The 72,089-nt window shown below is 35.3% G+C and overlaps 6 protein-coding genes across 11 annotated transcripts in view; 3 read left to right on the top strand and 3 right to left on the bottom strand.

Annotated features, from left to right (window-relative positions):
* The first annotated feature begins 8,013 nt into the window (after nt 1-8,013).
* On the top strand, nt 8,014-8,518 carry LOC132638123 (uncharacterized). The gene is made up of 2 exons (XM_060355101.1): nt 8,014-8,119; nt 8,193-8,518. The coding sequence occupies exons 1-2, from the start codon at nt 8,045-8,047 to the stop codon at nt 8,442-8,444; spliced, it is 327 nt and encodes a 108-aa protein (XP_060211084.1). The 5' UTR covers nt 8,014-8,044; the 3' UTR covers nt 8,445-8,518.
* Nucleotides 8,519-21,188: 12,670 nt separating this feature from the next.
* On the top strand, nt 21,189-24,096 carry LOC132635018 (guard cell S-type anion channel SLAC1). The gene is made up of 3 exons (XM_060351220.1): nt 21,189-22,072; nt 22,502-23,307; nt 23,438-24,096. Exons 1-3 carry the CDS (start codon nt 21,491-21,493, stop codon nt 23,790-23,792), a joined length of 1,743 nt encoding a protein of 580 aa, XP_060207203.1. The 5' UTR covers nt 21,189-21,490; the 3' UTR covers nt 23,793-24,096.
* A 232-nt stretch (nt 24,097-24,328) lies between these two features.
* On the bottom strand, nt 24,329-32,114 carry LOC132635019 (protein TPX2). 5 transcript variants are annotated; one of them, XR_009580410.1, is made up of 18 exons: nt 31,693-32,114; nt 29,918-30,061; nt 28,927-29,007; nt 28,536-28,689; nt 28,077-28,185; nt 27,524-27,574; nt 26,908-27,005; nt 26,746-26,824; nt 26,617-26,676; nt 26,341-26,427; nt 25,931-25,989; nt 25,730-25,808; nt 25,593-25,658; nt 25,443-25,505; nt 25,194-25,271; nt 25,060-25,094; nt 24,815-24,924; nt 24,329-24,594 (listed from the first exon to the last, which is right to left on the bottom strand). XR_009580410.1 is itself a non-coding variant. In XM_060351221.1 (18 exons), exons 1-17 carry the CDS (start codon nt 31,862-31,864, stop codon nt 24,862-24,864), a joined length of 1,488 nt encoding a protein of 495 aa, XP_060207204.1. In that variant the 5' UTR covers nt 31,865-32,111; the 3' UTR covers nt 24,329-24,594; nt 24,815-24,861. The 5 variants fall into 5 exon arrangements, 2 of the variants coding, with proteins under 2 accessions (XP_060207204.1, XP_060207206.1); XR_009580411.1 differs by having other exon boundaries at nt 24,808-24,924; XR_009580409.1 differs by having other exon boundaries at nt 24,808-24,924; nt 25,060-25,104; nt 31,693-32,112.
* An 8,147-nt stretch (nt 32,115-40,261) lies between these two features.
* LOC132635021 (probable aminotransferase ACS10) lies at nt 40,262-45,233 on the top strand. Of its 2 annotated transcripts, none has more exons than XM_060351226.1 (4): nt 40,262-40,957; nt 42,007-42,132; nt 43,680-43,840; nt 43,936-45,233. In XM_060351226.1, the coding sequence occupies exons 1-4, from the start codon at nt 40,493-40,495 to the stop codon at nt 44,780-44,782; spliced, it is 1,599 nt and encodes a 532-aa protein (XP_060207209.1). In that variant the 5' UTR covers nt 40,262-40,492; the 3' UTR covers nt 44,783-45,233. The 2 variants fall into 2 exon arrangements, with proteins under 2 accessions (XP_060207209.1, XP_060207208.1); XM_060351225.1 differs by having other exon boundaries at nt 40,267-40,957; nt 43,927-45,233.
* Nucleotides 45,234-45,335: 102 nt separating this feature from the next.
* On the bottom strand, nt 45,336-49,113 carry LOC132635020 (probable LRR receptor-like serine/threonine-protein kinase At1g12460). The gene is made up of 2 exons (XM_060351224.1): nt 47,289-49,113; nt 45,336-47,201 (listed from the first exon to the last, which is right to left on the bottom strand). The coding sequence occupies exons 1-2, from the start codon at nt 48,452-48,454 to the stop codon at nt 45,719-45,721; spliced, it is 2,649 nt and encodes an 882-aa protein (XP_060207207.1). The 5' UTR covers nt 48,455-49,113; the 3' UTR covers nt 45,336-45,718.
* Nucleotides 49,114-70,473: 21,360 nt separating this feature from the next.
* LOC132635022 (protein DETOXIFICATION 56) overlaps nt 70,474-72,089 on the bottom strand; it is a 2,036-nt gene continuing 420 nt past the window's right edge. Inside the window, exon 1 of the mRNA XM_060351227.1 lies at nt 70,474-72,089. This exon is cut by the window's right edge and continues 420 nt beyond it. Within this exon, the coding sequence (XP_060207210.1) occupies nt 70,927-72,089 (1,163 nt within the window). The 3' untranslated portion in view covers nt 70,474-70,926.

The raw sequence follows: 72,089 nt of genomic DNA on the forward strand, positions 1-72,089 counted from the left end.
TTCATCAATTCATGTCCTTGAGTTGATCTTCCGCCACCAGCGCGAGATGTGCCACCACCACTAGATCTGCCACCACCACGAAAGTTTCCTCCGCCACGAGAGGTACTTCCACCGCGTGATGTATTTTGACCACCATGCCGTAAGGGACACTTACGCTTATCATGACCAACATAATTGCAAAATGAGCATTTTCGAGTGTATCTCCCTAGTGGAACATCCACTTTATTAGGAATACGGGAGTATTTTTTTTTTAATTTACGGATAAATGCTTGATTTGCAACCATGGAAAATGGATCCGGTGGCCAATAACTATCACTACCAAGTGGGTAGAACCTTCCAGCATACGTTTTTGCATAATTTTCAACTGTATATTCCTCAGCCATGTACGTGGCATCGTTCTTTCCCATTGTCATAAAACACTTGAAGGCATGAGAACATAGCATGTGATATGATTGTCACTTGCCACACGTGCATGTTCGTGGAATCGCACAAATTGTATGGACGTTATCTCCTTTACCTTGGTGCACACTTGTTATGAGTTTAAATATGCGCTCTTCATAGTTGTACTCCATCCGGTCATTTTGCTGAGCCTTAAATTTGTGATACTCGAACAATTGTGACGGTTTTGGCATCCATCTTAGACCGTCTGCTACAAGTCCTGTCACACCCCAACCTCTGGGGGTGTGGCCGACACCCGGCACCCGAAGGCCTGAGCGAACCAACCATGGCATCTGTGACATATAATATGAATAATGGGCTGACAAGGCCGCTAAATGACGCTAACAAGAACCAGATGTATCAACCTGCACGCAGAAAAAACCCAACAACAACCCATATTACTACTATATAGAAACATGATGTTTCTATACAGTAGTAAAACTGGATTGTCGTCCGTTCCAAAAAAAAAGGTGGGCCCCATACTAGACACCAAGCAATTAAAAAAAAGTGGACCCCATATTAAAAAAACAAATAATGTCAAAAAAAAGTGCACCCCATATTAAAAAATCAAACAATATTCATGTAATTTTCAAAGTATCCCATTAAGTCAATAATGATGGATTCATTGCCACATGCATATCAACCCATTAATGGGAGCAAATGAAATTATTGTACAGCAAAAAACATGAACCCCATATTACTGTTTTTAAAATATTTATATTTTAAAATAAGATAGAATTTAATTACTTTTTCATTTTTATTCTTACTCTAATAAATGTGAAAAAGGATTAATGTCGTAAAAGAAAAAATAATATCAAATGGAGATCAAACAATGAATAAGGTAAATTAGTCAAATTCTAATTCTAATTGACGTTTCCTTAAAAAATCATGCAAAAGACAACATGACAAGTAAAATGAGCCAAACCGAGAATATTTACCAAAAATTAAAAAATAGTAGTTCTTCGTTTAAATAGAAAATCAAATTTCTACTTTGTTTCGTTTTAAACATGTAAAATTAATTTAACAATTTGAATTAGAATTATCCAAATCAAAATTTGATAAAAAATAATCAGTATTTTACACCTTTAAATTAATCGAGTTAAAATTGAAAGTATCAACTGATGCTTAAATATTACTATTGTTTTATCTTAAATAGAGGGAAATAGTTTCCTTTTAAACAAGTCTTCTCTGTTAAAAAGTATTAATAAATTTTTGTAGACTTTGTATTCGTAGCAAACACTAATATAATAAAGTTTTGGATACGGAGCACAAACTACAATGTTGTATTAAGGGAAAAGTATTCAAAACACACTCAAAATATGGCCAAAATTGTCATAACACACCTCAACTTTGCGGGGGGTCCTATGACCCCCCTGGACTTATTGCTTGTGTATTATTTACGCTTTCAACAGGAAAAAGTCACTCAAATGATTTTGAGTGTATGCACGCGCTCATAAAGTTAAAACCAGACGGGTCATTTTCATTATTTTGCTTTCCAAAATTTGAAATCCAAAATTCTGTCTCACCTTCCACTCGATTTCTACCATTTTAATCACTCAAATACCATTTTATTCTACAAATCAGTGTGAATCATAGTTAAACTAAGTTGAGGTGGTAACATCGCGGTGGATTTTGACCCGAAATGGTCGATTCATCTTCAAGGTTGTGTCAAGCTTTTAGTGAACTGAAAAAATACCAGGTTAGTCGTGTTCTTTGTCAGTATTGTACGCGTAAAGTTTATTTTTTCTATATTATATAGGATTTGTGACATTGTCGTATGAATTTCTAGGGTTTGTTGAAAAAGTATGGGTTTTTCCTAGTTTAAATTGGGGTTATTGGGGTTAAGAGATGTGTAATCTTATGTTGTGTAGTATTACTATTGTAAGTGCGTCCAATTTATTTTCACCCCAAAATGTGATTTTATACACTATTTGGCCTTGTATTGTCACAAGTCTGAATTTAATTGTTGTTATTTGATGTCTGTGTGGGGTTGTGATTGTTGTTGACCATCTATTGTTACTTTATATGTGTGGTACTGATTGTTTGCACTATTATTGAATTGTAATTTCAGGTATGAGTGGTTTTGTATTAGGGGTGGGCGTTCGGTTCTTCGGTTCGGTTTTTTCGATTTCGGTTTTTTGTATTAGGGGTGGGCGTTCAGTTCTTTCGGTTCGATTTGATTTTTTGAAGTTCAGTTCGGTTCGGTTTCGATTTTTCTAATTCGGTTTTCTGCAAAACTGCCAGACCACAACGTGTTTACACTTTACAAATCAAAAGTATATAGACTGATAAATCTTTATAAAGAACTGAGACAGATAAGTTCAATTCAAAGTCACCATTAAGTTTCTGCCTTTTAATCATACTACTCTAAATCATACTAGACTTTCATGAAAATATGCTACAGTTTGCTAGCAGCTGCTAAATATATTTGGATACCACCACAGAGAGCAGCTTTTTTCACTTGGTAGGTGCAGTGCGGGATGTGACCTTAATAGCATATAATCTAAGGAAGATGAAGCAAATTATCATGAGCTGGAATTGCTTGTAAAGACAATGGCAAGGACAGCACCTACTGGTGCACGGGAGCTCTGCCTGCTCACTATATTTTTTTAAGGCTGTGTATGGTGCTTCTAGCCTGCTCTACTGCTGTTGCTGCTCTGCCTTGTTGCTGCTTTGCCTGCTGCTATTCCCCAATTTTTTGGTAGTCTAGAATTTAATTTTTGGTATTGTGCTTCTAGCCTTATTTCTTATTATAAGCCACCTTCGGGGAGTATGGTGGTTCAATGAGCTTGGTTATGAAGAGAATGAGGAGAAATGTGATTTTCGGTTTGACTTACGTCTTTCTGATTTGCAAATTTTACTCCGTCTTTGGCTAGTTGCTTGACCTTGTTGCTTTTCATCTCCTTCATATTTGGGCCACTTTTTGCTGCATTAGCTGGAGTAAGTGCTTAGCTGAATTGTCATAGTTTGGTTGTTTTATTGATTCATTTAGGCAAGAATGTTTGATTTCAGAACAGAGAGATGACTCACACTATTGACTAGGACTTTTTTAAAAAAAAACATTCTGATGAGAAGCATCACAATGAGTGATCTGAGGGGTGTAAAAATATTTAGTTAATTTTCTGTTTAACCGAAAAACCGAAGAACCGGAACCGAATACCAAATTTGTTATTAAAAAAACCGAAACCGAAATACCAAAAAAATCGAAACCGAAAAATCGAATTAATTCGGTTCGGTCCGATTTTTCGATTTTCGGTGTTTATGCCCACCCCTAGTTTGTATTAGTAACATTGAGATGGTATCATGGTGGGGTTTTGGATGTTAGTAGTGGGCAACCAAAGTATGAGGGTGGACAAATAATAGAATTTTTGGATATTGATGTGGATAGGATGTCCTTTTTTAAACTAAGGGATTATATTAAAGAACTAGGGTATACTACAAGTTGTTCATTTTGTGTTAGGAGACCTAATAGTAACAGTGTTGTAGAAATCCAAACTGATAGGGACATTTTGGAAATTTCACAAAGTTTTGAGAATGGGGATACTATTGAAATCTATGTCTGTCACATGGTTAATAATTTAGATAATGTAGACGGTCCCATTGCTTTTTTGGAATACACTAGCCCCAATGAGGAATCTTTGGCTGCTTTTAATGAAGAAAGGGATGGGGTATCCAAGAAGGGGATGAGTTTGCTTTTAATAAAGAACCAGCAACTACTGAAACTGCAGCACCTGCTGAACCAGTAGCTGCTGAAACTACTGCTTCTGAAGACCCATTAAGTAGTGAATTTGCTATTCTTGAATCTGACCAGTCCACTGATGATAGTTCTGAGTCTGACCAAGTTGAACTATTTAATGAACATGATGCTGAACATGAAAGTGATGACGTTAATGAAGAGTGCATAAATTTGAGGGCTGAAAGGAGGTCATATCAGAAGAGGAAAAGAAGAGAAAGGATACCAAATGACCCTGGAGAAATTTCTGTTGGTGAAGTTGGTCAAGTTCAGGGCTTTGATGAAACTGCTACTCCTGATACAAGCTTGAAAGGTAAGGTTGCTGGGGATGAGCCAGTGTATGTCAGTTCTGATGCATATAGTGTTGAATCAGTTACAGATGATGATTCAGGGTCTAGGAAGGCTAGGAGAAGGATGATTTTTGACAAAACTGTTGAAAAAGTGATGTGGGAGTTAGGGATAGTTTTTGAGGATGTGAATGAGTTTAGGGATGCTGTTACAAAATATGCACTTCAAAGGGGTGTGCAGTTAGAGAAATTTGTCAATGAGCCCAAAAAGGTTAGGGTAAGGTGTAGGGATGGCTGCCCATGGCTGCTATATGCAAGTCTTGACAAAAAGATTAATGATTTCATGATAAAAACCTACAATCCTAAACATATGTGTGTCAAGACTACTAGAAATTACATGTGCAATGCTAAGTTCTTGTCTAAGCATTACAAGAATAGAATTACAGAACAACCAAACATTAGGATTTTCAAGTTTCAGCAGTTGATTAGGGAAGAACTTAACATACATGTTGGAAAAACCACTACCAGGAGAGCTAGAGCTAAATTACTCCAAGAAATCATGGGTGTTCATGTGTTAGAGTTTGGAAGAATATTTGACTATAGGGATGAAATGTTGAGGACAAATCCTAGGAGTACTTGTGTTGTTAAGGTTGATGACTCTGGTGAAAGCAGTAGGCTGGTATTTGAAAGTTTTTATATTTGCTTTGATGCTTTAAAAAAATGCTTTTTAGGTGGATGTAGGAAATGTATTGGTTTGGATGGTTGTTTCTTAAAGGGAATAACCAAAGTACAACTATTGGTTGCTGTTGCTAAAGATGCTAATAATCAAATGTTGCCTATTGCTTGGGCTATAGTGGAATATGAGAATAAGAACACTTGGACATGGTTTTTGAAATTGCTAATAGCTGATTTGGGAATGGGAGATGGCAGCAACTACACAGTGATATCAGACATGCAAAAGGTATGACAATCACTTTTATTTTTCTTCATTTAGTTTCTGTCCATTCATATATAATTGTTTCTCAAAATTTTAGGGGCTTCAATCAGCTATGAAAGAATTGTTACCACTGGTGGAGCACAGGATGTGTGCAAGACACATCCTAGCCAACTGGGCAAAAGGATGGAGAGATCTTCATAGAAGGAACCAATTCTGGAAGTGTGCAAAAAGTACCTTTGAAGGAGAGATGAAGATAAATCTGGACAAAATGAAACAACTTGGTACTGCCAAGGATGGTAAAGATATTGTTGCAGATTTACTGTACTACCTACCTGAAACTTGGTGTAAACTGTACTTTAGAACTGACATTAAGTGTGATAGTGTGGACAATAATATTTTTGAGAGCTTCAATGCTTGGATTTTAGGATCAAGGCATAAAACCATCATCGCTATGCTTGAAGAGATTAGACTGAAGGTTATAACTAGAATAGGTTAGTTGAGTCAATTTCCAAAAACATGATTAACCAATATATCTCCAATGGCACTGAGGGTACTAGACATCAACATAAAGAAGTCAATAGAATGTAATATTGATTTCAATGGTGAGAGAGGGTTTGAAATTAGTGATGGGTCATATCAACATATTGTTGATTTGAGAAATAGAACTTGTAGTTGTAGGGCCTGGATGCTTAAGAGAATACCATGTCAATATGCCCTTGCTGCCAAATTATATAAGAAGTATGAACCCATTGAGTTTGTTGATAGCTGCTACAGTAAGGAGACCTACTTGAGGACTTATTGTCATTTTCTTCAACCAGTCACCAATATGAAAATGTGGCCTGAGTCCAATAACCCCTATGTTGCACCACCAGTTGTAAAGCCTATGCCAGGCAGACCAAAGAAGGTCCTAGAGAAGTCACTGAGTCAAAAAATATGATAAGTTGTCAAGAAAAGGAGTTGACATGACTTGCAGCATTCATCATGGTAAAAATCATAATAAAAGAGGTTGTCCTTTGAAGGTATGAGCTTTTAAAGTAAACTATGTTTTTTATACTCTTTGTAGTAATGGTTTTTATTTGACACTACTATTTTTGGTAGGATTCTAGTAGAACAAGCTATGGTAATGGACCAGATATTGCTGCTGCATCTCATCCAAGCTTTGCTGAATCAAGTGCTGCACCTGCAAGAGCTAGGGGAAGGCCAAGAAAGGCAACTCTAACTTCTGAAGCACTAACAAGAGCTAGGGGAAGGCCAAGGAAAAATCCATTAACTTCTGATGCACCAGCAAGAGCAAGTGCAAGGCCAAGGAGTATTTTTGAAGCACCATCAACAGCAAATGCAAGGCCCAGAAGTACTTCTCAAGCACCAACAAGAGGTATGGGAACAAGGAGGACAACCATTACTGCTAAATGGTTTGAAAATGCAACAAGTTATGCTGCACCTGTTGCAGCCAATGCACCTGTCCAACCTGTTGCTTCTCAGTCTAATGTGAGTGGGGGAAGACCAAGAAAAAACTCTCAAGCTTCTAGTGCTGCACCTGTTACAGCCAATGCACCTGACCAACCTGCTGCTTCTCAGTCTAATGTGAGGAGGGGAAGACCATGAAAAAACTCTCAAGCTTCTAGTGTAACAGCTGTTGACAATGAAAGAAGAAGAACTACCCTTTATAAAAGGCCTAGGACTGTTGGAATGGGTATATTTGTCGCAGAAAATGGATTTACAACATACAATGTAAGAGCTGAAATATTTGTTGGAATGGGTATATTTGTTGCAAATGAGTTTACTAACTATAAACAATTATTTTGCTTTGTCTACAACATGGCTTGCCAAGTAGTAGGATAATTGATGCTGCTCCAAGAAAGCATATAAGGTCAGCTGATATTACTGGGGACCTTGGTCACAAAGCAAGGACTGGAGTGAGGTGGAAGGGCAAAGCAGCAATGGCATCAAGCCAGCTTGAAGAGATGAGGGTAAGAAAAAGGAAAAAGTGACAGCAACCCAGAATTAGCAAACAAATGATCCATGGAAGTAGTGTTAATATGTTATGTTGGTAGTTGGTAGAACAAGTTAATGTAGTTGGCAGTTTTTGCAGTTCATAAACAAACTAAAGTAGTTGTGGTTTAGATGCTTGTTTTGTGACATTATGCTACTACACTTGAATGTTGCATCATCATGAATGTGATGCACTACTTTTGTACAAACTTACATTGGTGCAATTGTTTATATATGCCAAGGTCTGTTTCTATTAGTAAGTTTTGTCTCTTTCAGCAGTTGATTGGTGCACATGTTTAATGTCCAGAATGATTGTTTCTTTTTGAAATTGTTGGTGCACATTTTTAATGTCCAGAATGTGCAACCTATATTGGTGCAGCTGTTTCTTTTTGAAATGTGCAATTTATGGACCAAGTGAAATCTGGTCAGGCATTTGAACTACATTAATGTTGCTCACCAAATCTGGTCAAGCATTTTGAACGAAATTAATGTTGATCAGTAAATGTGGTCAAACTTTTGACCGGATTTAAAGGTGGTCAACAACAGCTAAGGTGGTTGGGGGTTAAGTGGTGGGTAATTTATTTCAAAACACATTATAAATATAGGCTTTCACTCACACTCTAATACTATGAAATAGCATTCTACACAGCCTCTAACATGAGCCTTAATTCAAAAAAGGTAGCTTATTTTGAGAAAAAATTGACCAAATCATACATTGAAAAGGATGATTTGGTAAGTGTTCATCTAATTTATTTGTTATTTTCAATTGTTATTTTAGTTTTAGTAATCACATGTTTTTCCGCAGATCCTTCCAAGTAGCATTCTTGAATTTCTCCTAGACGATGACCGTGAAGCTGTTGTAATTTCTGAAAGAGGTGCGTACAAAATGAAATACAAAGTTGGTGCTCATACGCGCCTCTATCAAGGATGGAAAGAATTTATAGATGCTAACGGATTCTGGACAGGGGATGTATTGTGTTTCAAGGCTTGTGACGCTGATAGGGACCGAATACACTTCCTTGTTGAAAACAAACAGGAGATCATAGAAATAGATTAGACTAGGTCTCCGTGTTTTCAATTTTAGCAAGGTTTATGTTGGAGCACATGTAACACCTTTGCTTTCTAAATTAAAGGGATTTCATTCATCAACTTCCAACTTACATTAAACACAAAACAAAAGAAAACTAAAAAGGATTTCCTAACATACATTAACCAAAAGACAAAAGAAAAGGGAAAAGTAGTTCCTAACTAACATTAACCACTACACAAAATACATTTTTCCAAGCACTGCCTACCTAACATTAAGCACAAAACTAAACCATTCAGCTTCAAAAATATAAGGAACACTAAGGCAATTGGTCATGACAAGTTGAAGCATTTCCTCGCATTAACCAACTGATCCAACTAGCAAAACAAAACAAGATACAAAATGTGAAAATCAAATTAGAGCTAAAGTTGTTGATCCCCTTCTTTTTCGATTTTATCTCTTTTGCGTTTTCAATTTCGCCCAGATTAATCACACTTGATTGTTCTTCCATCTCCTTCATTTTCTTATCACTTGAGGCATATTGTTCTTCCATTTCAATCTCTTTCAATATCTCGGCAATTTCGGAACTTCCACATCCTTCTTCCATCTCCTTAATTTTCTTCTCTTTTGAAGCTAATTCTTCGTGCATCTCCCTCATTTTGTTCACCAACTTTGGAATAATGTATTTCGATCTTTCATAAACTTTGGAAAGATCCCTCCATCGAAAAAATATACACTTCTTCGAACAATAGTAGCGGCAAGACCAATATCTTCTTCCGGGATTGTTGTCGAACCAGGATGTCTTCAATGGGAGCAACACACCATGACTGCATCGCACCTCCGCATTCAACATTGGATCTTCATTGTCCATACAAAGCTTATTCAAATCCAATCTTGTTTCTTCCATAGCTAACTCGAATTTTTAATCAGAAATTTGGGGAAAGAAATTGTAAGAATCCAATCTTGGGTAAGAATTGAAACATAAAGAGAAGAAATTTACCACATTGGGGAAGAACTCAATGTGGAAGAAGAGAACAAGATCTAGCCGTTTGTGGGGATTTGATATTGGATTTGGGGAACTAAAAACGTTATTTGGACGGCCATGTGGCAAATATACACTGGTCCATATAGTTTTTATCTTCTCTTACGCGCTGAAGGAGAGTAGCTTCACTTGCTAGTCCAGGTCACCTGTTGAAAGCATAAATAATACACAAAAAATAAGTCCAGGGGGGTCATAGGACCACCGCAAAGTTGAGGTGTGTTATGGAAATTTTGGCCATAGTTTGAGTGTGTTTTGGATAACTTTCCCTTATATCAATCGTATTTATCAAATTTCTACTTTATTTCATTTTAAACATATAAAATTAATTTAACAGTTTGAATTAGAATTATCCAAATCAAAATTTGAAAAAAAAATAATAAGTATTTTATACCTTTAAATTAATTGAATTAAAATTGAAAGTATCAACTTATGCTTAAATATTGCTATTGTTTTATCTCAAAGAGAGAAAAATAGTTTCCTTTTAAACAAGACTTCTCTTTTAAAAAGTATTAATAAATTTTTGCAGACTTTGTATTCGTAGCAAACACTAATATAATAAAGTTTTGAATACGAAGCACAAACTACAATGTTATATTAATCGTGTTTTGAAATATATATATATATATATATATATATATATATATATATATATATATAGATATTACTATATAATATAAGAGGGAATGTGAGGACTTTTGTAGTCCTCACAAGAGTTTCCCAAATTTTTAAAAACTTTTTAATTAATTACTTTTATGTCCTAATTTTATTTATTTAAGTAAATTTTTTGATTTTTTATTTTTAAGGTCTACTTTTCAAAAGCTATCGAACCTGGGGACTTTTGTAGTCCTCACAATAATTTCTAATTCTTTTAAAAAAAAAAATTAATTACTTTTAGGTCCTAATCTTATTTATTTAAGTTAATTTTTTTATTTTTTATTTTTAAGGTCTACTTTTCAAAAGCTATCGAACCTTCTACCTCATTTTTCATGTTCTTTGATTTTCTGGTTCGTGCTCGATATCCGCATTTAAGCCCAATTAATCTAGATAATTAGCACTGTATCACGCCTATTCGGAGGGAACGCTTCCTCCAAAGATTTTTTCCATATCCATGTTCGAACCCCTAATCCCTAATTAAGAGAGGAGCAGCTCCATCCGCTGCACAAGTTAAATTATGTATTTGTCTTAAAAGTTCATTAACTATGTATAGATTATTTATGTAGAACTAAATAACTTCAGAAAATTAGGATACATAAGTTATAAATGTCAAATTCTGGCTCCGCATTTGATTTGAAGTAAATAATTTTATCAAAATAGAAGTTAAAATATTAAAGCAATGGAATGAAAATTTTGCTTTTATATAATTACCCACTTGTGGGACTACAATGGGTATATGGTTGTTGTTGTTGTTGTACACTTGTACTAACACAGATTATATTTTTTTAGTTAAAATATCTACTTTTATATCTTGAGTTTGGGCCCGGGCTTAGCACGGGCCTCACATAACTAGTTATATGTAATAAAGGAGGATGGAATGATTTTTGTCGTCCTCAGGTTACATTTCAACTAGCATAGCCAACTAAAAAGTTTTCTCTTCTAAATTTGCCCCTAAAGTGTGTTGGAGTAAAACAATGTACTTTGAAGCCCTTTTCCGTAAATGTGCAATCCCTCAAACTAACTGTTTTTTGGTGACATGATTAGAGCTTCCTTTTATACTTCATATTTACCCCTACTTTACTACTATATTACTTACATTGCCACATACAATTTGGTAAAATATAAAAACTTTCAGGCCCTTTAGAAATGCCTAGAATTTATGAATTGGGAAGATCCCACACGTCACTATGGATAACTAGATTGGAAAAAAATGATTGTGACGAATTCATTTGACATTTGACATTTACTCTGGATAACTAGATTGGAAAAGAATGATTGTGACGAATTCATTTGACATTTAACATTTACTCTGGAGATGATATTTTTCACCCGGTGAATTCTGAAATTATTTTTAAATTCTCTACTATTTATAATAATAATAATAATAGTAATAATAATAATAATAATAATAATAATAATAATAATAGATGTATAACCCCTAGATTCTAGATGTGCTTGCCCGACGAGGTCTATTTCGGACTTCCCGATGAGCTGTAGCCATGACTTCAAGTCGATTAAACGTACATTTCAAGGACGTTTATAGTTATGCATTCCCTATAATCATAAAGAGCCTTTAAATAATCCGTCAAAGAAACATCGTCTTGAATGTACCACTGTCCATAACTAGTTACACCTTGTGGCGTAAATGACATTGAATATCTTTCAATTATATTTAAATCAAAATCACTCCTACTAACTTGTAGCCTATTATACAGGGCTTGGAGTAGTTTTGAGAATTTTAAGTTAAGTGGTGTCACGACCCAATTCGCGAGTCGTGGTGGCACCTACACTATCCCTCCGAGTAGGCGAACCACACCACTAATAACAAGTTAAATAAGCGAAAAATTAAATATGAATAAGTTATCAAGTCTTAAATACTTATCATAACTATAAATGTCACGACAACCCCAATATTTGGTCAAAAGGTACAAGAGCGCTAACATAGTACGGAATATAAGCCTGAAAATACTCGAAGGCTACATATTGTCTGTCGAATACAAAAACAGAAATAAATAGAGGAGGTCCTTCAGGGGCCACGGATGACCAAGTAGCTCACCCTGAATGACTGAAAGATGTCACCCTCGCGTATCAGCCACGCGGTGTAGAACTGGAGCATGGATCGTACTCTGCACTCAACAAAAGTGCAACAAGAGTAGTATCAGTACAACACTAGTACCGGTAAGCATCATAGGACGACAATGATTAGATAACGCATGAAGAAGTGGAAACTAACAAGTAGCATATCAAACAAACAGGTATGGTCACATATAATACACAAGTAAGTGTAAATGAATCATGAAATCAACCAAGACAGATATAGTTCACCAGATGATCAGTCAAATATATGAGTGAATGAAAGCAATGCAATGCAACATTTACCTCTCTCACTCCACTCTCGTACACACATGCTAAGGGCAGTGCCTCGAAGCCATGACCCATGGGGGACCCGCGAAGTCCATGTACCACTCGTGCTCTCCGACAGAAACCTCGGAGGCTTTCAATCACTCTCAATCTCCGGCAAGGACCTCGGAGACTCTCTGTCACTCTCAATCTCCGGCACAAACCTCAGAGTCTCTCAATCACTTAGCTCACCGTCATCACAAGAATAATATGGAAGGCATGTCATGCATGATAGCAGTCTCAACAATATCACCAATGTACAATCAACAAATACAAGTCATATTAATGTAATCATTCTTTTTCATATGATGAGGGAGCTAGTATATGATAGAGATGCAACAGGTGATAATCACAGAAAATAACACATATGGCGACAAGCCCACATAACAGCTGACAGAACCAACCTAATTGGAATCCACCTCCACTTCATTCCCGAAGGCCTATATGCTATCCCCGTCACTTTCTACAACTACATACGATTCTCTAATCAGAGTCTAACTAAAGTAGACCGTAACCTACCTCAATGTCGAGCGGATGCCACGAACAATCAAACTAATGTCGTCCCTTTGCGTAGAGCCTCTGAACGATCAAAATATATAAAATATGCGATCTACGTTAGAATTCGAATCTAAGGACACCCATATTGCTATATTTATATTCGAAACCCAAAAACGCACCACAAAAAGTGGCCTTGGGCCCACAAGGGCAAAATTGGAATTTTATTTAAATATCAATCTACCCATAACCTAAGGGTCATATATCTATAAAGTTAGTCAATTGCATTCACAAATGGACTCTCAAATTATAAATTCTCATCTTTTAAGACTAGGGCTCAAAACCTTTAATTACCTCAAAATCTTCACGTATGATTAACATCTCACTTTTCACCACTCAAATACCATGAATTTGAAGGTGTTCATATAATAAGATACCATAATATTTAATTAGACAACACCCAATGTATTAAAAATTAAAGTGGCAAACTAATAACATAAAGAAAAATTCAAAAATGGAAGTGAAATAATGAAACCGGAGGACCTTCAACAAAAGAATACGAACAGAATTAAACATAAGACTTAATATGTAAGAATTTAAATATTGGCAAGATAAACATAAAAGGACACTTTGAAATTGGAAGAATGTACAGTGGCTACAAATTGAAAAAAAAACACAATGCATACAAGGGAAGAGTAAGAGAACGTGTGAAATATTTTCCCCGCCCAATTCGTCCCTATTGTCCAACAATAGTTGTACACCCTAGCTTCCTATTTTGTCCTCTATTCAATTGACCATTGTATTGGAAAAGTCCTCTTCACAAATCAATATTATAATAAACAAATTATGGGACACTTTCCAAAGCAAAAGCTATATGAACATTTACTACAAAAGCATACAAAAAAGTGTGAAGTAATTTTTTTTCCCCATCCCTTCGTCCTTTTACTGCCACCCAATTGTACTAGTTGTCCCCTACTTGTCCTATTCATTATGTTGACCAATGCACAAATTGATAATTCTAGGCAAAGTAACAAGGACTAGACGGATGGCAGACCTGGTTGCCTTTGTATTTGGTGAAAATAAAATAAAACTTCACTGCTCCTTCAACATTAACTGACAACGCCCCCTTCTGTTCGTCCTTTTTCTCCCCTCTAGGTTAGAAATAAGTGAATAATTTTTCCCCCTATTTTTTTTTCTCTTTCTTTTGGAATATAACGTGCCAGATAAAAGGGTAGTGGGCTTGGCCCACTTACTTACTTAACTAATTCATGCACCATTTCATATATTAAAATCATATGAATAAATACAATATAGTCCCATACCCTTTTCGTAGTTTTAAAGTGCTAAACGACCAAACGGGTCGTTACAAGTGGAAACTTAACATGGTATTTTGGGGGAGAGTAATAACGCAAATTATTTTCCTCAAATATAATTTCTCCGTCCCAGAATAAAGGAACCCTAATTTTTGGAACATCTTCCATTTTTTTTGACTAATTTAGGAGTACAAAATGTAAAATTTGGATGAAACTTAGAATTTGTGTAAAAAATTAGATGAAACTTAGAAATTGTGTTTTTTCTTTCATACAAATCCGTATTAATAAGGTTTGAATGCATTTGAGTATTCAATCAACGCATGCATGCAATTAATGTGTCTTGCAGTGTTACGTCAAGTCAAATTAAGTACGGAGTATTGCATAACGCATTAATTAACTGCGTTATGTCAGTTTGGGCAGATATATCACAGTAATTTACTGCGTTATGTCAGAATAACGCAGTAACTTACTGCACTATATATGTATAGCGCAGTAAATTACTGCGTTATTTTGACATAACGCAGTAAATTACTGCGTTGTGTTGTCAACCTCAGTTGTCATAAAGAAAAACGTCATAATTTGAATCCAAAATTTGCGTTTCATGCTTAGCAAGTGTTATATAATGTAATTGACGAATAACTACCAACCACACAAAATTGAGTTACTATGTCATTTTTTAACCAATTTGAAATTATTAGTCGTATTACATCGTTCTCTCCAGGAGACATATTCGATGCAATGGGTAGGACATGGGAGTTAGGTGAAGATTTTGAAAACCCGAACTAGAGATACAAGCAACAATACAACAATATGATGACAGACGAGTGGAATTGGCGTGTTAGGGAGGTTGCAGTACTGGAACAAAACTTGAGGTCACTAGGGCTTTAATGCCCAAAAAGACGTGCTATGTCAATGCCTCATGGCACCTCACAAGAGTTGAATTTTTCTCTTAATCATTTTCACGAAGAGAACAATCGGATAAAAATATGTTGGCTCAGGGTAGAATATGGTCAACATAGTTTCATTAGATTCAGATCCAAGTGGGATTCGGACTGTGAGATGTCCGATGACGATGATTCGTCATGATATTATTAATAATTGTATTGTATCACATAAAGTTGGTGGGGTCATAGTCGTGATCCCACAACCTATTGAGTTTGATACCTATATAAAGAGCCTTTTGCTACTTAGTTTCTACTTAAAATTCAATGTCGAATAGTAGAAATATAGATTGGTCGGTATTTTTTCCACAGGATTCGAATAGCAATGGTGATGACAACTCAAATGAAAGCAACTATTCCGGTGATTCCCCAACCAATAACAGTGAATTCGTGCTAGACGATTTCAAACCCCACCTTTTAATAGAGCGTAATGACGATTTTCACGAGCTGAAATATTCAAATCCACGTGAATATTATTGTGGTTTATGTCGCGAATGGGCATATCGGTACGCCGAATCACAACGTCTTGTTCGTGACTTGAAAAATCTCAATGCTCAAATCCCAACAAGGTACTCAAATACCATGGCTCGAGTAGGTCCAAAAACTTGCGAGGCTGCCGTACAAAGGATTAGAAAAGAAAACAACAGAATGCTAGCAAGACGTTGTAGATTTTACATGTTAAAGTTGGTCGAAGAACAAGCATCATCAACAAGTAGAGAATTAGCATCTACAGAAAAAAGATATGTCTTAAGTAACCCAAAATATTGTTCTGAGGACGATATTGAGGACTTCTATTCTGATGATGATTAAGAATATTGTGATTTTAGTTTTATGTTTAATTTATGATGATGTTGTTAATTTGAAGAATATTAGTATGTTTAGTTTTGCATCAACTCAAGGGCATGAATTGATGAATGTATTTTAAGTTTTTTCTTTCTTTGGTGATTGTATTTTTATTACTCTCGGTTTGTTATTAATGAACAATTTTAAGTATTTTCATATTATTATAACTTAAAGCTAATGACACCAAGTCTTTAAACAAAAATGGAGTTCGAGCACTTTTCAACCACTAAAACAACAATTCAAAGTTTTGCTTATCCTTGATGTATTGAGCCTAGCTTATTAATCGCACAAAAATAAGTAGGGTTCTATACAAAATATTGATGTTTTGGAGTCACAAAGCATGATTAATCTATGGCTAAAGTACGTTAAAAAGTGTAAAGAAAGCGGACTTAACCAAAACAAAAAAATTGGGGGGGGGGGGGGGGGGGGGATTTAACGCAGTAAATTACTGTGTTAAAGGTAGTTTTGTCACTTTTTTTTTTGTTGGGGCATTTTGTTCAAATGGTCTTTTTTGGGGTCATTTTGGTTCCGGACTCCCCCAAACCCCCAAACCACCTACACACACTTTTCGTCTTTTTCATCTTCTTCCCAATAAAACCTGGCCATCCCTTAACTTCAGAGTGCTCTGCACTCCAAAATAACTCAATTTGGTCATATGAATTAAAAATAAATTGCTTAAAATAAGACTTCACCCTCAGACCCTCTTCCAATCTTCCCTATTTTAATCAGAGGCGGAGCCAAAATTTGAACACAATGGAGCACATTTTCCTTTACACATGCTAACTACTAGTGCTAAAGTTCGATGTACAACTCTTTAAAAACTTAATGATTATAATAATTTATCAGCAAAACTTTAATATTATTGAATATCATTAACTTGATATTAATATACAAAAATTACGCCACCCATCGTACTTACACTTGACTTGTTTTTATATTATGAACAATAAAAAGAAGTTTATAAAGAAAGAAAGAAGGTAAATTTCTTTGCGAAATGGATGCTAAGGGGAGGCGTATGTTTTCAGCATATTTCAAACTTCAAAATTTTTAGTTTTTCTAAAACAAAAATGAGTCACTGGTCATTTTGTAAACATAAATTCAATGCAGATAATAAAAAATTGTTATTATAAATAGATGTAATTTTATATTAATTTTTCAAAAGATTATCTATTTATATTTTAAATTTTGATTTTAAGAATATCTTGTTAATTACAATTAAAACTCAAAAACTTATACAGTCAAACCTCTCGATAGTGGCAGTGTTTGTCCGGAAATTTCATGGCTGCTATAGTGAGGTGTTGTTATGCATTTATACTGGCATTCGATATTTAGATCTCATTTAGCTGTTATAAATAAAAGTACGCAAATAATTAACTTTTTGTACTTTTTATGTTATAAACGAAAATAATATACTTGTAAATTTTAAAATCTCAATTGATTTTCATATCTCATAAATTAAAAATTGAAAAAACTAATAAATTACTACTAAATCCATAGCTAGTCGTACCACACAGATAAAGAATTAAAATCTATGGAACATATGCATTTTAAATTAATTAAGAATTTAAATAATTCAAGTTTGACATAAAAACTCTACAATTGTAGGTTGTTTCATAAATTCTAGTCTCTTAGTGATAATATAATGCTTGAACTGACGAAGAATTTTGTCCAAACTTTCAGCAAAAGGTAATTCAATAGTTTTCCCTTGAAGGTTGTCTAAGTGCTTAACAATTGACTCTTTTATCTCCAAGTAGCAGTAGGTTGAGGCTCTTCATCGACACTTTTGTTGACACATAATATATTTCTTACAAAATATTATTACACGTTATTTTAGTATGACTGTTAGAGAGAGGTAATCTTACAAAGAGCGTACCGCTATAATGGATGTCATTGCTGTTATAGAGAAGTAAAATATAACATGAAAAATCGGTTCCGGAGAAAATCAGGTCGTTATAGTGAAATGATGTTATAACAAATGGCAATTATAGAGAGGTTTGACTGTATACATGACAGATATAGACAAACAAAAACACACATAGAGAGACACATAAGTAATACTTAATGCAAGTTATATTATAATAACAATTATAAGAATAGAATTAATATTAATGGACTTAACTAAAAAACTATAATAAGATAATATAACATTAATCAGATTATAGGTGAAACACCTAGAAAACTAATATTAATATATAAAGGTATTACATGGATGGAAATAAAAAAATCGAAAGGAATAACCATTGCATAGAATAGAAGGAGGAAATATCTTATTCAAAATTGAAGGTAGTGCTTGATTTTAAGATAAAATTGAGGAGGTATAAATAGTTTTGGCTCAATTTTTTGTACCCCTTAGCGAAGACTAGAAACTAATGCAGTAGGGATTCGAATTAAAACAAACACAACCAGAGCGCCCAGTTGGACGTTTTATCTTGTAGGGGCACTAAATATATTTAAGGGTTCTCTATGTATATGCAGATATATATAACATATATGTACAGAGTTTTTCCAATGTAGCTATTTCTTTAATACAATATTTGATGTTTAAAAATATTCATTTATGAAGTATAATGCTTGATTTTTGCAGTATCACATTGAAAAGATCAAAAATATTGTTTGTAAAATCATTTTATATTGGGTTTTCTTCTATAAAATTATAATTTTAGTGACATAATAATCTAATTATAAAAAAAAAAAAAGTTTGTGTAATTATGGAGAATATGAAGCTAATGAGGAAAGAAAAGAATCTGAAGATATAAGTATAGGTGGAGTAAGCTGAAATTACAAGACCCACATGGAGTAATTTCTTGATTACAAAAAGCAATTGCGTACGTGTTAAAAAAAAACATAATTTAAGTTATTCAAGCGCGAGACCAGTGCGTGCAAAACATGCACTTGCCATGTCATGGGGAGATGTCTATGAGAGACACTTTTGCCAAGATTAAGTGTTTATCTGGTCACTTGCAAAGTTAAAATGCCTAACTTACAAAATGTGTCAAGTTTAAGAGACTATCTAGATATTTAGCCTTTGTAGTAAAAATGATACGGGTAGCTGCTTTTAGGACTACTAATTGGAAAGTGCCTAGCGCTTGCAAAGCAGTTGAGAAATAATCACAACTTAAAATGAAGGAAAACTCTTTGAGAAATAGCCACACGAACTTCAGGAAATTTTCCTAAAAGTGTAAAATTTATGAAAATCATCCACTTTTCTATTAGTGTACCCAAACTCTTAACGTATAAGTCATTACTTAACCCAAAACCTACCTATAGTAACGAAATATATCAGATGCCTAAGCTTGAAGTTAGAATATGCTGCATGATGTTAAACTAAATAGAAATTATACCCCCATTTAAATAAAAATTGTTTTTTTAGGAGCTTGAGGAAATGGCAGGAGAGGGCATGAAAAGGAAGATTAGAGCACCTTTTGATTGATAAGTTAAGTTTTTAGGTGAGAGAAATAGATTTTATTGTGTATTTAATTAGGAGAGATATTTTATGGATATGAAAGATTATATATATTACCATAATTAAAATTTGAAAAAATTAGAATAAATTGTATTAATGTAATTTTTTTTAAAGTAGTTGTAACTTTTGAAAATTACATTTTTAAATCTTGTTTGTGTATTTTTCCCTAATCATGCTCTATATGGATTCGTAAGCAAACCTTCGCCACTCATACCTTGAGGCTTGATTGGTTGCTGGTGCTTTGGCCAAGCATTGAGTGGACCTACCATGATGAACAATTTAAAACCCATCTCACAAGGGTCATATCATTGATATGTATGTGTAACCAAGATTTTCTTTTCAATCTATTTACTCCATTATTTATGGGACCGGGTACCGGGAAGAATGACACGCTACTAAAAAAAACATGATTGGCCGACCTTAAAAAACCGATCTCAGAAACTGACCTCGTGTGGTCAGTAAATGTCTCATTTTATTTTTTTATTTTTTGTAAAATAAACCGACCTCTACAGAAATCCGTAAAAAGAATATACCGACCTCATGAGGTCGGAAATTTATTTGAATGTAAATATTATAAATTATTTTTAATAAACCGACGTCATGAGGTCGCAAAAAATTGTCTTTTGAGGTCGGAAATCTTGTTTTTTTTAGTAGTGACACTGAAAGTTTCTTAAATAGGATCGGAAATGCATGGTCTGAAGCCCATGGGTTTCAATTGAATCCTTTCGTCGCAAAATTACACAATGCAATTGGGGTAAAATTGACTTTTTGGTATAACTATAGATTGTTTAATATGATTGACATTTTAAAAAAAAAAAATCTATCAAGAATTTCTTCGGGTCGCAAGTTCGAATCCCTAAGTCTAGGCATTCTTGCATTTTCTTAATTTCCCTCATCAGAACTTTTGGCTTCACTAAGGATCTACTTATAGAGGTAGATATAGAGCGTCATCTATGGATTCACTTAACTCGGTAACTTTTGTCCAGACCCCCTATAGTATAATAATAAGGGAAAGGTGCAAATATACCCCTCAACTTTACGATTTAGAGCAAATATACCCCTGTTATAAAAGTGGTGTAGATATACCCTGCCGTTACAAAATGGTGCAAATATACACCTGTCGTTACAAAATGGTGCAAACATACCACTTTTGCACTATTTGTGTAAGGGTATATACCACTTAATTAAAAGTAAGGGTATATTTGCACTATTTGTGTAAGGGCAGGGGTATAGATACACCACTTTTTTAACGGGGGATATATATGCTCTAAATCACAAAGTTAAGGGGTATATTTGCACCTTTGCCCTAATAATAATGTATTATCTAGTTAGTTACATGTATTAAGAAATCTATTAAATATTTGAACGTGAACTCAGTAATTATTGTATATTAAATTAAGGTCATTATACGAACACCCATAAACTTCAAATTTTAAATTTGTCTCTAATCTAATTAAACATATATTGTGTGAAATTTTGATTGATACACTAGGCTATGGTTCTTGGTAGTCATAACCAAGATTCAACTACCATTTGAACCCACTTCATCATAGCCAATGTCATTGTTTATGCTAAGCTAGGCCACCTTACTTGTGAGGTAATAAGTCCATAACCAATGCCACTTTCTGGTTATACAGATCCTTCTTTTGGAGTTTAGTCCCGTGAATTGCAAGAACTGTGCCTCTCAAAAGCAGAGCATCACTTGTTTTCCCAAACTGTAAAATTAGAAACATCGTCATATTGAATACCTCAACTAATGGTCTCTTTATAAACCACAAATTGCTTATGTTGAAGTCTTCCTCACGAGAAACCCCATAAAAAATACACTTTTTTCACCTTAACCATCCAAGTTGATAACCACCACCTACACAAGTTCTTTTTTTCACATTTCTCGTGATCCATCCCATGTTTGACAATCAATAAAAATGCACGTAAAGAAAAAGCTTATTCTAGCAAATAAATATTTCATCCACTCATCGCTAACTACAGAGGGGGGCAAAATGAATGTAGGATCAAATCCTCTAGGAAACCATCTTGTTGACATACATGAAGAGGAAGAAGACAAGGAAGAAAACAGTAACGTTTCGACAATGGCTGATAAACCGGACACGCGATTCAACAGGCCTGCCAAAAATAGAGAAATAAAAAGGCCTCAAAGGAAGTTCAGCAGGCAAGTTTCACTAGAGACAGGGTTCTCTGTACTCAATGGAGAGACATCTAAAGATAAAAATGAGAGAAAAGTACTTGGAAGAAGTGGGAAGAGTTTTGGAGGATTTGGTGTCAATGGATCAACTGGTCTTGAAGCAAGAAATAAAGGGGATTTCAACATGTTCAGGACTAAATCTACTATTGCTAGGCAATCCTCAAAAATACCACTTAGAAAAGAAAGTGGAATTGAACTTCAGAATAATAATGTTAAAGGAGGACTTGATGATCATGTCAAGAAGAGTGTCCCTGCTGGAAGATACTTTGCTGCACTTACAGGACCTGAACTTGATCAAGTCAAGGTAAATATAATCAACTTTTCATTTCCAAAACTTCAATCATGTATGCATAAAACTGTTAATGTTTACATGGCCAGCATATTTTAACCTCTTATAGTACATAACATTGTTCCGTAATTGTTTTTCAGCTTACTAATCCTACTCTCACCGTTTCAATTTATGTGAACCTGTTTTCTTTTTAGTCCGTTTTAAAAAGGGCAGCCCCTTTCTAAATTTAGAAACAAATTAAATTAAACTTCACATTTAATCCTTAATGAAAAGCTTACTGCCACATAAATGTTATGTCATGTTTAAAATCATAAGTTTCAAATTCTTCCTTTCTTTCTTAAACTTTGTGCAGTCAAATAGGCTCAAATAGTTGACGTGCTGATAGGCGTAAAGTTCATAGAAGTTAAACGCAACTGTTATTTAGTATTACCATTTCTTCTGCAGGATTCCGAGGACATTCTTCTTCCAAAAGATGAAAAATGGCCTTTTCTACTCAGGTTCCCAATTGGTTGCTTTGGTATCTGCCTAGGCCTTAGTAGTCAAGCCATCCTCTGGCGTTCTCTTGCTCTGAGTCCTGCCACCAAATTCCTCCATGTTCCACTTTTTATTAACTTTGGGGTTTGGCTGTTAGCCGTAGCGATTCTGGTTGCAGTCTTCATAACCTACATGTTCAAATGTGCACTTTACTTTGAAGCGATAAAGAGAGAATACTTTCACCCAGTGAGGGTCAACTTCTTTTGTGCTCCGTGGATTGTCTGCATGTTTTTAGCCATAGGTGCACCACCTAAAACAGTACCAGGAACTCTTCATCCTGCCATCTGGTGTGTCTTCATGGCCCCAATCTTCTTCCTCAATCTCAAAATATATGGCCAATGGCTTTCGGGTGGGAAAAGGCGTCTTTGTAAAGTAGCTAATCCGTCTTCTCATCTCTCTGTCATCGGGAATTTCGTGGGAGCCATTTTGGCTGCTAAAGTGGGATGGAAGGAGCCTGGCAAGTTCTTGTGGTCTATTGGCTTTGCACATTACCTTGTGGTGTTTGTCACATTATATCAAAGGTTGCCAACTAGCGAAGCGTTGCCTAAGGAACTGCACCCTGTTTATTCCATGTTCATTGCAACTCCAGCTGCAGCCAGCCTTGCTTGGGGTGCTATTTATGATGAATTTGATGGCTCGGCAAGGACCTGCTACTTCATTTCATTATTTCTCTACTTATCGTTGGTCGTACGTCCCAACTTCTTCACAGGATTCAGGTAACTTTCTTGTCCTTGATACTGTAGAACAGTTTGATACTGTAGAACAGCACAAGAACAGAGTTCAAAATTTCTAAGAAAATCTTATATTTTTGCCTTTCATAATTACTTATATCTTGACTATCTGCAGATTTTCAGTTGCATGGTGGTCATACACTTTTCCAATGACCACAGTTTCAATAGCAACTATAAGGTATGCAGAGGAGGTTCCTTCTTTCATAACCAAGGCTCTGGCTTTGGCCCTTTCGTTCATGTCAACAACAATGGTTTGCATATTATTCGTCTCCACCCTTCTGCATGCTTTTGTTTGGAAAACCTTGTTTCCCAATGATCTTGCCATTGCCATCATAACAAAGAAAAGATACAGCAAGGATAAGAAGCCTTTGATGAGGCGTTGGACAAAACAGTCGCCTCTTTCATTTGTCACATCAATAGGGAAACATAACTCAGGAGACAAAGAGTGCGCCTCTGATGAGGAGAAATGATTGCAAATGAAAGAAAGAGGAACAAAGTAGAATATGATACTGGCAGCAATATATAATCAAGCAATTAGTCCTGAAGGCAAGCAAGAGGAACAAAGTCATTGCTGCACTGGAGATGATCAACTTCAGATGCAGTGACCAGAAAAGAGCAAACAATTATTTATAGGTCTGAAGTAGCCTTTCGTATTCTTGTAGCCATTATAGTCGGAATGTAATCACTTCTGTCTGAACTATGACATTAGCCAAAAGAGAGCATTCCATTAAATTTGTAATTTCATCTCACATCTTAACGTCTTATACATAGTCATTTAATCTCTCAACAATAAGAGTCGGGGACAATCGAGAGTAACCTGATTATAGTAATACCATTAGCCATTTATCTAACAACATCATCAAGTATAAATGTCTCGGTCTTTGAGAGCTCATGCAAACTGCTCTAGCACGTAACATTCAAGAGCTAGATCAATACTTTCCTCGTGGAAAATAGCACATACAGGGAAATCAAAGAAAATGGATGAATAAAGCTGAACAGCTCCCCACTAAACAACACTTGCTCATTTTTTTATTCACATGATAACATGGTGATTAACATTGTTGTTTGTATCTGACGGTTTACATGTGAAGAAATTGATTTTTACATATAAGTTATAAAGCTGCTATATATCCGAACGCACTTGACAGTTTCAGACAATTGTTATGTACTGGCATCGCTGCATCGTCTCAGTCTGCCTTTCGAATCAAGCAAAAAGGTGTTCATCGACATCAAAAAATGTGTTGCATTTTGTCCCTAAAAATGCCCAAACTCCTACAAGAATTCAAATATAGGTTAATGGGATGAGCTGGGTCATATAAGAAGAAAAAGCAAAATTTCCCCCACGATTTGGCCAAGTGGTAAGATGCAGTGTGTGATGTGTGGGTTAGACAAAAGCCTGATATTTAAGTGGAGAAGGGCAGAGGGTCAGGCCCATTACCCTCAGAGCTTTCTCAATTATCAAGAAAAAGAAAAAAGAAAGCAAACCTTGTACCTGTTGATGGTGTTAGATACTTGACAAACTTCAGTTATCCCATATCACTACCGAACTGAATTGGCTTTGCTTTTGAGATCAGCTAGTTTTCCCTTCTCCGTGTGTACTATCTTAAAAGAGGAATTTTACAAGCTGATTAAAGTTCATCCTAATTGTAACGCTGAAAAAATTGCTGCTTGAAAAACCTATTAGAAGCATGATTAAAAATGGAAAAAGCTAGCAACCACAGAATAAAGAAAGCTTACCTCATGGTTTTGTTGGAAATAAGCCCATCTATTTTCTTTGGAGCCCTTGTACCAAAAAGACGTACAAAATAAAAAATCCAGACAATGCTTAACTAGATAAGATCAGAAAAAGAAAATGGAGAAATAAATGGAACCTTTGACCGAAGGCAGGATGGTCTTTGTGCTTTCAACTGCACTTCGCCACCTGGTTGGGGCTCAGATGTAAGAGAGAGCTGACAAATAAAACAAGGAAGATTAATAACTATTTGATGAGCTACAACACATGAATAGATAATCTTATAGTAATAATAGCTGCAATATTGTGTCCAAAAAGAAGCACCAAACAATGTCCACAATGTACACCCCATAGGAACAATCAACATAAAGATGTAAAAAAAATCAACCTTATTAAACAGATCAATTGGCGGATTTTGATGAATTCTCTTTACAGTATGAAAATTGAACTCCTGTGGTAGAGGCAAAGCAATTCACGAGTCACTATTGGAATTTCAAAGAGAACAATAACAACTGAAAAGTCTACATATCTGGATTACCATTGGCACTGTGGTTTCCCTTTTGGTGTTTCGGAACACTCCAATGTCTCCTTTACTTGATAGGATCTTTACAAAACAAATAGTTGTTCAGTTCCCAAAATTCCTTATATAAATTGTCCCCAATTTTTCTAACGTACCTTTTTATTGAGGGGGAGAGCTTTGAAGTTGTAGGTTGACACAGATTCTTCTTGCTTTGGAGCCTCTACATGATTGACTCTGATATACGAAAAGAACAAGAAAAATAAAAAAAATGTAATAAGAACAACAGCATAGAGTGTTATGCTAACAATGCAGGCTGCTATCGATACGCACGCACACACAAGGATATCAAGATTCACCTTCTGAATTCTCTATTTCCACATTCCATGGTTGACTTAGTACTGGTTTTCTGCAACACCTGCAACAAAAAAATTATCAATCAGTAATAATAGTGCCAACAATTTGAACGGGTATATAGACCAAATTTCTTTATGAACACTGCTAATTTTATCAACTTCAATAAAATAATCAAAGGTTCAAATTTAGATTCTAAAAATGGTAGATACATTTCTTAGACTTCACCAACAGTGCAATTTCTTTTAACATTTTAGGCTGGCAAAACCACATTGGAAGAAGCCACAAATAGGGAAACACTACAAGTTTCCAAATCTGTGATGTTGTTGCCACTAGTTATTTACCAATTTCACTGGTTCAGTCTTTAAGCTAAATCAGAGAGTCCAGTATGTGTGCATAAGAACAGATAAGTAACCTTATCAGTGGTAGAAGAATTAGCAGCAGAAGTTGGAACTGCTGAACGATGTTGCACGGCTCTCTCTGACGTCTTCAGGTGAAATTCCTGAAAACCAACATGTCAAGGGAGAAATTTTAAATTCACTTGTTTGCGATATTATGATTACAAGCAATGCAATAATTGAAGAATATGAGTGACTAATTCTCATATTCAAAGGACAGACACATTGATATGAAGGGAGCTGGTAATCTTAGAACAGGAACAAGAAGCAATGACACCAGTTTGAATCCTTACTTGAAACTGCGGAATCTGTGGATTGCTTTTTTTTGGAGGCAAAGGAGGACCTTCAAAAATCTGTGAGATAGACAGTTGTCAATAACATGCAGACAAGGGAATTGCCTCTTAGAAACTAAGCTTACTAACCTTTCTATTTAGTGGAAGAGCTTTGAATCTACGGATAGCTGTCGGTGGAAAATTTTCTGCTTGTTCACTAACTTTTGGCCTGAAATTTGATACGCCGTGATAAAATGTTGACAATGGTCCTCAAACAGTATAAGATAACTGAAACCAGTTAATGAGTTCTACCTTGCTCTTTGTGCTCTATGAGTAGTTTGAAACTCAGGCTCTCTAGGAATAGTAATCCTGGGCTTAGCCGTAGTGTTGCTGCCATCAACTTTTCCGTCCTGCAAGATCGTTCACAAAATTTGTCTGAACTCCAGCAGAAAATCCAGTCATCACCAAAAGTTCATTATGGTTAAAGGTTGATAAACCCAGAGCTCCAGAGACTAGAGATTACGCATAACTTTGTACGAGAGACATTATTCAGCCACTCAAAGTGGACCTTGCCAATGGTTGAATACTACGGCAAACATTACTAGTTATATCTTTTAAGTAAGAAATATGGGAGCTTACAGTTTGAACTATTCAAATCAACAAAAAATGTCATTGGTATAGGGAAAACATAAAAAACCGACATGATCAAGTGAAACAGTAGAAGCAAGATTTCATCCATTTTTTGTAAAGGGGCATAGGAAAGGTCAACTCAACAAAAGATATCAGAGGTAAAAGGAAAATCGAAAGGACAGACATGACCAGAACAATGAAAACAGATAGCCACTTAAAGTCTTTAACTGTACACGGAGGAAGACTCCCAACTTTTTTTCTGAGCAAATAGATAATAGAATCGAGAGCAAATACTTACTCGCTTAGGTTCCTTGTGAACAAAACTAAATACAGGCTTCGCTTCGGCAACCTGTAATGCAAGAAAAGATATTTTTGATGAACAATTGAGCAACCTAACATCGGAGAGATGCCAAACGTCGACAGACAATCAAACAGAACTTGAGCACTAGAAGGAAGAAAAGAATGAAGCATTTGTGTTTGTTGTCGAGATTACACAGCTAGAAAAGAACTTGGTCAAGTGATTAGATGTGAAGACCAAGAAGTCTTCAGAATTTCCTTTTTTGGCAAGGGGTCGTATTTTCCTTCCAGAGAGAACAAATTAACCTTGTCTAGAAATTGTTTAGCCCATTTCCAATATTTAGTAATGTTAAAATTCCCCATGTAAATTCTTAACCTCTAAACTTTATTCAATTAATTTGCAGCAGATTTTAACTCCAAAAATTCATCAAGGTGATTCTGGTAATGTAAAAAGAAGTGACAAAGTGGAAGCAGCAAGTAATAGTTATTGAGACTCATTATTAGTATGGCATGATACAGAGGAAAAGAAGCAGAATACATGGGGCAGAACATACAAATGATACCTTCCGTAGATGACCACTCTCAAGCTTTTGTCTCTTGGCAGCTTGAGTCTCGATTACAGTTGAATTTGTTCCATTTTTCTCAACCAAAAATGTCGGTAACCTAGCATACAAGAGAAAGGTGTTCAAAGAGACCACAAACCAGTGAAGTATTTAGCAGGGCCAGTGATGAGCAGCTATATCATCAAGCATGGTCATTCCAAAAAAATTAAATGTGAAGTTGCAAGAGCTTGCTTACCATTCACCGAAAGGTGGAATATGAAAACAACAAAACACATTTTGGAAGATATCCCACTGTTTAAAGATTCGCACTTTCTCACTCTTTGAAATTTTTAATAAGATCACCAGAAAAGCACTAAAAAAATATTTGCTCTGCACTTAAACAGAGAATTATAAGAAAATCGGGAATTCATAGATGATGAATGCATCAGGAAGAAGCATGTTAGTGCCAACCTTGATTCACCAATTGGACGAGATAGATTTTGTTTGGCTAAGTGACTTGCAGTTGGTTTCATGAGGGTTGAACTCCTGGGACAAGATGGCTTCGAAGAGCACCTGGTTTTACCTTTTGTGGCACCTTTAGCCATGTGATTGTAGAAAGTCAGCCCTGCCAATCAAATATAAATATGTACCTATCAAAGTTAAAAGACACCACGAAACCTAGTATGACATGGTTGCATGGTTATTCACATACATTTCATGCAAGCGACTAACTTGAATCATGGAAGGTCAACAACATGTTAACAATTTAACGAGTAGAATATTAATCATTTGCGAGATATTTCTTTAAGCAAAACAGTAAGAGTCAGACATTTACAATTGTCAAATCAGAAATTATAAGCACCTGAAGGTAGCTGTCTCAGTTGATTTAAAAGTTTCTCGGCATTGCTAATAGCGGAAATTCCTGCATTGTTGCTCTCGCCTTCTGTAGAATGAAATCAGAAAGAAAACTTGAGTATATCAGCACGAGACCTCTTTTATAGTGCATGCAGGCATAAAGATAAAGGATGCCGTATTCATTATATGCAGCTATTAACATAGGAGTGTCCCTCTTTACAGGCACGTGGATGCCAATGAATCATGTCTTCAACTTTCTTGCAACCTTGTTGATTATGCACAAACAAAATAAAAAAGCTCGACGGATTTACATCAAGTTGCTTTGGGCATAGGTTTAAATCAGTAAATAGACCTGGTGAAAAGACATACTTATGGGAACATCAATTAAGTTCAGCATCGGGTACAATCCATTTTCCTTTGGATCTTATTTATAACATGAAAATGATATGTTTAGAATCTTATCATTTATGCATTTTAACTATTTTTAGAGAGACTAATCCTTTTGTGACATCCAAAAAGGAAGTGGGTCTTACCATGGGCCAAAGGGAGCAAACAAATACAAGTGGTATCAACTTCAGTGCAAGAAACTTGTAGAGGATTATCAAAGCCTGCTTAATTACAGTAAACAACGAGGAAAAACACTTGCTCTTTTGAGGAAACAAAAAACTATATAGAGCAAGGACCACGGTGTGATAAATAAACCAGTTTATTAGCACTAGATGAAGGAACCAGATGTTCCCTTAGCATCTTGTAAGCTTTAACTTCTATTATATCTTAGGCCTTGAAGAGTCACGATCTATGTCAAGAAGTAGAGAAAAAATTTCAGTAAACAGGATACCTCCACATGCAAAAATATGAAGATTCAAATTGATAATGAACTTCTAAAAGCTAATGTTGAACGCCAAAGAAAGAAACATAATACATTTCCGGTATAACAGCAGAACACAAAATTCAAGTAAAAGGTGAGAGGTATAACTTTTAAAGAGCAAAATAAACACCTTTTATCAGAGCAGGAACCTCTTGCTCGATCTCAATATCAGAATCGCTATCTGACAAACTCATGTTCTCAACTTTGGATTTCGGAGAAACATTAATGCTTTCCAGCAAAACGTCCTCCTTCGAAATCAACCTAGTGACAAAAGCTTGAACAACAGAGAACAACTATATTATATTCCATAAACAATGATACAGAATTGATAATTCCAACACTAGTGGAGTGTACAATCCAAATTTTAGTTTTACTAGAATGGCGTTTAACGTAAGGCATGTTAGGCAGGTCCTTTACCAAAATGAAAGCAAAGAACAGCCAGAAAAGAAAACAATGTCATATAATGCTCAATACATCAAGGGAAATAGCATAGAGGAGAATCCATCTCTTTGTATTAGAAAGTAGCTCCCATAAGCTGTGGCATAGTTCTAAACCAAATTTTTACAAACAATGTAAATAAAAAAGGTGAGAAATCATTTAGAAATTTGCATAACTTCCATAGGATATTTTGGAACTTTACATATATATTTAGTAGGCGTTTGACCATAGATTCCAAATATTTTCACTTTATTTGGAATTCATGGTGTTGGAGTTGAAGATAGAGTTGTGTTTGGGTTATACATTTTGCAAAGAATATTTGGAATAACATTCATACTTGAGTGTACTTATAAGTTCAAAAGTGAAAAGTGAGTTAGAAAGCAGGTTACAAGTTGTTTCCAAATTTGAAATACAACTATAAGTTGGATTCGGAATTTACATGGTCAAACACTGATTTTCAAATAAAGTGAAAAATTATTCTGAAAAAAAAATGAATTAATTTTTATGACCAAACGGTCCTTACCTATTTAGAAAAATAAAAATAGTTACATAAAAATAACAGATGAACACGAAAAGTTAATAAAAAAAGAAGTTGGAAAAACAAGCTAAAAATATAAACAAAATATATAACGTGAGAATAGCATTGGCATCATTGCAACAGAAGAGTTGATCCTATAGTGACCAGTAAGAGTAACGGGTTCTGATTCATATAAACAGCCTCTTTCGTACAAATGCAGAGAACAGTAAAATGCAAGGTGCAATCAAATAATTTTGTAAAGGTAACTTAAGAAATTGCTAGAAAAAATACAAGCTCTAGTAAATCAAAGAGATAATGGTCAAAAACATACCTGAATTACATTTTAGGGAGCTTTCTACTTGAACTTATCAGGTGTTTGTGTTTCCTACCTGGACTATCACCAACTATTCCTTAATTTTTTTTAATTTTCCAATTAATTCCTTTAATTACCACGCAGAGTGCCATTTGGCACCACTTTTTAACCAAAAAAAAAAGTGTACACCACGCACCATCAGATACTAATCGAGGTGATAAATAGTTGGTGAAAGTTTAGGTAGAGACACAAACACTTTAATAGTTCACCAAAAAAACACAAACAATTGATAGTTCATGCAAGAAACGCAGATACTTGATAGTTGAGGTAGAAAACTAAAACAATTGATAGTCCATATTGGAAACGCAAACAACTTAATAGTTCAGGTAGAAACTCACAAATAAAAAAGTGTTTTCAGGTGTGTTTTTTTACCATTATCTCTAAATCAAATAAACACGAAAATTCAGCACCAAAACCGCAAAATAAACAGTCAAATAAAGGAACGACCGGTAGTTGAAGTATGAAACTCGCAAAAAAGCCATAGTATAGCGTGTTTTTGAAAATTATCTGTTAAATCAAATAAACAGGAAAATTCAGCACGAAAAGCACAAAATAAACATTCAAAAACAGTACTTACGAGAAGGAGGATAGCTTCCAGCAGTTTCAAACCAACACTCAGCTTGACTCCTCACAAACAATGTCTCCTCACAGCAAAAATCAAAGTAACGAGGCGCATCAAACTCATAATCGAGATCAATCTCAACAGCCGTAAACGTATACTCAACCATATCCTCCATATCTTCCTCCATTTTCAAACACACACACACTCAGCGACAGCGATTGTGATCACTGGAATCGATGATAATGGAGAAGAAGAAAAATAGACCTAGGTCTTCTAGTCAGTGCATTGAAAAACGTGAAGAATTAGAAGAGAGGGACGGAACAATATTATATGGAGATTTGGGATGAGAAAACAGAAAAAGACAGAGAAAAAAGACTACTATTTACCAGTGTAAGGGTAGCGGCGAGTCTGATAATGTTCAGAAGGATCCGAATTTTTGAAATGATGGATATGGGCGGGTCCGATTGGGCTGGGCTATAACGTTACGAAAACTTTTTGTGCTTTCACGATTATACCCTTATCTCTTTTTCATGTTATTAACTTATTATGTGAGTTTTGTATTTGTAAGTTTTTATCTTCCTTTCATTTTGTTCGATATACTTTTTATTTCTGTTTTGTATAAGGTGTATGAAATAGGTTTGAAAGTTTTTTTTTTCTTTTATCAGATGCTCGGTATTTGCATTGAACCTAAACTAATTCAAATTTGCCCCGCGTAAGGCTTATTAAAAGGATAAATACTTCCTACCAGAATTATTTTTCATACTCAGAACTCAAACTTGAGACCTCTAATTAAGGATAAAAGATCTTAAGATCCTTTAATGATATGTTTGAATGTTATTTGAATTAAGGGATGTGATCCTTTTTTTATTCGAGGAGGATGAAAGTTACTAAATATCTATTTACTTGAGCAATTAGTAATTTTTATAGATGTTGAATGGAATTGCTCTATCAATCTTAGAGCCCGTTTGGATTGGCTTATAAGTTGGTCAAACCAGCTTATAAGTCATTTTTAATTTATTTGGGTGTTTGGTAAAAATATAAAACAGCTTAAATTAAGTTAAAAAATGCTTAAAATAAGTCAAAACCAAGAAGTTGTTCAACCCCAACTTTTTTTTTTTTTTGGCTTAAAAGTCATTTTGGTTTGACCAATAACTTTACTCTTTTATCCCTTATATATTTTGTTACTTCCAATATTACTCTTACTTCTAAAAACCCTTTAAGCACTTTTATCCAAACACGTAACTGTTTATTTATAAAATAACTTTCAGCACTTAAAAGTACTTTAGTTTTTTTCAGCTAATCCAAACGGGCTCTTAGTCAAATCATTAGGTCATAAATCATAATGAAATAGTACTTGCTTTCAATTTATAACTGATATAGCATTAACTCTAAGACATTGAATTTCAAAAGTTGAGAGTATCTATTAAATCATTCTAAAATCATGTAGAGCAGTGACAAGTAATTTTCAAGAAAAAGTTCCAAATTATCATTTGGTGAGAGAGCCTCAGAAAATCCAGAACAAATGGATCTGATGGTGTGAGTTTTTGAAATTTAAAATGAGATAGGGATTGGATTGTCATTTGGGGGAGCAAATAGGATAATTTGTTTGTCTTTGGGCAGAAAAGCCAATTCTCATTGGAGTTTGAGCTCTGTTTCGGGCGGCTCAAAACTGTCAAACAAGTCTGAGAATTTTGACAGTTGTTTACTTTACACCCCTCTGTTTCAAAGTAATTGCGATATTAGCCCCTAACGGCTTGTTCGTTTGTCAGGTCTTCAACTGAGGTGGGGCCCAGCTTCTCAGTTCAAATAAAAAGTATTTTAGTATTCAAGAGATGGATCGCAAGTATTATTGTTTTATTATGCTCCATCCGTTTCAATTTATGTGATCTCATTTGATTGGGCATGATATTTAAAAAACAGTGAAGACTTTTGAAACTTATTGTTCAAAATAAGTCTTGAATATTTGTGTGGTTGTAAATCATTTCATAAAGTGAATTTATTTTCAAATTAGGAAAAAGGTCATTCATTTTGATACGAATTAAAAAAATAGGTTCACATAAATTGAAAGAGAAGAAATAATATATATACAGTTTAATTGAATATGAAATCTCGGATATCTATTTGACTTTTACGAAGCATTGTTGTGGATGCAAAATCCAGTAATTACGTGAAAGGACACTGACAAAACTAGAGAAATTATTAAAATGAAATGGTAGATAATAATGTAAATAGACTAAAAATGGAAGGGAAGATAGTAGGATTCTCATCCAATGGGTGTTCTTGAGTTCTTTGTTTGGTCCAATTTCACACATCCTTCAAGTCTGAGGCTCTGAGCTATAGCGGTTTCAACAGGAAGTTCCAAACTCAAAGGAATTGACGGGGTCTTTACGAGTTTAATTCGTGTGCAAAATCTTACCAACCCGTGAGATATAAACAAGAAAATATGTCCTTAATAGGATGATGCTGATTTTCATACAAGTGTCGCATGGTTATCATCAGCTCCGTGCTATGCTTGGTCAAGTCCTATAATGAGTGAAACTCTCATTTTGTGTAGTTGGGTCATTGCACCAAAGGAGAGAGTTTTTGCAACCGAAGTGAGCTGAGGAGCTGAGTAACGTGCCAACACTATTAAGAAGGTAATCGACGTCTTTCGAAACACTTTGTATTTCTAACTAGTGTTGTTTATTTTTTATATTTAGTACATTTGACTAATAAGATAGGAAGAGTCTTTCTCGCTTGTTTAATGAATTTAAGTTTAGCTTGGAACGTTAGTCCAGATAGATTAGTTGATGGTACATTGAGCTCATTGTATCTCTATACTTGATTTTATATTTGGGGAGACACATATCGATCTTGACCTCCACGATTGTAAGAAAAGCTATATCGCTATAGAAAATTACAATAAAATTAAGATTTTGAAATTAAATGATTTGAATCCTTAAACGTTATGAATATTCAATTCAATTCAATAAATTAAAATAATGATATTAATAGAATGCTTTCAAATTGTAAGGTCATATAAGAAATTGAAGATTTAAAATTTCTTGTAAAGCATAAATTCTGTTGATGTCAAATTGTCAATAGTCAATGCAATTTCACCATTTGGGGAAAACGTCCATTACCTTTCGGCTTGCTCATTTATGTCTTGGCTCTAAAAGGTAAATGCATTTACTAGGTAGTACTTGTTTGGAAGTGAAATGACAATTCAGAATAATGGCTTTGACAATTAATACGAAAAATGTACACTATGCTACTTATTGTAAATCTAATCAAAGTTGGCATTTATAACCGGTTGGTAGAATTTTCAATTCGAATGAGGAAATAAGATTTCTTAGCCTATTACAATTTAAACAAAAAAAATGACTTTTTCAGATCTCTTATGTGTAAAAAAATAAAGATCACTTATAAAAGGATCATAAAATTAAAAAAAAAAAATTGTAAAAGGCCAAATAACTATTTCTTCCGATTGGAAGTACAATTTCAAAAGAAACAGTTCATATTTTTTGGGTATATAGTGATAGAGAAATGCATTTATTTTCTCATTAAGGTGTCTCATAGGATTCTCTTCTTTTCAAATGAGAAAGTTACCCCATGGTTTTACGTTTGTACTCCAGTTAATAGAGTTACTCGATTAATTTTAACTTATTGCTTTGTCTTTTTGTTTTGTTTCTTTTTCCTCTTTACCAGTGTTGCTTTGTAACCATAATCGTCAAAACCAAAAAAAAAAAAAAAAAATACAAGGCAAAAAATATAAATTGACCCCTAAATCATATCCCAAAAGTCATTTTCACACTTAAACTATCCTAGCAATCCATTACACACTTAAACTATCCTCACATTAGGCTGTTTCACATAAATCATTTTAGAAGGGCCAAAAAATATAAAACACTAAGCAGGCCTTGAGATTATGACCTAAATAATCAATCACACCGTTTATATGGGATACGTTAAAACTATAATTTTGATTTAAAATTTTTAAAAAATTGGTTTTAACTACCTCCAGGCTCCAACTAAACACTAAGTAGATTTAATCTCAAAATTTACTGGGATGACCATCTAATCCCTTGAACTAAACAATCCCTTATCCTTTATTACCTTATACAATATTTTTCTGAAGTTTAGCTTTAGGTGTACATGATTATAAAATAGTATATGTTTTAGACAAACAGCTAAATTAAACTTAATCCAAATTACAGAGATCTCTTAAAATTAGTAAGCAATCATAGTTTGTATCAAGATTCAGAGATCAACAGATAATGGCAACACTATTTCTGAATAATTTGAGGACATTTTTACCTTCACAGGGTCAATAATTGAAGAAACTGCACGGTTTGGCCCTCAAACGGGCTGGTCTTTAATTTTTCCCTTCAAAATAGAACTTATTCTTAGTAGGGAATAAGTTTCTTAAGGACGCGGGGCATAATTTATAGGATATTATGATGCGAAAATATAAACTTATGCCCCACAAATTGTTATTTATTATGGGCACAAAAATTAAAAACCAGCACAAAATAGGCACAAAAGTGCAAATGACCCTCAATAAAACTGTCCCATCTTATGCTTGGGCCAAATGCAAATACAACATACTTAAATATGGCCCAAAGTCATCCCCATATGCCATATTGCATCTAATTGTCGAATTCTTTTGTCATGTAAAACGAAATGGTGGTAGGAATTGTACCCTGTAGCTAGGTTTCATCAGGCTATTAAGCTATAAATTTTTTAAATTTATTTAATTAATAATTAGTGTTGACAATCTTTAGACAAAAGCTTGCATGATCGTTGCTTCTTTCCTCCTCCTCCTCATTTCTCTCATTAGTGTTGTGCCGCAAAACTCACAGGCAAGTGAAACTCACGTTCAAAGGCAAAAATAGATTACTTTTCTAACTTCAATTTCATAGTAAATTTGAACTAGAGTGCGCTATGTAAAATATTTATACTAAACAAATTTTGATATATTTCATCTAAGTTTTAACTATCAATCTTTGTTTTGTTAGTTGGATTAAAAAGAAAAGGGAAAAGGAAAAATATTAATAGGGAAAGCAAAGAAAACATCTTTAGGGAGGGCACTAGTTATTAATCAAATGTTGATCATAAAAGTTATAAGTCTCTGTAAATCTTGTCCACATGTGATATGTGTGTGCGCACACGCTTGGATATAGAGAGAACTGGAGAATTGGCAATTTGGATAGTAACTTGATTAGGTCTAAAGTGAAACATACATGTCTGAAGTTCAAAAAAATGTATTCAATTTATTTGCACGAGCAATATGTCATTTGGCAAGAAAAAATTTGTAATTCTGACACAAATTTCACAATCTCAGTTGTATATGTGTGAGTTAATAAAGTTAATAAGAATCATAGGAAATAACACAATACGGAAATAGGCAAGAAACAAGAAAATCAAAGGCATATAAAGACGACCAATTCATATAAATCTTATAACATTGTATCGTATTATCTCGTGCTTGGTTCGTCGTATAATAAAAGCCATCTAAAACAAATTCGAAGCTATTTTGGATAAATATTTTCTTTTGAAGAAATTCAATAAATATCTAGCCGTACACAAAACTCTGGCAAACGCAGAGCATAAGAAATCTTAAAATAAGGATGATGACAAGAAGTTGGACCTTAATGGGTGTGGACATTCTATAAAAGTTTAGACAAGTGACAGTTTTGGTACAACTTCTAATATCATTTGATGTACTGGTATATGTTTGAATGAGGATCTTTTGCTCGTGTTTAATGAAAAAAATTAGTACTTTGTATCTTACACAATTGATACTTATTATGCAAAGCTTCTTTTTGTTTCATAAATTGCTGGACTCGAAGTTTGTGAATCTAAAAGTATAAAATTAGTGTCCAACCAATTTGTGAAAATGTTACTATAGAAGGGCCAGCGCAAGTTCATACATTTGTAAAAGGAACTTTGAGGCTGATAATTCAAATTTTTTCTTGATTTTTATATTTATTCATTACTTAACCATCCTTCTCTGTAATATCATCATAGAGTGTAATATAAACTCTATGACACTTTGTGATGATCATTAAAAAAAAACTAATTTGTGAAACAAAAAGAAGTCTTATATAATTTTCGTGTAAGGCATAATATACAATTTCTCATGTTTAACAGTTCTGCAACTTCTGTTGCCTAGTAAATTATATTATTTCCCTAATTCTTAAAGGTTAAGGAGGTTAAATTAAATTTACTTGCAAATATAAAAAGAAAAGAATGAAAAACTACTTTTACAAACTTTTTTCGTTTTCCATCACAAATATAGATATTCAATAAAATCGAATAATCCTAATGTGATTCAAATTTCAAACTTTTCAGCTGAATTTTTTTCTATTAGTAAATAAAAATTAGATTGTTATAACTTAAATTTATGACAAAGTAACGAAAAATCCTGTTCATTAAGTAAAAGAAAAGGTTTTTTCTTTTATTTTTTATTTTAAAAGTGAAGGATATAGAAATGAACATGGTACCCCACGTTACAAATCAGAGAGGCTTTGCTTAGATCACAAAAGGCCCCAGATCCAAAGCATAGCCGCCATTAGTGTTTGTGGCTCAAATGTACGTTGTCATTACTGATTCTTAGGACTTGGATATTCCTCTTATCTTATGGTCAAATCAAGCCATTAAAACATAACACAAATATATACATGTAATTTTATTTAAAATAAATATTAATTTTTAAATTCATAATTTTAAATGCTCAATATATTTAATGCAAAAAATCTGAAGGTTAAATGAGTTTAAATACTGCATCGCTTCTGTATGAGTGGACACTTGAGCTAGAAAAACTAAGAGGTCCGTTTGGACATGATCTTTTTTCCTTTTTTCTCAAATACAAATTTCAAAATATTGCCTGATTATGCATTGAAATGATTGTTTGGCTAGTTTTTGAAGATTAGTACACGTTAAAATCAGTTTTTCAAGTGAACTTTTGTTCTATTCGCAAAATTCTAACTTTAAAATGAAACACATGTCGAACTACAGCGTCAACTTTCAAATACCACTTTTAAACTTCAAATTAAATAACTTTTTTTTCGAATCTCAACCAAATTTATATCCAAACGCCTACAAGCAGAGCGGAGCCAAAATTTGAAGTTTATAAGTTTGAAATTCTAGTCATTTTTGAGTTATAGGGTTCTAAATGAATGATTTATACATATTAAATTAATTTCTTAAGACAAATATTAATTTGTAATCAAAATTACTGAATTTTGCGAAGTTCGCTTCCTACACTTTAGTTGCGCCTTGCGTACAAGAAAGGGCTCTTTGAGGCGGATAATGATAACAAGACTGGTCTTTGGTTGGATTATTGGTTTTTCTTTGATTGTTAGCTTTGTGGTTGGTAATGGAGATTGGAAGATGACAAAAATAAGCTGGATTCTTTTGTCTTTGAGCAGTAGTAGTGTTTAGCTATGAAATTACACTTCTTGATCATGACCAAATGATGGTCACATTCTTTACTTTGGGATCTCAACCCATTAAACAACTATCATACTCTACTTGTAGATTAGTACTATGCTGTCATCACACATTAAAGAAATGATGGCTCACTTTTTGGCCTGCTTCCTCAAGAGATTTAAACTTTTAATAGCCCACATTAACATTGTGACATCTTGATCAAGTACTTCTAAGGAACTACTTTATCTGATTTTTTAAAATATTGTTTTATCTATAAAAAGTTGCCCAAAATAAACGTCTAGAAAATAAGATAGCTTTAGCATTCACTCTTAGCTTTAACATTCACTCTTATTTCAGTTAATGTTCTATATAATTTTCTAAAAAGGCTCTCAAAATTTATTACTCATTTGATGTGAAATAAAAGATAATTTGGTTAAATTATCCTGTGATTAATGTTATTAAATAATTCCTCTTATGAATATGTCAAAATCTTAAACGAAATTTTAAAAAGGATCGAAGGAGCGAGTGGCAAGCGGGTTATGAGACTTGAGGAAATAAATCAATAATGGCAGTATGAAAACAAGGAGAAAAAAATCTCTAACAATTATATCTAGAAATTTGTCTAGAGACTAATCATAACTTTTGAAATTAGTAGATAAAGAACTCTAGATCCAATTCTTAAGATCAATCATAACTTTAAAATTGTGGAATGATGAATCACTCTTTCTAGCTTTCTCTAATTAAATAGTACTCTATTAAAGTTAGTTCGATTTGTGAAACTCAAACACATGGCTTAAGTCACAATACAACCTTTGCCGACTGAGCTAAGCCTTGGGGCAAATCTCAACATCTATTAGTGACCTAGACATAAAAAATTGTGAAATTTGGAGAAACGTTTGAAGTTCTATTTGGATATGAATATAAATTGAAATTATTTTTGAATTTCTGCAAGTAATTTAGAGTTAAAATTGTGAAAATAACTTTTAATTATTTTTCGAATTCCGGAAGTTGTAAACAATGCTATGTCTAGCAGTTTTCCGAAATAGTAATATTCTGGGAAAAAGTGAAAGTCTATCAGTGGCCAAACGGGTACTTAATTCAATCTCTACAGTAACCCCGCTCCACCAAACAAGCAAGACAAACCGCGAAAATTAGAATCTTCTTGAAAATTCCTCTTGATATAATATTTCAAAAAAAATCTATTTTACATGAAATTAAAAAAAAACATTAGGCAAAGATAAAATACAAGCAAACTCCTTGCCACCATTTTCTCTCCAAATCTCTTCTGCATCACTCACCTTTCCCTTCGTACTGTCCGTCCAAATAAAAACCACACTCAATTCACTGACGTCACCATCCCGACAAGGTGACGTCATCCTCCCCACAATACCATGTCACAGTTATGACAAACTCACCAACCAAAACAACAACCATTTCAAGTGGCGGTGCCACGTCGGCGATGAGGGTAATAGTACCCTTACAAGGTGTAGTACAGGGCCGAGGTGGTCTTTTCTTAGGTTCTGTTATCCCCTGTGCTCTTTTCTACTTCTGGCAACTCTACCTTAAACGTAATCGTAATCGCCGCCCTTCCTCCAATAATAATAACGCCGAATCTGGGTCTTCCGGGTCGACCCATTTGCCCGATGTGTCTTCCGGGTCGGGTTTACAGAGAGTTCATTCACGTATTTTGTTGTCACCTAAAGGAACCAGTGGACAATCTCAAGTGTCTGTTAGAGCTAATTCTGTTATTTCTAAACAAATTGATAGTAGCCCTTGTTTTGTTGGATTAAATAAAGCTTCTCAAGATCCTTATGATGAGTTCAGTAATCCTGATGGTGTTATTCAACTAGGGTTAGATGAAAACAAGGTAATTATTTTAGGTTTTTTTTTTTTTCCCCTTCATTTTTTGGATACACTAATTATGTATATGTCATGTATATTTATAGTTAATATCCGTCCCAATTTATGTGGCACAAAGTTTAAGAGTGAAATTAAGACTTTGAAAATTGTGATTCAAAATAAGTTATAGATATTTGTGGGGCTATAAATCAATCTCAGTAAGGCTAAAATGAGAGGTTTAAAGTTAACTTGTTACTAAATATAGAAATGTGTCATTCTTTTTGGACCAACTAAAAATGAAAGAGTGTTACATAAATAGGGGAGGAGGGAGTATTATTTTTAGGTAAAAGGCTCAAATATGCCATCAAACTATCGGAAATGGCTCATTTATACCACTCGTCAATAGTTTGGCTCATTTATGCCATTGAACTATCAGGAATGGCTCATCCATGTCATTTTTCAATAAAATCGGTTTTACAATACCAGATATGACACTTGGTCACCAATTAGAGGTTCACGTCGTTTAATTAAACCAACACAAATTAAATCCTAAATTAAACTAAAGCCCGACCCACAAATCTGTGCTGGTTTAATTAAACGACATGGACCTCTAATTGGAGGTCAAGTGTCATATCTGGTATTGTAAAATCTACGTTGATGAAAAATGGCATGGATGAGCCATTTATGATAGTTCGATGACATAAATGAGCCAAACTATTGACGAATGACATAAATGAGTCATTTCCGATAGTTCGATGACATATTTGAGCCTTTTCCGTTATTTTTATTGAGTGGTCCAAAAAGGTAATTATCCCATAATTTTTTTGTTTTTGATATGACGGAAAATGATTTGCTTAGTGAAATCATTTGAGTGTTTGCATATTTTGAACTGTGACAAAATGGAAAATTTGACATTTTTCTCCAATTTCTGGAATCATTTTTTATCGAAAGCATCTCCTCCATGCCAAATGTAGTATGTATATTGTTGGGGAATTTTATTTTTTCGTTTTTTTATTTCTTTCTTGTTTGTACTTTTTATGACCCATTTGAGTTTTGTCTTTGTTTGTATGTTTATAGTTGTCATTGGATTTAGTTCAAGAATGGCTAGCAGAAAATGTGTCAAGATGGATGATGGCTGAGGATTTGAGTATAAGTGGAATAGCTACTTATCAGCCGTTTGACGGGTTGTTGGAGTTAAAAGTGGTAAGCTTTTTAATTTTTTCTTGTACACTACTAGTGACTTGTTTGTTGATCTACTGTTGACATGTATTGGATGGCCTCTGTTTTGATTATGGATTGTTCTTCTTGGACTAATAAAGTATTAATCATATTGTTGTAGTTTATACAAAGCTAGAGAAGGAAATTGAACAAAAAATTTACTAGAAAAAGTTCGTAAAAATTTAAGTTGTTAATTTGAGTTAAGACTTTATAGGATTAAATCAATGAGATACCAATTTCGGCAGTAATAGTTTATAATTGTAACCAAGGATGGGCTCATATTATATCCAAATATGCTTGTATAACAGTTACTCCGTATCAGTTATAACCCATCCACTAATTCAGTGTGCTTTATAGCTGGTTTGACTTGAAACGTGAACCCCTGGCTGCCGGATTGGTACAGAGCTGTATAGACTGCCCTAACAGCATTTGACAATACCAAAATTACCTATTTTATTCAAGGGAATTGAATTGTATGCCTGTCTTGAGCTTCCCAAGTTTATAATGTACAACAAACATAAGGAAGTACAACAAACATAAGGAAAAGCAACAAAATAAACTTCTTTCTTTTTAAAGTGCTAATTAACTTCTGAAAAGTTTGACAAAGCTCTACACCATCGATGCTAAGTTTCACTTTGGAAAAATGAGCATGGCTCTGAATGTTTTGATATTCTTTAGCTTTCAGAGCCCGTGATTGTCTTATAAAGGAGGATGAAAATATAATAAAAGAAGAGAAATGATAGGAAAATTTTAAAACCTGAAAATGCATTTGATCAGCCAAAGCGTCCAAACCATATTCAGAGGCACGGAAGAAATTCTTTTGTATGTTGTTGGGAAATTTCTGCTCCTACTCGAGCATTGCATTTTGGTAAAACTTGAGTTGGAAACTCATAATTATGGTCAATCTAGCTCCGTTATTTATGTTGATTCAACATTTGATGATTGTCTGTGGTGATGTTTGTCCCGACCACAACAATGGGTCCGCTTACAGTGTGATATGATAAAAAATCTGATTTCTGTGTTTCAGTACAAAAGAGAATAGCTTGACCTGCTTTATTATGCATGATTTTCCTTATAAGCAAGCTCAAAAATCTTTAATAGTGAAATTACCATTTTCCCAAAAAAAAAAAAAAGTCTTTAATAGTGAATATTGGGCTCAGTTGTTCTGAGAGGTAGCACTATTATTTCCTTGATAAGTATTCACCTTGATATTCATCATTGTGTAACCTGTCAAAGGATCTATTGCTAGTTTTGCAGTACCTGTTGAAGAGGGAAGACAATTTTGGCTTCTTTGAAATATGAGTGGCTACCTTTGTCATCAGGTATCCTATGGGTGGGAGATGATCTGATGGATTTACCTTTCTAAATTGTGTGTTTGAATTGTATAACAGCAATATATGGAATTATCCTTGAGCCATTATGAAGATCAATTAAAAAACACGACAAATATTTTGTGTGATTCTACATTACTTATTGTATCTCTTTGAGTTGCTTTATGTGTTTTCTTACCTGTTAATTTCACCTGTATGCAGGCTGTGGCAGGATTTATGTCTCAAGCTGTGGATAATTCAGTGTCCTTCAGCCCTTCGCAAATGGTACTTACCGGTGGTGCAACTCCTGCGCTTGAGATACTGAGCTTCTGCCTAGCTGATCCTGGAAATGCTTTTCTCGTTCCCTCGCCTTATTATCCCGAGTGAGTTTTATTCTCTTTTCCGAAAAAATAATTCAATCTTTTGGTTATTTTACTTGGTGTATAAAATGATCTCAACACGTCTGCAGTCTTGATAGGGATGTCAAATGGAGAACTGGAGTGGAGATTATACCTGTTCCATGCCGCAGTGCAGACAACTTTAGCTTGAGCATCGATGCTCTTGACCGAGCTTTTAACCAAGCAAAGAAACGTGGTCTTAAAGTACGAGGGGTTATCATTTCTAACCCCTCGAATCCTGTGGGCAATATGTTCTCTAGGGAGACACTTTATAACCTCTTAGACTTTGCAACGGAGAAGAACATCCATGTAATATCCAATGAAATCTTGGCAGGGTCGAGTTACGGAGGTGAAGAGTTTGTCAGCATAGCAGAGATAATTGATTCTGAAGATTTTGACCGGAACAGGGTACACATCGTGTATGGTCTCTCTAAGGACCTCTCGCTTCCCGGTTTCAGGGTGGGGGCCATTTATACTTGCAATGAAAATGTTCTAGCTGTTGTGAAAAAATTGACAAGATTCTCATCCATTTCAGTGCCAACACAGCATTTACTCATCCAGATGCTATCAGATGCAAAATTTGTACAGCAATTTATCAAGAGGAATAGAGAGAGGCTAAGAAGGATGTATTCTCTATTTGTCAGTGGATTGAAGCAGCTGGGAATTGAGTGCACTAAAAGTAGCGGGGGCTTCTACTGTTGGGCTGACATGAGCAGGTTAATTCGGTCGTATAATGAGAAGGGAGAGATTGAGCTTTGGGATAATCTACTAAATGTTGCTAAGATCAATGCAACTCCTGGTTCTTCCTGCCATTGCGTTGAACCGGGGTGGTTCAGGTTATGTTTTACGACCTTAAGTGAGAAGGATATTTCCACAGTTATGCGACGTATTCAGAAAGTTTTGGAGACACGGAAGTCTCTGAGTTAAGTTGCTAATGACACGATCCCTTACAGTAGTCAAACCACCAAAGGTCCAAAATTCTGCAGGGATTTTAAGGTCACATGTTATGTGATTTTAATCGATCCTTCCGGTTTGTGGAATTTGACCTGCTTCTGGGTTCTAGAGATTGAAGATAGGTGAATTAGCATTCGACGTTGATGCAAGGATAAGCATATTAGCATGTAGAGATGGTTTCAAATGAAATTCATTTCCAAATTCTTTGTGCATAGTCAATAAGTAAGGTCTTAATATTTTCTTTTTATTCCTCACATTGTTGTATAGTTACAGGTAGATGTATGGACTCATTATTTGTTCACATTCATTCTTGTGGTAGGATTAGATAATGTTATTCGAGAAATGAATTGGTTTCTTCATCCCTTTAAAGGTTGTTGATATATGCTTGTCAAAGAGGACAAAGATATGATATATGCTTCTTTCATCAATAGTTCAAAGAAACAAGTTATCTCTCATCCAATTATTTTCTGGTAAATGGACTGCAATATTGGTAACTTGTTATTCACTTAATAATGGTAACAGTAAATGGACTGCAATATTGTATGCTTATATAAAAAGCAGTTGTGAAGCTGCACATGAGACATCAAAATGCCTCAGCATCTTACAGGAAAAGAATGGCTTTATTGTAAACTTACAATGTGGTACCAATTGATTAAAAGAATCACAAATCAAATACAAAAGAATCTTCTCTTTGTACCAAAAGCTGCCACCCCCTAATCACTCTCATTCCAAATTCAAGAATACGACCGATACTATTAATTGATCTGTGCGTCTCTCTTTTTTGAGATCCTTTCCTATTCCCTCACCAAATCTCATGAGAAGCGAGTTCAGCACAGCAGGCCCTGCCTTAAATATAACCCGAAATCCAATCCCAGCTAAGACTACTTTTTTCTCATTCTATAATCTTTACTATGATCCCAAGCCATTCCTGATGGACTCAAGAACCTGCACTACCTCAGCCATGCTAGGTCTCCTTGAAGGTATTTCAGAAGTACAAATCAAGCCTAACTTCATTACCTGAATCAGCTCATTTTCCGCAAAGCCTCTCAAACTCCTATCGAAACAGTCTGAAGCAGCACCCCTTTCTATCAGCCCTCTGACATATTCACACAAGACCAACACTTCATTTGCTGCTGGGCTCTCCACCGGTTTCCTCCCAGTGACCAACTCCAACAGAATTACCCCGAAACTATAAACATCACATTTATCACTTAGTCGGTTACTTTGCGCTAGCTCTGGCGCAACGTAACCAACTGCATTGTGAAACTTGGTTAGTCCATAGTTATCCAGCAGGGGAAGGAACCTACTCAGGCCATAATCAGTCAATTTGGCTTCATAGTTTGTGTCCAGGAGTATATTAGTGGACTTGATATTAAGATGAACGACAGGAGGTTTGCAATCATGGTGAAGATACGTGAGCGCTCGAGCTGTTCCTACAGCTATCTGAAACCTTCTTGGCCAAGTCAGCTCCGGGTTACCAGCACCGGTGCTGGTTCCAGGAAAACTAAGTCCATGTAAATTATCATACAGGTTTCCGTTCGGAACAAACTCGGATAATATTAACTGCATGCTAGAGGACCAGTAGTACCCTTGTAAAGCAACAAGGTTGGGGTGCTGAAGGGATCCTAACCGACCGATTTCATGCTCGAATTCATCTTGATTTCTGATTCGCCCCAATGTCTCGAGTTTCTTTACTGCAATCGATACACCACCTTCAAAGGAAGTTCTGTAAACTGATCCAATCGTTCCCCCACCAATCAAAGATTCCTTGTCTAGCAAGGCTTTTGTGCCTGCCTCCCAGTCCTCGTATTTCGAAGGCAAAGTCTTGCTGAAAAGAACCAACTTTCCTATAATGACGTTTGAATCTGTCGAAGCCAGTGGCGTGCTCTCTACAACAAATGATTCAATTTCTCTCCTCCTTCTTCGCCGGGCCTTCATATTGATGATGGTTATCAAACAAACGCCTGTAAGGATTAGTGCAGCAGCGACAATAGCAACAATAGCTGAGGCACTCAATTTCGGTTTCCCTTTTGCAGGAGTAGTGCCCCTGGCAGAGCATGAAACTTCTAAAGGATCACCACAAAGACCACTATTATGAAAAAACGCCGAGGGTCCGAACTTCTTGATGCTCTCAACTGAGGGTATAGCACCAGATAGAAGGTTATAAGATACATTAAAGTGAGTTAAATTATGCAAATCTCCAAGAGCAACAGGGATTGGCCCAGACAACAGATTCTGTGATAAATCCAAAAAATGCAATTTAGACAAATTTCCAATGATTGATGGAATACTTCCATTCAGTTGGTTATGATGTAAGTCAAGATATACAAGGTTTGACAAATTGTATAGGTTTTGTTTTATTTCTCCTTCTAAAAGATTCCCAGATAGATCCCTGCAGCAGATATTATACTGTTCAATTCCAGTTCAAAGCAACGATTAAATAATAGAACAAATTAGACTAAGATGGTAATATACTCACAGTTGCAGAAGAAGCTTGCAGTTGCTAATCTCATATGGGATTTCACCAGATAGGGTGAGATTATGCAGGTCCAAAACTGCAAGCCATTCAATACTACCAAGCTCGGGTGGGATTGTCCCGCCTAGCGAATTATTACCCAATCGAATAACAGAAAGGCTTTTCAAATCCGCAAGCTCAGTAGGGATACTTCCATTAATCCTGTTATACGCCATGTCCAAGTACTTCAACGCACTGCATTTCGTGATGCTCAAGGGAATTTCACCAAAAAAATTATTCCTTGCAACATCCAACACTTCCAGTCTTTGACTACAAGTCCCGGAGTAAAAAATCTCCCCCTCAAAACCGTTACTCGAAACACTGAAGTATGTAAGATTCACCAACTCAAGAACCCCGAAAGGAGCCAAACCGGAGAACTTATTGCCACCAAGATCCAAAAGCTTCAACCTTTGACATTGAGAAACTTGCTCTTGAACAAGTCCTGATAATGCATTGTTCCTCACAGACAAGTAAACTAACCCTGGAATATCACAAATTTGAGAAGGTAAACTTCCACTAAGACCATTAAAAGACAAGTCTATCCCTTCAAGATTCTGGCAATTACCAATTGATGCTGGAATTGGACCTGAAAGATTATTATGTGACAAGGAAATGAACCTTGTTTTTTCACAATTCATAAACAAAGCCACAGGAATCTCACCACTATACATATTTCTTGACAAATCAAGGAACCTTATGTTTGGTAAACCACCAACAAACTCAGGAATTGAACCAGAAAGGGCATTGGAGCTAAAGTTAATCTTCCATAATGAATCAATTCCACCATACTCTGCAGGAATTTCACCTCTAAATTGGTTCCCAAACAAAGTAAGGATTCTCAAAGACTTAAGTTCAGCCAAGGCAGGTGATAAAACCCCCTCAAGACTAGTATTCCATAACACAATTTTCACCACATTACCATCAGAATTACAGAAAACACCACTAAAGTCTATGCAAGGGGTTCCATTAGAATCCCAAGAACCTAAACTATTATAAGGGTCATTAGAAATGTTACCCTTGAATTGAAGAAGGATCTCTTTTTCAGTAATGGGAGAGACCAATTCCAACTCAAACAAACAAAAAGACCAAACAAGAACAAGACAATGAACAAATGTACCTAATTCTCTCATGTTTTCCACTCCAGCATTATCATTGCTGGATCCAATCTTGGAAGTTCTTGATTTCTATTTCTCCAAACACCCTTTTGCCTTTTCTCAAATGGGGTCCAATTAATAAAAAAACAAGATTTCGATCTTGACTAAACAGTAGCATTTTTAAATGCTTAGTATCTGCTTAAAACAAGAAAGAAATTAAAGTGCATTTATGGGTATAACTTAAAATTATGTGATTTGGTACTCTTTTCTTGAAGGAAACAATAAAGTTTGGAACTTTGGGTATTTTGTATATCTGGGTTGGTGTTGGAGTTACTAACCCTAAATTCTATAATTTTTGCAGAATTTCAAGAAAGATGAAGATTTCAAGAAAGTGGGCTTAAAAAAATTGAAAATTTGGAGGTGATATTGGTCTGGCTGGCAATGACATGCACAATAGAGTAGTAGAAAAGGGTAATACTAAACTAGTGGAATGCAAGGAGAAAATGCCTGGCTTTGCTGGAAAAGGTTGTTGGTCTACTAGTTTAATAGACCAACTGTTTAATTCTTAAAACAAAAGTCTGTACGTATTTTGACGGTTGTCTCCACATGATCATCTTCCTCCTTTTAATAACAACACTCATGAACCAAGATATAGGGGTGTTTTGCGGGTTTAACTGAACTTATTATTTTGTACTTTAACTATTTATGAACATAAAAAAAGATATAAACATATAATAAGGTCACACAAATCGTATCTTAAGATGTATAGGTATACAAGATCACACGAATTGATTGACGCTAAATCTTTGATTCACTTGTGCTCATCCTTCAACAATGTCGATGGATGCGTGTGGAATACTCCAAAAGTAAAATTTATACGTGTAATAAGGTCGAACGAACCGTGTCTTAAGATGTATACAAGATCACATGAATCAACTGACTTTATGATTCAGTACCCTTTAAAAATGCTAACAAGTACGTGTCGGATCCGTAAAAAATGTAGTACGTTTTTAAAGGATACAATATAAGTACAATAACATTTTTGGATACTCCGAACAATTTAGTCGCACTCTACTCTGTCTCCTCCCTCCCATCTTCTTTCATCATAATTTTGATGCATTATATAGAATAGGAATTTAATTAGTATATACTTAATTGTTTCTTTTTTTAGTGATAACAAACAAAAGGAGAAGCCAATTGGTAATCTGTCTGGTTTTGTGAGACTTCACTATCACTACAGTGGAGTATTGCATCATATATTCATATGGTAGGGTCTGTTATTCAAGAACAGAGAAGCATTTATTCCATTCACCAACCAAGGCACCGTTACCATCACTACTCACCAGACACTCTTTCCTTATAGACAGGTACCTAAAGATCAATGAAATGAAATGAAAGAAAGAAATGTAGGTTGAATTGAATGAGTCTTTTTTGAGAAGGTGAATTGAATGAGTCTTACAAAAGCTTTTTTCTTCTTTAACTCTTTTTGCAGGGGTGGGGTTTTGCAGTTATTGTGGTTAGTCAAGATTAATGCAATCTGTTCACCAATAATTTCATTCCTTTTTAGTCATAATTTTGTGTTACTTTTATCACTTCCATTTTTTTCTATAACAATGATATTCGAGTCAGATTAGTGCATCTCAATCATTTCATCTGGTACTTAATATTTTTTTCATTTTAATTTATGTGACATATTTTGAATTGTCATGAAATTTAAGAAAAAAATAAAAACTTTTGACATATTCAAATCTTTATGTGTCATTTCCTGTTTCTTCTTTCTCTTATATGGTTCATTTTATTTGTTCTAATATTGAGTTAATGGAGAGTAGAATTAGTCCTTTATATAGTGATATATATATATATATATATATATATATATATATATATATATATATATATATATATATATATATATATATGATTTGTTAAAAGTGGAAGAAAAATAACATAGAAGGTCAGAGCTCAAAAGAGATAAAAAGCAATTTGGACAGTAAATTAAACTTTGAAAAGTCAACTTTTACGTCAAAAAGAAACAAATTCACAAAATCTCAACCCCCTTTAGGAATCGTTCACTCAACAACATGTCACCAAGGATCTAAGGTGAGTTTGTGGTTTTACCATTGTTTTCTGTTCGACCTAACTATGTATATATATGAAAGATTTTTTTTCAAAATATAATAAATTTATGTTCACCCTGAATCTAATACTCTAATCCCCAGATTTGCCTTTGGATAGGATACCCCTCCCCCCCACACACAAAAAAAAAAAAAAAAAAAAAACAACCAAAAAAAGATATATAGATGAAAAAAACAAATAAATTTTCATGATCATTTCTATAATCAAGACGACATAAAGGAGAAGAACAGATGAAGCAACCTTAAAGAGAGGTTGCATACTTAAACAGTAGATGATATAAACAATGATCAATGGTTCTTCTAGATAATTGATAACATAGGCTTGTAAAGGTCATAATAAAGTTCATTCCAAAAAGAGAGAAATTAATATTTTGGGGACCAACATAGAGTTCTCCTACAATTAGGTCAAGGGGTTTGGTGTCTCTATTGCTCATAAAGTTTTGTGAAGGAACTTGAAAGAAGGGGTCCACTTTTGTTTTGTTTTTTCTTTAAGTTTCTTTCTATTGTCATTTTTAGTGCAAAAGGTTCCTAGAGTAGTTGTACTTATCATTAAACAATGTAGCTGCGAGTATACAAGAACAGAATGGACCAAAATGAATTTATTTTTCAATTGCATACACAGTATGGAGTAATGGTACTATTCAAAATCTGAAATTCTTATACTTTATTGAACTGTGCCATTAAAATGATATCTGGGGCACGAAGTATCACACATTAATTCAACGTTCGGTGAAAGATTGTACCCAAAAGAATGTGACAGCAATAAATTATTCTGATGCAAGCATTAATGATTATTTTATAATTCGAACTTATGCGACTTATAAATTACACGAAGATAATTTTACCACTACTCTAAGTTCCATTTCCCCGTGCCATTCAGTTTGTATTGTTTTGTTTTGAAGCCCACACCTGATACCCGTTACTACTCCTTTCCGTTTCAGATATTTGTCTTTTACAAGTTTGACTTGAAAAAGGCACAAAAAAGAATCAAACAGCATAAAGTTTTATTTTACTTCAACGTTTTCTCTAAAACTAGAAATAAGTTTAATAGATATTAGACGCATTCAAAGTTAGAGATGCCATTAAAAAAGTGACACTTTCTTTGTCACATTTGTCTTCTTTCATTCAGAAATTCTTTTCCATATTTCACAAATTGATTGGGAGAACAAAATAGTCACTCCTTTCGTCCTAATTTATTTGATGCTTACTATTTGAAGAATCAAATAAATTTTGAAATGTTTCCATAACGTATTTTTTAACTATAAGAAATTGTGATGTAAGTACTTTATATGTAACCGTTAATCATACTTTTTAATTCAATAAGATTAAAGAATAACTCATTGAGTTCATAACAAAAAGAGGGGTCATTTGGTTGCTATGTCAAAGGAGATTAATCTCCACATAAAATCTCGCATTAGTCTAAATAATATTTGGTTTTTACTTTTCTTTTCTTCATAAATGATACCTGCATAAATTACATTAAATTAAGTATCTAATAAAAAATAATTTATTAATATCAAACTTAGTAAGTTTGTGTTACTAATTCATGCATTAGCATTCACACTGCAATCTATGTCATCTTTTTAGGACATATAAAGTAGTAGTAATAAAATACTTGAAATAATATTAAATGTATGTATATTCTTTTTTTTCTAGATGGTAAGTGATGGCTGCATATAAATGAGTGCCAGTTGGGAACTGCTGAACACCACAGGGATAGATTTGCGGCCAATGATCTTTCTCCCCTAACATATTAATATCATACATATTATATTAACATATTAAATATATGTTTATCCTAAATTGTCGATTTGCTTGGGCAATGAATGAGTTTGCAATAAATGGAAATAAAAGGATATAGAGGTATGTCAACAAACACTGTTCTAAAGAAATTTAAGTATTTCATAAACAATTCTATCTATAGACCCATCATTCAATTAAGCTTGAATTGACTCCAAGCTTTTCAGAATTTAGAATTGAATGATCATGATTCCAAATCGTAATGTTAACAATTTTTTTCGTCCCTGTTCACCACTTAAATATATGAAAATTTCTTTTTATTTTCTTTTAGGTCATGTAAAATCGTAGTGTAATAGTTGACGTATAACGTAGAGTACTATTTAGATTATTGAGAAAATTACACCCCATGTCAGTTAGGGTAACAATGCTATCAAAATTGATCCATTTTTTAAAACTTTACAAAAAATAACCCAGCCTTCTCTCTCTCCTCCCCTCTGTCTGCCTCCGTTGCCGCCGCCCACCACTGCACATCGCCACTGGCGCCGGAGAAGTCCTTCCCTCTCGCTCTCTCTCCTCCCCAAAACCCTAGATCTAGTTTGCGGCGGTGGCCAAAAATGCCGGCGAAACCCTAGATCTAGTTCGCCTCTCTCTCCCCCGCCTCCTACTGCTACTGAAACCCTAGATCTATTCAGCCGGCATTGTGTTTGGTCCAGGTTGTTTGGTTGGAGATGGAGCAGTGGCGGCGGCATTGTGGTTGTTGTATATAGGTGTATATGGATGTATACTATTGTATATGGGTGTATAATATTGTATAATATGGGTGTATAATATTGTATAACATTGTATAAGGTTGTATATGGGTGTATATGGATATATATTATAACATTGTATATGGGTGTATATGTATATAGGTGTGGGTTAAAGATTTGCAATGTAAGTTTTGGGCTATTTTTTTGCAATGTAAATGAGCAAATTGTATATAGATGAAATTTTCCCTAGATTATTACTTCGAGCTTATATTAAGACAAACTTAGTGACACGTCTAACTTGCTTAGATCAATCTCAAAATCATTATCAAGCTAATAAATTTGATTAACTTGTATATGATCAAGAAATTGATTTTTTATTTTTAAGTTATGGTGTTCGAGTTAGTTTGTACATATTTCGATTAATTTTATGGGGTACCTGCTATTTCTTACAAGCATATGTATCGGTAACTTTGTCCATCAAGACTTGGAGGACAAATGGAAATAAATCACTTAGTATTCTTGCCTCCATTATGATTTTGAACTTGAGATTTCATAGTTCTCAACTCACTTTATTAACCACTAACTCATTTTTATTTCTTTAAAACCCTTTTCCAGATGCAGCATCTTTACGTTTTCCTATTTCCAGACAATTGTGACAAAATGATTTCAGACCAAAAAAAAAAAAGGAAAAAAGAAATTGTTGAGTGCTGTCTGTTTCTGTTCCCCTTTTAGAATGAATGAATTTTTAAGCACATTCGCAAGCAAATGTCCTCTCCCCTTGAAGAAATCACGATTTTTTTTCTTATAGAAAAGAATTGACCACTCACCTACTAATTACATGGGCATTCACGTTTTGCTTAAATATATATATATATGGGAGGGTGAAATATTACTTGAAATAGTGTAATCTCTTATATTTCTTTCTTTTTTAGAGGAGGATTATATTCTACATTTTCCATCTCTCCATTTTCCCTAAGAGAAATCTTAGGTTAGAGACACATGACATGGATTAAAATTAATGACTAAAATTTAATTGACAAAAATAAGGCTCTAACCATAGTTTATATAATTAATAACTTATCCATAAATATATTGAAATATTTTCTCTCTCTTCCTATTTTAATTTTCCATCTTTTTTTCAATCATGACAACTCTTTAATGATGATATTTTCCAGAATATAAACAACCCTTTCAGAAATATACAATTACCAATTGAATAATGGGGTCTATATTATGTGAATTAGTAAGCATCATAATTGAAAAAATGGAAAATATCACCAATTGAATAATGGGTCTATTAGGGAAAAAAATTAAGTGGCAAAAAATAACCGGGTAAATCAGAAAAGATATTTTACAGGGTATGAAAAGTAAAATAGGAAGAGAGAGAAAAATATTCTAATATATTTATGGACAAGTTATTAATTATGTAATCATGGTTAAGACCTTGTTTTAGTCAATTTAATCTTAGCCATTAATTCTAATTCATGTCATGCGTCTCTAATCCAAGATAGAACTTGAGGAAAATGGAGAGAAGGGAAATGGAGAGGAGCCCAATCCCACATGGATTAAATTACTATTGCGGAGATCATAAGTAACGTAAAAACTTTTAAATCTAACACAATTAGAAAAGTGATTTGAGTTGCTCACGTAGGAGATCACAAATTAAATCAAGTAACTTTGAATCTTACGCAGTTGGAAAATACTTTAAGTTTCTACTTATAGGGAGGAATACATATACGGAAGTTATTCCTTTCTCAGACATTAGAACCCAAATCTTAAAAATCTTGGGATGTCAGCCTTGTTACATTAAGAATTACATAATTTTTTAAATTTAATAGTCGCCATAAGTTGGTTGAAAAAAAGATTTGCCATTATTTTCGACTTTTCTCTACTTGCCCTTCCCCCACCTTCCATCAGAATTTTTGCTTATCTTATGTATACGTTTTCATCGTTGCAATATTGGTGGTCTAACTCCTACATCTACACAAAATCACCTAAAATTAGAGGTGTCCTCGTTGTTTTTATCTAGTTTAAATAATGAACATATATATATATATATATATATATATATATATATATGAATGTTACATAAATTAGTCAGATTCATATAATATACTATAAATTCTATCACGAATTTATATTGTTGAATTTCTATGTTTTTAAGTGACTCTAATAATACTTAATATGACATCTATTTATAATGATATTCAAGTACTTATATGATAGACGCTTACTATTAGTCGTAGTCATATGATTTTTTTGGTAGTGGTGTTCATCGGCACGAATAACCTAGCTCTATACGGAGTAAGAGTACAACTAAATTCCTGCAAAGTGGAAGTGGATCTTACTTTTTGTGGTAATTACTATACTATATAAATCTCTCATTTTTTAGGACAGTGAATAACAATAGGGACAACTCAAAAGAAAAGACAGTTTTTGAAAGATGAAAGTAAGAATATAACACTTTGACAGCATAGCGAGGACCACACCCTTTCATATTTCATTTTCACCCTATATATGTAATATGTAAGCCGTTTGAATAGAAACGTGTGGTAAAAGTTATAATAAATTTTAAGTTTTTCTAAAATTAAATATGTTATCGACCCTTTTCACTGGAAATCAGTAATAATCAACATAAGAGATATACAAATATAAATACCAAAGTTTTTTATATGATCGCTTTCTTCAATATATTTCATAATTAAAAGTCTGTACGGGAGATCATTTACTCCATCTCAACGGCTTCATTTAGAATGAACAGTGCATGTGAAGTTCCAAGACCATTTGGAAAAGAAACTGAACAGAACCTACGTATACAACCGAGCTAGGGGCGAAGCTACAATAATAAGTACAAGAACAGATGAATTTAATAACTTTTATTTAAATTTTGTATTTATGTTCATAATCCATTAAATAGTAAAATATTTTATCACGAACTTAGTAACTAAAAACAATATATGAATTCGATGGAAAGTAAGAACTCATAAACTTTAATTCAGACGTAGCTCAAACCGGAGGACTCTTAAGAATGATATTGTCCACAAAAATAATAGGGCACTAATGAAACAGAAAAGTTAAGGTAATTAACAGGAAAATGTTCATTCCGACAATACTCAAATGAATGTCACTTTGACACAAGAAAGAATTCATTAGGATGGCAAGTAGTAATAATTAGCTTTGACTGTCTATTAATCAAAAGGCAAAGTCACAAAATCCTGCTAGCTAGACATGTGTCCAGCAGAAAGCTGTTTCATTGAAGCTACGTACAAACCAGGGAGCTCTATCATAAGTCATAACAACTTTTGCTCATCATCATTTTCAAAAGATAGCAACATTAGTTAATTAATCTCCACCGCAATTTTGGTTTAAAAGTTCCAATCGCCACAATCCACATGGTGCACTTCATTTAGCTTTACGTACTCCTGCTTGGAAAATTCAACTATTTATATATGCTCCATAATGATGTGGTCAACACGTATGATCATAGAAAAAGCCTTAGGGGTCGTTTCGTTGGAAACAAGTTATCCCAGGAAAACTTATTCTGAGATTAATTATTTGTCACGCCCCGAACCATGGCCTGGGCGTAACACGGCACTCGGTGCCTGACTGCATGTGACCGAGCGAACCACATGGTTTGCTGAACCATCATGAGGCATACATGAGCGGAAATATAACGTGACGTGCATGATGAGCTTTTATAAAACATAATAAGTCATAAGATTAAACATAAATGAGCCAAACCGGCTAACCAACTCTGGAAGTCTAACATGACACTTGTCTTGTTTATGAAACCTCTAACATGAGTCTGAAAAACACGTAACATGTTTGCTGGGATAAGGCCCCCAGCATACCTTTAGATGCAAAACTAGATAAAGAAGGATAATGCCTAAACTCCGAATGAGATGGGGCTTACCAATAAGCTGGTACGTGCAGATCCTAATGAGCAGAAGCGTCGTCCTGTAAATCCGTACCTGCATCGTGAAATACAGGCCCCCGGGCAATAAAAGGGGACGTCAGCACATTGAATGTACTGGTATGTAAAGCAACTGAAAGAAATAACATGGGACATGGAATAACATGATAAGAACTGAAACTGAAAACCTGGACATGAACATGAGCATGAGCATGAGTACATATATATATAACATAAGTAAAAACATGATAAGTAGGGAGAGCATTTCATAAACCGACATGTGATATCACCACGTGGGTATGTGGAGTCTGGTACCTCGCCGGACCAGCAGAGCCCCTATACCTTGCCAGGGTATAAGGTGGTAACGTGCCTGATGGATCCATTCAGTGTAAAATTAAGGTATCGTCCTAACTGGGCAGAGCGATCCTTGTCCTATGGTGGCTACATAGTTTCAGGCTATCTGAGCCTTCTCGGTAATTCGTGCAACTCCCAAAAACATGAACATAATATAGTTGGTTAAGAAGCCCATGATTTTCGTGAATTAACTTGTACTTGTCTTGTAATCATGATTTCACGAAATAACTTGTAAACATGGTTTCATGAAATAACTTGTAGACATGGTTTCATGAAATAACTTGTAAATATGGTTTCATCAAAATAACTTGTAAATATGGTTTCATGAAATAACTTGTATTTAGTATGTATGTTTCTTGTATCATAGCATGAAAGTAATTATATAATATAGTTGCATGAAAACTTGTAGACATGTAAGATATTCATGAAACAATCATTCTTAGTCAAAAACATACATGCAAGAACCCATGGAATACAAGGTATAGGTTTTCATAGATTACGGACGGATTCTCAATAATCATAAAGAAATATTAAGAACTCAATGATGGAATTATAACAATTCATACATAATATAATCATGGACATGGACCTAGGGTTATCATGAGCATGGTATAGAAACCCTAGTTTTTAGTAGAGAATCATAACTTTATGGATTATGAGGCGTGGGGAAGAACAATGATGTTCCCACACGTAGATAGTAACTCTACATACCTTAGTCGCTCCACAACTTAAATTAAAGACTTGAGCTTTGAAGAAGATTTCCAAAATCTTGAATTCTTGAACCTTGAGATGGGTTTTCTTGAAAACCCTAGTTTTAGAATGATAATTTCTTGTTTAGATTACAAGGATAGGTGTTAGAATTGAGTTGGAATAATTAGAGTAGGCTTACCTTGGTGTTCTTGATAATGGGAGAGGGTAGGAAGTCGTTCTAGGGCTTGAAGGAATGAAAAATAATGATTTGAACTGGTATGGACGAATATATACTGTCCTGGGAAAATGGAGTTTACGTCCAGCACTGTGCTGGCCGTATTTTCAGTTTACGGGTCATAAACTGCAATACGGGTCGTATTTTGCAATATGGACTGCACTGCGTCTCTTCAGTAAAATGTCCATAACTCTTTGCACAGATGTCCGTTTGACGCCCATAATATACCGTTGGAAATATATTTCAAAGCTCTACAACTTTCATCAAGGAAGTTTTCCCAAATTCCAAATAAGTTTTGAAATACGGGCCGTAAACTGAAATATGGTCCGTATTTAACCATGTGACATCAAAATGCCAAATTCCAGAATGTTCAGAAATTCTTGGTACCAGTTTACGACTTGGTTTACGGCCCGTAAACTGAAATACGTCCACTGTTCATGGGCGTAAACCACTATCTCACAACTGAACAGGAAAATTCCAATTCCCACATTCTTTATTTGATTTTTTCAAGTCTAGGATCATGGTTAAAGCTTACGTTAAAGGTACGAGGTGTTACAATATCTCCCCCTTAGGATCATTCGTCCTTGAATGATGGGTCATGGTTAATAATATGGCTGAGTATGGCTTGAATACATAAACGTAAAGAAAACATGACATGAAACATGAGACATGAAATGATGTGATTACTTGGAAACATAGATATTTCTGGCATGAGACAGGAAACATGAGCACTGGATACATGACATGAGCGTGAAACATGAGAGATAACATGACATGGGATACGGAAAGTTACCTTGAACTTTCCCTGCTTGTTGTTCAAACAAAAATAGGTACTTGGATTTCATATCCTCCTCGGCTTCCCATGTAGCTTCCTCAACCTTCTGGCTCCTCCACAAGACTTTCACTGAGGCTAATTCCTTAGTCCTCAACTTGCGAACCTGACGGTCAAGAATGCCTACGGGGATCTCCTCATAAGTCAACCCATCCTTAACTGTTATAGTATTAGCAGGAACAACCAGCGACGGGACTCCTACACACTTCCTCAACATGGACACATGAAACACGGGATGTACGGCAGCCAAATCTTGTGGCAACTCAAGTTCATAAGCTACTAGACCGACCTTTCGTAGAATTCTGTAAGGTCCAATATATCTGGGACTGAGCTTCCCTTTCTTGCCAAATCGCATAACACCCTTCATGGGTGAGACTTTAAGGAACACCCAATCATCAACTGAAAATTCTAAGTCCCTTCGTCTCACATCTGTGTAAGACTTCTGGCGACTCTGAGCCGTTTTCAAACGCTCTTGTATTAACTTGACTTTCTCCATAGCTTGGTAAACCAAATCCGGTCCTAAAAACTCTGATTCACCAACTTCGAACCAACCAATTGGTGATCTACACCTTCGCCTATACAGAGCTTCAAACGGTGCCATCCCAATGCTAGCATGATAGCTGTTATTATAGGAAAACTCGATAAGAGGCAAGTGATCATCCCAATTACCTTTGAAATCCAAGACGCATGCTCTCAACATGTCCTCCAGAGTCTGAATAGTACGCTCTGCCTGGCCATCTGTCTGCGGATGAAAAGTTGTGCTAAGGTTCACTTTGGTACCCAATCCTTTCTGAAAGGACTTCCAGAAGTTCGCTGTAAACTGAGCACCACGATCTGAAATAATGGACACTGGTGTCCCATGCAATCTGACAATCTCATTAACATAAAGCTTGGCATAATCTTCTGCCGAATCTGTGGTCTTGACTGGCAAAAAGTGCGCCGACTTAGTAAGCCTGTCAACGATCACCCAAATAGATTCATGTCTCCTAGCTGAACGAGGTAGACCTGATACAAAGTCCATATTGATCATTTCCCATTTCCAGACAGGAATATCAATATTCTGAGCCAAGCCACCAGGCCTCTGGGCCGTTTTCAAACGCTCTTGTATTAACTTGACTTTCTCCATAGCTTGGTAAACCAAATCCGGTCCTAAAAACTCTGCTTCACCAACTTCGAACCAACCAATTGGTGATCTACACCTTCGCCCATACAGAGCTTCAAACGGTGCCATCCCAATGCTAGCATGATAGCTGTTATTATAGGAAAACTCGATAAGAGGCAAGTGATCATCCCAATTACCTTTGAAATCCAAGACACATGCTCTCAACATGTCCTCCAGAGTCTGAATAGTACGCTCTGCCTGGCCATCTGTCTGCGGATGAAAAGCTGTGCTAAGGTTCACTTTGGTACCCAATCCTTTCTGAAAGGACTTCCAGAAGTTCGCTGTAAACTGAGCACCACGATCTGAAATAATGGACACTGGTGTCCCATGCAATCTGACAATCTCATTAACATAAAGCTTGGCATAATCTTCTGCCGAATCTGTGGTCTTGACTGGCAAAAAGTGCGCCGACTTAGTAAGCCTGTCAACGATCACCCAAATAGATTCATGTCTCCTAGCTGAACGAGGTAGACCTGATACAAAGTCCATATTGGTCATTTCCCATTTCCAGACAGGAATATCAATATTCTGAGCCAAGCCACCAGGCCTTTGGTGTTCAGCTTTCACTTGCTGACAATTAGCTACAAAATCTGCTACATTCTTCTTCATATCATTCCACCAATAAATCTTCTTAAGATCATGGTACATCTTAGTGGAACCTGGGTGAATGGAATATCTGGAATTGTGAGCTTCTGACATGATTCGCTCTCTGATCCCATCTACATCTGGAACACACAATCTACCTCGGTACCTCATGGTACCATCATCTCCCCCTTGTTCGAAAGCCGTCGTCTTATGCTTGTGAATCCCCTCTTTCAGCTGCAACAAATAGGGATCATTAAACTGTTTCTCCTTGACTTCAACTACTAAAGAGGAAAGAGCCTTATTCTGAACAACTACGCCGCTATCCTCGGAGTCTAAAAGTTGAACTCCAAGACTAGCCAAACGGTGAAATTCCTTGGTCATAATTCTCTTATCTGCATCAACGTGAGCTAGGCTCCCCATGGAGCGCCGACTAAGAGCATCGACTACAACATTCACTTTCCCCGGATGATAGAGAATATCCACATCATAATCCTTAAGCAATTCGAGCCATCTCCTCTGCCTAAGATTCGACTCTCTTTGCTTGAAGATATACTGCAGGCTTTTATGATCTGTGAAAATATCAACATGCACTCCATACAAATAATGACGCCATATCTTAAGTGCAAAAACTACAGCTGCCAACTCTAGGTCATGAGTCGGATAATTCTTTTTGTGAACCTTGAGCTGACGAGATGCATAAGCTACAACCTTACCGTGCTGCATTAAGACACATCCGAGAACAACTCCCGAAGCATCACAATAAACCACGAACCCTTCAGTTCCCTCTGGCAGCATCAAAACTGGAGCAGAAGTCAATCTCTTCTTCAACTCTTCAAAGCTTCGCTCACAAGCATCTGACCATTGGAACTTAACTTTCTTCTGAGTCAACTTAGTCAACGGAGCAGAGATAGAAGAAAATCCTTCTACGAAGCGTCGATAATAGCCTGCCAGACCCAAGAAACTTCTTATATCAGAAACTGAGGTGGGTCTAGGCCAACTCCTTACGGCATCAATCTTCTGAGAATCAACTTTAACACCTTCACCTGAGATCACATGGCCTAAGAATGCCACTGATTTAAGCCAAAACTCACACTTTGAGAATTTTGCAAAACGTTCACGATCTTTAAGAGTCTGCAACACTATTCTGAGATGTTCTGCATGATCAGCCTCATTACGGGAATACACAAAATATCATCAATGAAGACAATGACGAATAAGTCGAGATAAGGTTTGAAGACCCTGTTCATAAGATCCATGAAAGCAGCTGGCGCATTTTTCAACCCAAATGACATAACAAGAAATTCAAAATCGCCATAACGGGTTCTGAAAGCTGTCTTCGGAATATCAACTTCCTTAACCCTTAACTGATGGTAGCCTGATCTGAGGTCAATCTTGGAATAACATTGGGCGCCCTGCAGTTGGTCAAATAAGTCATCTATTCTAGGAAGAGGGTACTTGTTCTTAATGGTGACCTTGTTCAGCTGACGGTAGTCTATACGCATACGTAAGGAACCATCCTTCTTTCGGACAAATAAGACTGGCGCACCCCAAGGCCAAACACTGGGCCTAATAAACCCCTTATCAAGAAGATCTTTCAACTGGGCTTTTAACTCTTTTAACTCTACTGGAGCCATTCTGTATGGCAGAATAGATATCGGCTGAGTATTGGGAAGTAGATCAATTCCAAATTCAATCTCTCTATCAGGAGGGACTCCTGGAAGATCTTCGGGAAAGACCTCTCGAAATTCATTTACAACTGGAACAGACTTGAGAGTTGGAGTCTCAGAATTTGAATCCCTAACCCGAACGAGATGATAGATATAACCCTTAGACACCATCTTTCTTGCCTTGAGGTAAGAAATAAACCTACCCTTAGGACTCACAGAATCACCCTTCCACTCTAAGACTGGCTCATTAGGAAACTTGAAATTCACAGTTTTGGTTCTACAATCAATTGACGCATAACATGAATATAACCAGTCCATGCCCATGATTATATCAAAATCTACCATTTCTAACTCACATAGGTCAGCTGGAACAACATGGTGATAGACTCTGATTGGACAGCCCTTATAGACACTTCGGGCTATGACTGACTCACCAACTGGAGTTGACACTTCAAAAGGTTCTTTTAGCTTTTCAGGTTCAATACCAAATTTCCTAGCAACATAAGGGGTGACATATGATATGGTGGATCCAGGGTCCATGAGAGCATAAACATCGAAACTGAAAACTGTGAGTATACCTGTGACAACATCAGTACGGTTATCGATATCCTGGCGCCCGGTCAAAGCATACAAACGGTTTGGGCCACCGCTTGTGTTGCCAGATCTAGCTGGTACACGTCCTGCCTGAGTCTGGTTATTATGAGGAACTGATGAATTTACTGACCGAGTCCGATTACCTCCTGTGCCCTGTCTGACTGAAGGGCAATTTCGTTGAACATGGCCCGGCTGGCTACACCCATAGCAAATATTTGATCCAGAGCGGCACTCCCCAAGATGCCTCTTCCCACACTTAGCACAAGTCGGATTGGTGAAGTTACTCTGAGTCACACTGGCCTGAGACTGGGAGCCTGACCACCTGAAATTCTGTTGACGGTTATCTTTCTTGAACTTGGAAACTGGAGCACTTGCCGTGGACGGAGTAGGTCCGGCTGACCTGTTCTTAAAGAACTTCCTGTTTCCGTTCCCGCTGAACTGTCCAGTAGACTTGACTCTCTTGTTGAACTCCTTGTCTTTCTCTTTCTGCAAGATTTCCTCCTCCTTTAGCCTTGTCTCATTGCCCTGTACGAAAGAAACCATCTTGGAGATAGTCATTTCCCCATTCTGTGCGGCAATATTGGCCCCATCGTACAAATAGGGATCAAGACCTCCAACAAACCTCTTCACTCTTGCCCTCATATCCGGTACCATATATGAAGCATGCTTAGCCAGACTGATAAATTCTAAGTAGTAGTCCTGAACTGACTTACCATTCTGTTTAAGCTTCAAGAATTGTTCAGTCTTAGCTTCTCTGACTTCTATTGGCATGAAGTGGTCCAGGAAGGCACTTGTGAATTCATCCCATGTAGCATCAGGTGCATCCTCACCTCGGGATAATTCCCAAGATTCATACCAGGTGTTAGCAATGCTCTGCAGCTGATGAGCTCCAAAAGTAGCTGCTTTGGTCTCCGTAACTGTCATAATCCTGAAAATTTTCTGAAGAGCATCTATGTAGTCCTGAGGGTCTTCATCTTTCTTTGTCCCCGTAAAGACTGGGGGATTCATCCTGAGAAAGTCCTTAATCTTAGAAGACTCTCCATTACCTCTTGAGCTTGAACCAGATTCCTGACGTTGGGCCTGAGCTGCTACCAGTTGTGTGAGCATATTAATAACATTCTTAACATCCCCATCCGAATCAATAGGAGGTGTTACTGTAGGAGCGGTTGGGGCTGGTGTCTGAGTCGGAACAGTTTCTTCCCGAGTTGCTTTTGCAGTAGCCCCTTGGCTGGTGGCTGTAGCCTTTTTGGTGTACTTCCTTTTCGCAGGCATTTACTGAAAATACGTACATGCACGAATTAGAAAGATATCCTAAAAGTACTGCTCTAACTGCACGATCTAGAATATGAAAAAATTGAGACAATCCTGAATGTTTTGGTGGTCAACTATTTATATGTGTGGGGCCCTCACACATATAAAAGTGACCCTACTAGACACGGTTTCATAGACTCCCTAAAGACACTTGAACCTAGGCTCTGATACCAAGCTTTGTCACGCCCCGAACCATGGCCTGGGCGTAACACGGCACTCGGTGCCTGACTGCATGTGACCGAGCGAACCACATGACTTGCTGAACCATCATGAGGCATACATAAGCGGAAATATAACGTGACGTGCATGATGAGCTTTTATAAAACATAATAAGTCATAAGATTAAACATAAATGAGCCAAACCGGCTAACCAACTCTGGAAGTCTAACATGACACTTGTCTTGTTTATGAATCCTCTAACATGAGTCTGAAAAACACGTAACATGTTTGCTGGGACAAGGCCCCCAGCATACCTTTAGATGAAAAACTAGATAAAGAAGGATAATGCCTAAACCCCGAATGAGATGGGGCTTACCAATAAGCTGGTACGTGCAGATCCTAATGAGCAGAAGCGTCGTCCTGTAAATCCGTACCTGTATCGTGAAATGCAGGCCCCCGGGCAATAAAAGGGGATGTCAGCACATTGAATGTACTGGTATGTAAAGCAACTGAAAGAAACAACATGGGACATGGAATAACATGATAAGAACTGAAACTGAAAACCTGGACATGAACATTAGCATGAGTACATATATATATAACATAAGTAAAAACATGATAAGTAGGGAGAGCATTTCATAAACCGACATGTGATATCACCACGTGGGTATGTGGAGTCTGGTACCTCGCCGAACCAGCAGAGCCCCTATACCTTGCCAGGGTATAAGGTGGTAACGTTCCTGATGGATCCATTCAGTGTAAAATTAAGGTATCGTCCTAACTGGGCGGAGCGATCCTTGTCCTATAGTGACTACATAGTTTCAGGCTATCTGAGCCTTCTCGGTATTTCGTGCAACTCCCGAAAACATGAACATAATATAGTTGGCTAAGAAGCACATGATTTTCGTGAATTAACTTGTATTTGTCTTGTAATCATGATTTCACGAAATAACTTGTAAACATGGTTTCATGAAATAACTTGTAAATATGGTTTCATGAAATAACTTGTAAATATGGTTTCATGAAATAATTTGTATTTAGTATGTATGTATCTTGTATCATAGCATGAAAGTAATTATATAATATAGTTGCATGAAAACTTGTAGACATGTAGGATATTCATGAAACAATCATTCTTAGTCAAAAACATGCATGCAAGAACCCATGGAATACAAGGTATGGGTTTTCATAGATTACGGACGGATTCTCAATAATCATAAAGAAATATTAAGAACTCAATAATGGAATTATAACAATTCATACATAATATAATCATGGACTTGGACCTAGGGTTATCATGAGCATGGTATAGAAACCCTAGTTTTTAGTAGAGAATCATAACTTTATGGATTATGAGGCGTGGGGAAGAACAATGATGTTCGCACAAGTAGATAGTAACTCTACATACCTTAGTCGCTCCACAACTTAAATTAAAGACTTGAGCTTTGAAGAAGATTTCCAAAATCTTGAATTCTTGAACCTTGAGATGGGTTTTCTTGAAAACCCTAGTTTTAGAATGATAATTTCTTGTTTAGACTACAAGGATAGGTGTTAGAATTGAGTTGGAATAATTAGAGTAGGCTTACCTTGGTGTTCTTGATGATGGGAGAGGGTAGGAAGTCGTTCTAGGGCTTGAAGGAATAAAAAATAATGATTTGAACTGGTATGGACGAATATATATTGTCCTGGGAAAATGCAGTTTACGTCCAGCACTGTGCTGGCCGTATTTTCAGTTTACGGGTCGTAAACTGCAATACGGGTCGTATTTTGCAATATGGACTGCACTGCGTCTCTTCAGTAAAATGTTCATAACTCTTTGTACAGATGTCCGTTTGACGCCCATAATATACCGTTGGAAAGGTATTTCAAAGCTCTACAACTTTCATCAAGGAAGTTTTCCCAAATTCCAAATAAGTTTTGAAATACGGGCCGTAAACTGAAATATGGTCCGTATTTAACCATGTGACATCAAAATGCCAAATTCCAGAATGTTCAGAAATTCTTGGTACCAGTTTACGACTTGGTTTACGGCCCGTAAACTGAAATACGTCCACTGTTCATGGGCGTAAACCACTATCTCACAACTGAACAGGAAAATTCCAATTCTTACATTCTTTATTTGATTTTTTCAAATCTAGGATCATGGTTAAAGCTTACGTTAAAGGTACGAGGTTTTACATTATTCCAGCCTCTCACAGGGATAAAATAACACTACAATCTCGAGATTAGTTAAACTGTGATTTTATCCCAACCAAACGTGAGATAAATTCATCTCAAATATGCATCAGTAGCTGCTACTTATCGATGCCAATATGTTAGTTTATATGGCTTTTGATTTCCTCTCATCTTTGTGAATTTTGTATTGCTGACACACTAAATAAGTCTCAATGGATATCCGCTAAATTGGTGGATAGAGCTAATGACATGATCCAAAAGTTATAATTAAAAAGATTTTAAGAAAAAGTAGGAATATCACAATTGGGATTTAAAATAATTTTTGAGCCGCTACTATTGCTATATACACTAGAGCTTCACTTACGTCAAGAAGATTCAATAATTAATATATACTCCCTTTCTGTCCCAATTTATATGCCACAGTTGGAATCTCTAAATTCAAACTGCTAAATTTTGATTTGAAAATTAAGTAAAAAGTACACAATAATAAAAAACTTAAAATATTTAAAAAACATATAAAGAAATTCCGCTTGATTGACTCTCAAAAATTCTAATTGTGCCGGAGAGAGTATATAAAAAAAATACTGTGAGTTAAAGAAAATGGTCTTTGGGTCTAACTCAACCCCAAAAGTTAGCTTGTAAGGGAGGATTGGCCAAGATCATACAAAGATACTACATCTCTTAAATCAATTGATGTGGGACTCGATAAAATAATTGAGATACGCACAAGCTGATTCGGACACTAGCATCGCTAAAAAGCACCTCCTGCCCTTGTATGACAGATGCGCGCGGCAAAATGGTTTCAATGGGTCAATGGATAAACCAAGAACCTTAAAATCTTAAAAACCAAAAGCATTTTGATATGGGGAACCTTTTTCAGCGTCCAAATTAAAGCATCACTGCCAAAAAAAGTTAGCCATTTTGTCTATTTGGGACACGAGAAAAAGTTGTTTTGATCGTTCAAATGACATCATATTATGGGCAGACCAGCAGCATAAAAACAAATGAAATCCCTTCTCAAAGTTAGTAAAGCCTATTTATGAGTAGGTATCTGCTGCGGGAGCATTAGAAGTTGAGGAATAGTTGTATTTTGTGTTGGTCTTTAGTTGCCCTTCATTACAAATAACTTTTTCACTAATCATAAGTTTAATAATATCTCACAAGTTGATCTTTTGTCCTTAAATAATTTGTGCGGTCATTTGCACTTGTTCCCATATTTTGTGTTGATCTTTAATTTTTGGGATAACTACGTAGCATAACTAACATTACTATATATTTATATTTAGTAGCTATAGTTTAAAATAATTACATTCCATAGCTAATAATTATATGTTAAATACAACTTATAGCCTATCATCAATGAAATATGCTTCTCTCTTCGCTGCTCTCTTCCCTCTTTCCTCTCTTGCCCATCTCTCTTCTCCCACAACTTTCTCTCCTTTTCGCTTCTTTGCCATTGGAGCAAAGCAATTGAAGTTAAAATCACTTTTTCTTCAATCAAAGCTTGTAGGAAAGTGTTTTTTTTTCTTCACTTTTTCTTCAATCAAAAATTCGACATGGTGGAATGAATCCATGGCCACCGCCACCATCGTCTCACCATCGTCAAATAAGATTTTTTAAGATATGAGTGTATTTTCTCACATCTAAGCATATTTTATTTTTTGTATCTTAGATCTGGATGTATTTTAAGGATTGTTGTTGTTGTTGCGAAAGTTCCGGCAGATCTGGCGGAAATCGTTGTCATACCGCTGGTGGCTTTTCCGGTCAAATTCCGGTATCGGATCTGAAAAATCACGTTTCTTTTTCAGTGTATTCATTAATTTTTTAGCATACAATTCATTGTATTCATTAATTTTTTTCGTTATATTTGTTGTATATTTGCCGTGTATACAATGTTTTTCGCTTGTATTTGTTAATTTTTTGGTGTATCTATGTTGTATACAGTATTTTTCGCCTGTATCTGTTGTATACATATTAGAAAATATGATGCATTTGTGTAATTATTGGTGTATATGTATTCAGTTTTTTACTTGTTGTATTCATGAATAAAATAAGCTAATTTATGAATACAGATAAATATTTCATGAATACAGTGGGAAAAAAAATTATTTTAGTCATGAATACAGCGAAAACAAAAATTGAATACAGTGAAAAAAAATGAATACAGCAAACAAAAAAGTAGCTACGAGCTGTAAATAAGTAAAATGTTGCTACTCCAGATTTTTAACCCTTAAAATGTAGTCATTTATGAAATTTTCCCTTAATTTTTACCCTTCAAATGGGCTGTCTTTAATTTTGGCCTTCCAAATTAAACTTATGCCCTTTAAGTTACACATCATAATATCCACAAATTATGCCAGCTTTCTTGAAAAACTTTTGACCCTTTAGGCATAAGTTCGATTTTGAAGGACGAAAATTAAAAACCAGACCATTTGTAGGACAAAAATTAAAGACCCGCCCATTTGAAGGGATAACCGTGCAATTACTTCTAACTTATGCCCCATTAGGCATAAGTCCGATTGCTAAAGGGCGAAATTAAAGACCAATCCATTTGAAGGTCAAACCGTGCAATTTCTTCTTTATTATTCTGCTTTCTGTAACAGAGATGGAGTAAAGAATGGCCTAGTTTATTATTCAGGCCCACAAAAAGGGTAGATGGAGTACAAAAGGCCTAGCTTGTTATTCAGGCCCAGAAAACGGGAGATGGAGTACAAAAGGCCTACTTTGTTATTCAGGCCCATGTTGGCCTCATAACAAGAGTGTGGGAAAGGCCAGGAGGCCACTTGGGATTATACGTAATTTTTCTTTTTTATTGGACAACCTATTTGGACGCTCCCATTTAATCTATAGTCAATTATTCCAAATCAACTAATCTCTATTTAAGATTCGAAGGGGAACCTTGTTTGAAGATAAATCATATTCCAGATGATATATCAAAGAAAGACGAGGTTATGAAGTTCATCGAGGGAAACGATCTTAATTAGTTGTATTCTACTCCGATTTCATGAAGTAAGGCTACCACTTTCTATTGGAACGAAAGACATGCAGATTAATTTTACTTTTCACTTTGCTATCTAGAGATCATTTGCCATGACTTAGGAATACAAACTTAGGTTCAGGTATGCATGAAATTGCTTGGCATTTCCGGTTGCTTGATGCAAGACTCATAAAGCTTTAAATTCAACAACTAAAGAGATGTGAATATCAATTTGAGCAATCCAAATGTGACTAATAATACTAGTAGTAAATATGTTTCCGGACAAATTTGTTGTTTTGATCACTATTTGTACCATTGCCTTAGCAGCAAAATGAAATATCCTCCATTGATTTGAACAGAGATCAAGAAATACTCATGTTCAATTTGTCTAAATAATATATTAGTCATCAGTATTTTAAACATCTCTTTCTTAGGGTAAAGACTTAGTCACAGGTACTATAGTAGTTTTCTCGAACTGAAAGCATGTTAGATGGATACAAAGCACGAGAATTTGTATCTGTTCCCGAATCTATCGTTGAGGAAAAGGATTAAATCCTTTTAAGAAATAAAATTTTGTTAGGGATGCGAAACAGATTGAAGGACTTTAACTATTTAAGAGACAATAGAACGAATCACACTTTTACCACTAAACTATATCACCTACAGTCCGATTGTTGTATACCAAGGCAACACAATATTATGTAATGAATCTTTTCGAAAATAAACATGCATGACACATTAAATTATTGAAGACTAGAAGAATACCAACGGTTGGTATTTTCTTCGGAACTGATTTTCCTTCGCATTGTTTTATGGTTTCATCTACACAATGCCCCTCTATTACCAATAATAATGATCGAGGGGAATGTGAAAGGAGAGCTCTCTTTTCAATTGGAAGAAAATCATGTGAAAGAAACCACTTGCTATAGTAGTTATCAATCCACATTGAAATATGTCTAAGAATAATTGTAGGCAGATGCGAATTCAGAATTCAGAATAAACTTTTCTACATATGTATACATAATTCGAGTTAAAAGCCACTTACTATAGTAGTTCCCAATCCACATTGAAATATTCATCTAACAATAATTGTTAGCAGATGCGAATTCAGGATTTAGAATAAACTTTTTGCATATGTATACATAATTCGAGTCAAAAGCAATGTGTTCAGTTGAACCCACTGAACCTACCTTAGGTCTGCCTCTGAGCGCTATAACCACTTGTGAAATTTTAATTTCTATCATCATCTTTAGCAATTTCTTCAAGGTTACAAGAAAGTACTTGTGCCTTTTTAGCTTCTTGAATCCAATCAATCCTAACAATAAACACCAACAACAAGGCAAAACAAAAAGCTACACCAACCACAAACCCTGTTAATAATCCAGTTAAACCAAGATGAATCTTGAAAGCCAAAACCACACCTAATGGCAATGCCAACAGGTAAAATCCAAAAATATTTGCATATGTCCCTAGCCATGGCCTAGCTGTTCCGCGAACGATACCTCCACAAACTGCTAATGGAAAATTAACCACTTCAAGTAATGCCATTAGCAACATAATCCTCTTAACACCACTTATAATCCCCTTGTCATGGCTAAACAATGGCCCCCAAATTCCTCTTGCACCTGCCATAACAGAGCCACCAAGAAAACCTGAGACGATGCTTATAGCTAACGATACATAGGCTGCACGATAGGCAAGGCCAGGACTATCTGCACCAAGCTCATTAGACACACGAATGGATGCACACGTTGATAACGAAAGCATAACAGAGAAAAGCAAGTAATCGAAATTCAACACAATGGCTATAACACCAATTGCTTGTTTGGCATTTGGTAGGTGCCCTGTTAATAGAACCAAGATTTCATAGCACCACCATTCTAGGCAAGTAGTAAGACAACACGGTCCACATAATTTGAGCAATCGGATCCAATCGCGATATCCTTGTTCCCACCATCCTCCTTCTTTCCATTTTCCACCCTTTTTATTCTCCGCGATCACAGCATAAATAGCCAACAAAATCATGATCAAGAAGTTTGTTATCCAATTTGCCATTGAAACTCCAACTATCCCTTTAGTTCTTGAAAGCAACATGGTTATTGGTACATGACAAGCAACTGCTAAAGCTGAGCTCAACATAATTGGGATTGTAATATTTTGTGTACTTAAATAAGCTTTCAAAGGGCATAACAAAGAGGTGATAACCAAATCAGGGAGGAGATATGTGACATACTTTTTGGCTACAACTGAAATGTCTTCTTGTTGGCCAAAGTGAATTAGGATTTTATCAATATTAATCCACAAGAAAGAAATAGGCAGGCTAGTTAGTAGTAAAAATAAAGTAGTCATAACAAGGGTCTTGTGAAGAAGTTTATAATTTTTGGCCCCAAAAG

This window comes from Lycium barbarum, chromosome 4 (assembly GCF_019175385.1).
Source record: "Lycium barbarum isolate Lr01 chromosome 4, ASM1917538v2, whole genome shotgun sequence".
Classification (NCBI taxonomy): Eukaryota; Viridiplantae; Streptophyta; class Magnoliopsida; order Solanales; family Solanaceae; genus Lycium; species Lycium barbarum.

Coding starts and splice junctions, on each gene's coding strand:
- LOC132638123 (XM_060355101.1), top strand. CDS start 8,045: ATGAGCCTTAATTCAAAAAAGGTAGCTTATTTTGAGAAAAAATTGACC. Junction 8,120..8,192: donor ACATTGAAAAGGATGATTTG/GTAAGTGTTCAT, acceptor GTTTTTCCGCAG/ATCCTTCCAAGTAGCATTCT.
- LOC132635018 (XM_060351220.1), top strand. CDS start 21,491: ATGCACGTAAAGAAAAAGCTTATTCTAGCAAATAAATATTTCATCCAC. Junction 22,073..22,501: donor CTGAACTTGATCAAGTCAAG/GTAAATATAATC, acceptor TTTCTTCTGCAG/GATTCCGAGGACATTCTTCT. Junction 23,308..23,437: donor AACTTCTTCACAGGATTCAG/GTAACTTTCTTG, acceptor GACTATCTGCAG/ATTTTCAGTTGCATGGTGGT.
- LOC132635019 (XM_060351221.1), bottom strand. CDS start 31,864: ATGGAGGAAGATATGGAGGATATGGTTGAGTATACGTTTACGGCTGTT. Junction 28,186..28,535: donor CGTCCAATTGGTGAATCAAG/GTTGGCACTAAC, acceptor CTTGTATGCTAG/GTTACCGACATTTTTGGTTG. Junction 26,428..26,616: donor CACAGATTCCGCAGTTTCAA/GTAAGGATTCAA, acceptor GTTGGTTTTCAG/GAATTTCACCTGAAGACGTC.
- LOC132635021 (XM_060351225.1), top strand. CDS start 40,493: ATGACAAACTCACCAACCAAAACAACAACCATTTCAAGTGGCGGTGCC. Junction 42,133..43,679: donor GGTTGTTGGAGTTAAAAGTG/GTAAGCTTTTTA, acceptor ACCTGTATGCAG/GCTGTGGCAGGATTTATGTC. Junction 43,841..43,926: donor CCCTCGCCTTATTATCCCGA/GTGAGTTTTATT, acceptor ACACGTCTGCAG/TCTTGATAGGGATGTCAAAT.
- LOC132635020 (XM_060351224.1), bottom strand. CDS start 48,454: ATGAGAGAATTAGGTACATTTGTTCATTGTCTTGTTCTTGTTTGGTCT. Junction 47,202..47,288: donor TGCAAGCTTCTTCTGCAACT/GTGAGTATATTA, acceptor TATCTGCTGCAG/GGATCTATCTGGGAATCTTT.